Source organism: Triticum aestivum, chromosome 2A, assembly GCF_018294505.1.
Source record: "Triticum aestivum cultivar Chinese Spring chromosome 2A, IWGSC CS RefSeq v2.1, whole genome shotgun sequence".
Taxonomy (NCBI): Eukaryota; Viridiplantae; Streptophyta; class Magnoliopsida; order Poales; family Poaceae; genus Triticum; species Triticum aestivum.
Genome location: NC_057797.1, coordinates 98,897,073 through 98,969,161, shown reverse-complemented (window position 1 = coordinate 98,969,161; position 72,089 = coordinate 98,897,073). Strand labels below are relative to the sequence as shown.

At 48.6% G+C, this 72,089-nt stretch overlaps 3 protein-coding genes across 3 annotated transcripts; 2 read left to right on the top strand and 1 right to left on the bottom strand.

Annotated features, from left to right (window-relative positions):
- Positions 1-12,235: 12,235 nt before the first annotated feature.
- LOC123184903 (peroxidase 2) lies at positions 12,236-13,559 on the top strand. The gene is made up of 2 exons (XM_044596942.1): positions 12,236-12,525; positions 12,612-13,559. Exons 1-2 carry the CDS (start codon positions 12,307-12,309, stop codon positions 13,374-13,376), a joined length of 984 nt encoding a protein of 327 aa, XP_044452877.1. The 5' UTR covers positions 12,236-12,306; the 3' UTR covers positions 13,377-13,559.
- A 38,583-nt stretch (positions 13,560-52,142) lies between these two features.
- On the top strand, positions 52,143-54,862 carry LOC123184902 (peroxidase 2). Its single transcript, XM_044596941.1, has 2 exons — positions 52,143-52,598; positions 53,874-54,862. The coding sequence occupies exons 1-2, from the start codon at positions 52,173-52,175 to the stop codon at positions 54,636-54,638; spliced, it is 1,191 nt and encodes a 396-aa protein (XP_044452876.1). The 5' UTR covers positions 52,143-52,172; the 3' UTR covers positions 54,639-54,862.
- Positions 54,863-57,035: 2,173 nt separating this feature from the next.
- Positions 57,036-58,329, bottom strand: LOC123184901 (peroxidase 2-like). Its single transcript, XM_044596940.1, has one exon. It carries the CDS (start codon positions 58,276-58,278, stop codon positions 57,319-57,321), a length of 960 nt encoding a protein of 319 aa, XP_044452875.1. The 5' UTR covers positions 58,279-58,329; the 3' UTR covers positions 57,036-57,318.
- Between the last annotated feature and the right edge of the window lie 13,760 nt (positions 58,330-72,089).

The window sequence follows — 72,089 nt, the reverse complement described above, 5'->3', positions numbered from 1 at the left end:
TGAAGTTTTGACCCAGTCGAAGCAAAGATATCCTCATTATCAGATGCTTGTATATGGGATTTATATGACCACAAAGAAGGTTGCTCACTACTTCTCTGATCATTCCATTACAGTCGTCAGTGACGCTCCATTGTCAGAGATCCTGCACAACAGAGATGCAACTGGTCGAGTGGCAAAATGGGCAATTGAACTCCTTCCTCTAGATATCAAGTTTGAGTCAAAGAAAGCTATCAAGTCCTAGGCAATAGCAGATTTCGTCGCCGAGTGGATTGAACAGCAACTGTCGACTCAGGTTCACTCGGAGCATTGGACCATGTTCTTCGACGGTTCCAAAATGCTGAATGGTTCCGGTGCCGGGGTAGTATTGGTCTCCCCCCGAGGAGATAAGCTCAGATATGTTCTTCAAATCCACTAACGAGGCAGAATATGAAGCACTTTTATATGGGTTGTGCATGGCCATTTCACTCGGCGTCCGTCGCCTCATGGTCTATGGCGACTCAGATTTGGTGGTTAATCAGGTGATGAAGGAGTGGGACGTCAGAAGTCCAGCCATGACTGGTTATTTCAATGCAGTGAGAAAGCTGGAGAAGAAATTCGAGGGGCTAGAACTTCATCACATACCCCGACTGAAAAATCAAGCAGCTGATGATTTGGCGAAAATAGGTTCCAAAAGAGAAGCCATTCCCAGCAATGTGTTTTTGGAACACATCCACACACCATCGGTTCAGGAGGATCCCTTCACTGAAGAAGCCCCGCAGCCAAAAAGTGCCACGGATCCAACTGAAGTTGAAGTTCCAGCTGTGGTCGACCTCATCATGGAAGTTTTGGTCATCACTCCCGACTGGACAATACCATACATTGTGTACATCCTAAGGAAAGAACTCCCAGAGGACGAAGAAGAGGCTCGACAGATCGTCCGTCGATCCAAGGCCTTTACAGTCATAAAGGGACAGATGTATAGAGAAAGCGCAACTGGAGTTAGTCAGACGTGTATAACACCAGAAGAAGGTCAGATAATCCTTGATGATATCCACTCGGGGACCTGTGGTCATCATGCGTCCTCTCGGACCATTGTGGCTAAAGCATACCGACCGGGATTCTACTGGCCAAGAGCGAATGAAATGGCGAAAGAGATAGTCGACAAATGTGAAGGATGTCAGTTTTACTCCAATATGTCGCACAAGCCCGTGTCAGCCTTGAAAACCATTCCACTCGTATGGCCCTTCGCTGTTTGGGGACTGGACATGGTTGGACCATTGAGAACGGGCAGGAGCGGCTTCACTCATGTGCTAGTAGCAGTCAACAAGTTTACCAAATGGATTGAAGCTAAGCCTATCAAGAATCTTGATGCTTGCACTGCTATCAGTTTCATCAGAGAGTTGATATTCAGATATGGAGTTCCGCATAGCATCATCACTGACAACGGGTCAAACTTTGATTTCGACAAATTCAGAGCCTTTTGCGCCTCTTAGGGCACGCGAGTCGACTACGCTTCGGTCGCTCACCCCCAGTCTAATGGACAAGCAGAAAGAGAAAACGGCTTAATTCTCAAAGGACTGAAACCCCGACTGATGCGCGACATCAAGCACGCAGCAGGTGCATGGGTCGACGAGCTTCCATCAGTTCTTTGGGGATTGAGGACAACCCCAAACCGATCGACCGGAAGAACCCCATTCTTTCTGGTCTATGGAGCCGAAGAAATTTTGCCGAGTGACCTGCTTCACAACGCACCCGAGTCTAGCTCTACTCTGAAGATGAAGCAGAACAAGCCCGGCAGGACGCAGTCGACCTCCTGGAAGAAGAAAGAGAAATGGCCATGATCTGATCGACCATCTATTAGCAAGACTTGCGTCGATTCCATGCCAGAAATGTGAAGAGTCGAGCCTTCCAAGAAGGAGACTTGGTCCTCCGAGTGGATCAACAAAAACCACACAAACTCGCTCCTACTTGGGAAGGTCCCTTCATAGTCACCAGAGTCCTCCACAATGGAGCGTACCACCTTTATAATGTCGATCGCCAGATTGATGAGCCACGAGCCTGGAATGCGGAGCTACTCCGCCCCTTTTATACTTGAATTCTCACTCGGATGAGATGTAATAAGAAAAACTTCTGTAGTTTATTTATCAAAGACAAGAGCGTTATAATTTTCCCAGTGATTGTTATTGTTTTTGTTTGCGTGAGAAATCCCCCAGCGGGTGGCTTAGCTGCGAATCCGTTTCGCCTAAGTTTGTAAAAATAATTTCCTACCGAGTGTTGAGCCAGCCTCCCACTCGGGGGCTTAGCTGCGAACCCGGTTCGCCTAAGTGTTTGAAAATCCTACCGAGTGGTGAGCGACCCTCCCACTCGGGGGCTTAGCTGCAGTCCAGTACTCGCCTAAGTATTTGAAAATCCTACCGAGTGGTGAGCGACCCTCCCACTCGGGGGCTTAGCTGCAGTCCAGTACTCACCTAAGTATTTGAAAATCCTACCGAGTGGTGAGCCAGCCTCCCACTCGGGGGCTTAGCTGCAGTCCAGTACTCGCCTAAGTATTTGAAAATCCTACCGAGTGGTGAGCGACCCTCCCACTCGGGGGCTTAGCTGCAGTCCAGTACTCGCCTAAGTATTTGAAAATCCTACCGAGTGGTGAGTGACCATCCCATTCGGGGGCTTAGCTGCAGTCTAGTACTCGCCTAAGTATTTGAAAATCCTACTGAGTGGTGAGTGACCCTCCCACTCGAGGGCTTAGCTGCAGTCCAAGTACTCGCCTAAGTTTGAAAAATCCTACCGAGTGGAGAGCGACCCTCCCACTCGGGGGCTTAGCTGCGAACCCGTTTCGCCTAAGTGTTTGAAAATCCTACCGAGTGGTGAGCCAGCCTCCCACTCGGGGGCTTAGCTGCGAACCCGTTTCGCCTAAGTATTTGAAAATCCTACCGAGTGCTGAGCCAGCCTCCCACTCGGGGGCTTAGCTGTAGTCCAGTACTTGCCTAAGTATTTGAAAATCCTACCGAGTGGTGAACGACCCTCCCACTCGGGGGCTTAGCTGCAGTCCAGTACTCGCCTAAGTATTTGAAAATCCTACCGAGTGGTGAGCGACCCTCCCACTTGGGGGCTTAGCTGCAATCCAGTACTCGCCTAAGTATTTGAAAATCCTACCGAGTGGTGAGCCAGCCTCCCACTCGGGGGCTTAGCTGCAGTCCAGTACTCGCCTAAGTATTTGAAAATCCTACCGAGTGGTGAGCGACCCTCCCACTCGGGGGCTTAGCTGCAGTCCAGTACTCGCCTAAGTATTTGAAAATCCTACCGAGTGGTGAGCGACCCTCCCACTCGGGGGCTTAGCTGCAGTCTAGTACTCACCTAAGTATTTGAAAATCATACCGAGTGGTGAGCGACCCTCCCACTTCGGGGCTTAGCTGCAGTCCAAGTACTCTCCTAAGTTTGAAAAATCCTACCGAGTGGAGAGCGACCCTCCCACTCGGGGGCTTAGCTGCAGTCCAGTACTCGCCTAAGTATTTGAAAATCCTACCGAGTGGTGAGCGACCCTCCCACTCGGGGGCTTAGCTGCAGTCCAGTACTCGCTTAAGTTTGAAAAATCCTACCGAGTGGAGAGCGACCCTCCCACTCGGGGGCTTAGCTGCAGTCCAGTACTCTCCTAAGTATTTGAAAATCCTACCGAGTGGTGAGCCAGCCTCCCACTCGGGGGCTTAGCTGCGGTCCAGTACTCGCCTATGTTTAAAAAATCCTACCGAGTGGAGAGCGACCCTCCCACTCGGGGGCTTAGCTGCATTCCAATACTCGCCTAAGTATGAAACACATCCCAATCCGCAAGGACGATGAGGTGCAGGTCGACTGCCACCTTCTCCTTGGGAGCTTTGCCACAAATACAACATGCGCTCCATCTCAATCCGCAAAGACGACGAGGTGCAGGTCGACTACCACCTTCTCCTTGGGAGCTTCGCCACAAATACAATGTGCGCTCCATCTCAATCCGCAAGGACGACGAGGTGCAGGTCGACTTCCACCTTCTCCTTGGGAGCTTCGCCACAAATACAATGTGCGCTCCATCCCACTCCGCAAGGACGACGAGATGCAGGTCGACTGCCACCTTCTCCTTCGGAGCTCCGCCACAAACACAACATGCGCTCCATCACCAACCCGCAAGGATGACGAGGTGCATGTTGACTGCTACCTTCTCCTTTGGAGCTGCGCCACAAATACAAAAGTTGTCTCGAGTGAAGAACGAATTCCACTCGACGGAGGATTCATGAAGATATTCAACAATAAACCTAGTTCAGATAAATCCTAAAGGTTCCAGACCACAGATCGAAGTGCTCGGGCATTCAGCCCGAAAGAGTTTAACAGTTACAAAAACCACTCGGCATTCCGAGGCAAATTTAAGGTGGGGCATAAAAATTTGTTCACTCTGCAGGAGGAGGACTGGCAGGCTCGACGAACTCGTCCAGTTCGACGCCGTCGGCGATCCGAGTGGCTGCAGCAATAAAAGTCTCCATAAAATATCGGAAGTCATGCCTCTGGGTGTTGGCGACCTTGATTGCTGCCAGCTTATCTTGTCGCACCTCCTTGTAGTGGACACGAACCAAAGACAGAGCCACATCAGCACCACACTGGGCAGAAGATTTCTTCCACTCCTGGACTCGATCAGGGATCTCGTTAAGTCGAGTCATCAGGGACTCAAGATCATTCTGGAACATAGCCTCTGGCCAAAGTGCCATGTCGATCCGTGACGTGGCGAGCTTCAGTCGAGCCAAGTAGTCCACAACACCGTCGATGCGGGATTCCAGTCGGAGCAGATTCATGGCAGTTTCATCTTTTACGGGAGAATTGATTGGGTTCAAACCTGGCTCAATCCGCCCAGTCTCCTCCTCGAAGTTCTGGCAAAACTCTGCATTCACGATCCAAGGATAAGTCAATTTTTGTATGCTGAGTCGACAAAAAAACATCAGTCGGAACAAAATGTATACCTTCAAGCTTGATGAACAACTTCTTGGCAAGGCTCCTCAGATAGCTCTCCAGATCGTCCCTCGTGTGAGCGATGCCTTCCATCTTCTCGTACAGGTTGAGATTGTCCTTCTTCAAGCGCGTGCACTCCTTGTTGGCTTCGTTCAGGGAAGATTTCATCTTGGCGTTCTCTTCTTCCAATTGGCCGATTGAAGCCAGTTTCTGTTTAGCCAGAGCAGTTCTGTCGTCAGCTTTCTTTTGAGCAGCAGCTAAATCCCGATCCTTCTTCACCAGAGCTTCATTTAGTTTTACTGCAAGGAAATGGTGCTTGATTCAGAAAGAGCAGAAGAGTACTCAAGCTGAAGACAAACCAGTCGACAAGCTCGTCTTACCATTGGCGTCGTCCTTGGCCTTTTGCAGCTCTGTCTTGGCCAATTCCAAGTCAAGGTTTAGCTGGATCTGCTGTTTCTCCAAGTCATCAAAGCGAGCTCCAAGATCACAAGATTTCTGCAATCAGGGAGGAGAAGTTATTTTACAGTGAAAAACGACAAAGACAATAAATACTAAGACTACGGTCGACTGCCCGCAGTCCACCATAGTCTCGGGGACTACACCCACTGGGTGCACTTTGCGTTCCCCCACCGGTTCTAATCCCACTTGACCGGCCCGTCGGAGTCGAGTGCAGGGAGTAAAAAAAGAAGTGGACAACAAGATGTTCGGACCCTAGTCGACTGCCAGCAGTCGACCGCGGTCTCGGGGACTACACCCGGTGGGTGCACTTGGCGTGCCCCCACCAGTTTTGATCTCACTCGCCCAAACCGAGTGGAAGAGTGAAACTACCAAAAATGACAACAACATTACACTCGACACGGCCAGACCAGACCGAGCGAAAGAATCAAAATATAAAGACTACAGTCGACCGCCAGCATTCCATCATAGTCTCAGAGACTACACCAAGTGGGTGCACTCAGCGTGCCCCCACTAGTCCAAAAATTCAATCGACGCACCCAGTGGGTGTACAGATCCAAAGATTTTCGGAAAAAGAGTCTTCAGATAGCATATCCTAACAGAACAAGCGGTGACCAACTAACCTGAACATTGCTTTGGAGAGCCGAGCTGGCGTCATAGGCGGCCTGACTGGCGTCCTGCACCGCCTTCATCTTCTCCATCATAATGCCCGCCTGGCGTATGGCTTCCTTGGCAGCATTCACTTAGTCCTCTGGGACATGATGGATCGCAAAAACTTGGCTTCATCCAGAGGGAGATGTGTTCTAGGGTGCCAAAGTACTCTTCAGCTGAAGAACTCTCTTTGGGACAAGGGCATCATCAAAGCAAAGAAATCAGAAGAAGAAGGAGGGTCGGCAGGAGCTTGAGCAGTCGATGAAGAAGGCAGGGCACTCGACAATGGTACAGCGAAGGTAACAGAACCCCGATTGGCATCACCAGCATCCTGAACGACAGGTTCCGCCATCGGCGTCGACTGTGGCACCTTGCTTGCAGGAGCTTGCCTATTTTTCCTCGTCAAAGGCCTCTCGGGCTCTTCATCATCATCATCATCGGGGAGGTCAATAATGTTAGGAGCTGTTCAAAGATCAATCGCCAAAATCACATCACCCAATGGTACACATTGCAGTTGAGTCGACCAAATAAAGACAGAATGACAGAAATCATACCCAGATTGGAAGTGACTGCATCCTCCATTATCTCATCCTCGTCCCTGTAAGCTGAGGTCCCAAAAGTAGCAGCGCTGCCAGTTCCAAAGTTCGTCTGGTTAAATCAAGAAAAAATAAACAGCACGGAGCGTTGAGTGAGTACAAAGAGAGTCACTCACGCAGAAGCGATGGGGATGTCAATCTTAATCTTCGGCAACGCCTTCCGAGGCTTCTGCTCTGCAACTTTGAGATGCTTTGACACTTTTCCAGTCGGGGTTGGTGAAGATGTCCGAGGACGCTTTGAAGACTGACCAGTCTGAGCAATCGCCTTTTCATGGGCGCTCGGTCGTTCTTGGTCAAGCTTGGATCGCCTCTCCCTGCGAGGAGGCGACTCGACTTCCTCTTCGTCACTTGAGTCGTCGCTTTCTTCTTCTTCTTCTCCGTCAAAATGCCATTCGCCACTGTCGCCGCCGCTCGCCTCTCCCTCCAGATCTTGCTCTTGCTCTCCGTTGGGCACCGAGTACATTTCGATAAGGGCCTGAAAGAAAGCAGGAAGAATAAAGTCAGTCGACGCAGTATAGACAGCTGCGCGATGAATTCAGATTATAATCAAAAGCTCGGAATCAGACCTTTTCTGGTTCATGGGACTGGTCGAATGGAGGAACTCTCCTGGCTCCCTTGGGGTTGTCTTTGTTTCCGGTGATGCCCAACAGCCACCCCTCCAGTGTGTCGTCATCGACCTCCTCCGGGTGAATCCGAGTGGTGTCGTCAAGACCCGAATACATCCACATCGGATGGTCTCGAGCTTGAAGAGGCTGGATGCACCGCCGAAGGAAAACCTCCAAGAGATCCATACCAGTGACCCCGTCACGGATGAGCTGGACCAGTCGTTCGACCAGCACCCTAACTTGCGCATTCTCCTCCGGGAGCACCTTCAAAGAGGAGGGTTTCCTCACTCGGTCCATGGTAAAAGGAGGGATGCGAGTTGACTGCCCTGGCGTCAACTGGTCTTTGCAGTAAAACCAGGTCGACTGACATCCACGGACCGAGTCGGGAAGAATCATGGCCGAAAAGGAACTTTTCCCTCTCATCTGAACACCAAGACCCCCACACATCTGAATCACTTGTGTTCTCTCGTCACTCGGATTGGCCGTTTTCACCCGTCTGAGAACGACAGGTGAAAATGTGCTTGAAAAGACCCCAGTGAGGCCGACAACCCAAGAAATTCTTGCACAAAGACACGAAAGCAGCGAGATACACGATTGTGTTGGGAGTGAAGTGGTGGAGTTGTGCCCCAAAGAAATTCAGAAATCCCCGAAAGGAAGGGTGAGGAGGCAAGGAAAATCCACGGTCAACGTGGGTGGCAAGGAGAACACGCTCACCCTCCCGAGGTTGCGGCTCGGATTCCTTCCCCGGAAGCCGTGCCGATCCATGGGGGATCAGTCCTCCGTCGGCTAGGTCGTCGAGGTCTTCTTGGAGGATCGCCGAGCGGATCCAGTCGCCCTGGATCCAGCCCTTCGGCAGGCCGTCTCGTGAGGAAGATCCACCACGACTAGTCGCCTTCCCCTTCTCCTTTGTCGTCGCCTTCTTCGCCCGCTCCAGAGCCGCCGTCTTCTCCTTCCCCATCGTCGTCGGCGAGACGCGTACAGAGCGGCGGTGCTGGGGCGAGAGCGAGCGCGACGAAGAAGCCTGAAGAGGAGAAGAGGAAATGAGAACGCACTGTTCAATAAACCCCGGTCCGGCGCCTTATATGAGGCCGCTTCCGAGTGGCTGACTGGTAGGCCCGGACGATCCTGTCAAATCCCGTAACAATCGCGCGCACAATACGTGGCGAAAAAGGTGGCGCGGAGATCGAGGCGGCTCCGCCCTATCCCATCCGATTATGCGGCCTCCCCCGTCCCATGCGCTTCCCAAAATTCGAATCCCGCGAAATCTGCGGGCAGCAGAACAACTTGCCAGACGGAAGATCTCCTCCACACCGTCACTCGGAATGTTTCAAGCAAAGAGACTCACTCGACAAAAAACTAAGAATGGATCAAGGCGACTGAAAAGGAAGTTGCTGTTATCACTCAGGTTCATTGATCCGAAACAAGATATGCTCATGGCATGAAAAATGAGTCGGAGAAGTTCTCAACTCCATCCCCACTCAAACCTCGATCCATTCGGGGGCTAATGATGAAGCTATGTACCTAGGGTAGGATCATGGACCTGTCCTAATTGCCCTACCCAAGGACATCTCTAGAATAAAACACCTTCCAATCGACTTGGAGGTGTTCCACTCAGCAGACTCGAAGACACTCGACCAAGAAGCAATCACTCGACCAAGATCCAACCACTCGACGCCCAGGAGACCTAAAGTCACTCCGCACGCTAACGGTCGGTCATTAAGTAGCTTTTATGGTCATCATAGCACTTTATTAGGGCGTTACCAGTAACGCCCCACCTTAATGTATTTGAAACCCTGCATAACTGAGGGCCGGAGGGGTCTGGCGAACTCTATATAAGCCACCCCCCTCCTCAGTGTAAAGGGTTCGCACCCCTGTAATTCGTACACACATAATCCAGTCAACCGCCTCCGGGCTCCGAGACGTAGGGCTATCACTTCCTCCGAGAAGGGCCTGAACTCGTAAACCTCGTGTGCTTACAACTACTCCATAGCTAAGATCTTGCCTCTCCATACCTACCCCCCTACATTACTGTCAGACCTAGAACCACGACAGATGGCGCCATATTTATACAGAAACTTAAATTATCGAGAGCTGAACCAAACCCTGTGTCATTCACATGTATCACATCATTCTCTACTCTTTTATACTAACATGCACATATTTAACTAATTCATTGGGCATGGCACATCATACTCCTTCTTTCTGGGAACATGCTAAACCAGAAATTCTTATGTTCGTGATTCTTCATCCACCGATGCAGAAAATCTTCCAGGGCGCATTACACGGTTTTCCTGTAATAACCCTATTATCTGAGATAAACACCTAAGATCATACTATGTGCACTTGACATTACCTAAGATCTCCTAGAATTGCATTCTCTATGTCTACATATGCTACAAACATTGCCAAATTTGTACTGAAACATTTTTCTGTGTGTGAATGCTGAAACTTAAATTACTGAGAGCCGAACCCAGCCATGTGTCACACCACTATCTACTCTTTTCTACTAGCAAGTGTAGCATGCACAGATTAAACAAGCTCATCTCACGCCACAAAACAAATACCCATCTCAATGACAGAGCAGACTCACCATGAGCCATGGAGAACTTCAGAGCTTCAGGGATGCCCCTCACGGAGAAGGGGGCGGATCCCGTTGCGGCTGGGGAGGGTCCATGGAGCTGCAGGTGGGTGCGGGTGCGGATCCGGCGGCGTCGTCGCCCCAATCCCATCCCCATCCATGTGTGGGTGAGGGGCTAGTGTTTCGGGCGTGGTCGCCCCATCCATCCCATCCATGGGTGGGCGGGAGTTGTCGCCCCATCCATGGGTGGGTGGGTGGAGTTGTTGGCCCATCCATCCACGGAGGGAGAGGTGAGGTTGCCGGTGGGGGTCGACGATGGCGGGATTGTAGAGGAATCCGGGTGGTGGGGAGAGGACGGAGGAGCTCGAGTGGATCTGCGGCGAGGGACGGCAGAGAGAGAAGGGGCAAGGGGTGGCCGGCGGTGGAGGGGATGTCGATCTACATCGGGGGTGGGTGGTGTGGGAGTGGAGTGGGACGGTTGATGGTAGGGTGGTGGTGCGGGTGGAGTGACAAGCTTAGTACTACTAGCGTGGGGTGTTTCATCAGCGCTACAGCTATTCATTTAGTAGTAGCGTGTCTATGGAAAGGGCGCTACTACAATGCATAGTCTGGGGGCAACGCCCTGGCAATTGTAGTAGTAGCGCTCTTTTCTCCTAGCGCGCAACTGCTATTTGGGTATTAGCAGCGTGGTCTCTTGCAGCACGCTACTGCTAAGTAGCAGTAGCGATTGTTTTTAAACCGCGCTGCTGGTAATATTCTGTGTATAAGGTTTTCCCTAGTAGTGTCTATCCATAGATACAGCTCGAGGAGCACCTTTGTACTCACTTTGCCTTAGTGATCATGCGGAGACCCCGCAGAGCAGGACTAGGGGTGTTATCGAGCCCCGAACCTGGGTAAAGTACGCCGGCGTTCGTGTCTACGCCTCATTCCGTTTCCAGGCACCGGCGACGTTCTACTCGCCCCCACCATGATAAGTCATCATTGGCATATGTCGCACTTAACCCCCGACATGTTGCCATGAAAAATAATAAATTTCTATAAAAGACCACAAAAGTAATATTATAATAGCATGAAATAAACAAAAAATATAAATACGTTTGAGATGTATCAGCCACCTTGCTGCCCCAAATAAAACTCGAAGACTCCCTAAAAACCTTTAAAAAAACACCCATACCGACATGCATGGGTCGGATTTCAAGCTCACCGCGGTCCGGGACCACGCACTGACTGCCACTACTCGGGCGAACTAGCCAGGATGAGTGGCTGTTTAAGATCACCGCACTAGATTACCAACGCCAACGTCGAGCACCGCCTAACGAATACCGCTACTGGAGCACACATGTTCCTTCACCAAAACCTGCGGCAGCCCTCCAACTCCTCCAAAAGCAGCCCGCACCCTGATCAGGACATTTCGCCGGGGGCAGAGCCCTGGCGGCAGCTAGAGGGGGTGTAAGCATTGTGGCAGCTAGGGTTTCGGTCGACCGGCTGGTCCGCTATCGTATTTGCCAAAAAAATCACAGACTAAAATCCTTGTAAGTTTAAGTGTATAATTATTGGTAGCAAAACTCCATTTTAATCGCTAGCATCACGACCGAGACTGGTGAAGTAGGGATCGAACTACCGGTTGGTACGCGATGCAGCGAGATGTTGAACCCAGATCTAGCCCATCGACAATTTTAAGGCATTATCCATCAAACCGGTGCACGATCGATCCATGCATAGAGCACACTAGCTTTCTTCTTTCCTTTTCTTTTCCCATGAACAAATTTTGAGGCGTCGGTTTGCACGATTACAGGGCATGGAAGAAGAGCCGCGCGCTCCCCGACGACCTATCTATGTATGATCATCCTTCCGTGTGGACTTTTGAGCTCACTGGTTATATGCAGTACTTTTGTCATTGCGTACACCATCGTCCAGTGCCCAGCAAATTCGCCGTGACCGACAGGCCCTCTTGAAACGATCAAGATGTCGTTTACCATGTGCTTTATATGGAGTAAACAAACATGTCGCCAGCGAAGAATACACACTGGAGACATCAAATTCAGACGGAATCTGCTAATTTAACCTCAGCTGGGAGAGAAAAGCCTATCCGTCCACGCTGCCTTGCAAGCATTTGAGCTGCAAACCATTCACGATTCACGGATCTGCACATGCCTACATCAACATTCACGACTAGATTATTTATCAACCCGGCCCCGGTTTCCTTCAAGTCAGCGCTCTGTAGCTCGAGGGGATGTGTGCTGAGTTGTGCTCGCATGTTCCTGCGGCGTCTAGGGAGTAGGGAACATGCTCTGCCCGATTAAGAAACGCAGACAGGAGAGCAACCCCTGCCAATTCTCCTTCTGTCCCGCGCGTATAAATGGACGTGCGGAGGAGCAGCGATTCCACACCTCAACCACACGACTGCAGCTTCCACTTTCAGTCTCCGGCCACTCAACACAACTCGGCTCTAGTGGGTCGATAGAGCTCAAGGATGGGTAGGGTTGCGATCTGGATCGCGTGCGTGCTGCTCCTGGCGGCGACATGCCAGGGCAAGGGGGCTCCGGGGCATAGGGTGAGGGTCGGCTACTACAACCGGAAGTGCCGCGCGGCGGAGAGCATCGTCAGGGACGTCGTCGGCAAGGCCGTCTCCCGGAACCCCGGCCTCGGCGCCGGCATCATCCGCATGGCCTTCCACGACTGCTTCGTCCAGGTGCGTGCGCCGTACTGTCAACTGTTTTTTTATATGCATGTAAAGCGACGTACGAGCACGTGGTTAACAAGCAGCGGCTTGTGCAGGGCTGTGACGCGTCGGTGCTGCTGGACGCGACTCCGGCGAACCCGCGGCCGGAGAAGCTCGGCCCGCCCAACTTCCCCAGCCTGCGCGGCTTCGAGGTGATCGACGCCGCCAAGGCGGTCCTCGAGAGGGTCTGCCCTAGAGTCGTCTCCTGCGCCGACATCATCGCCTTCGCCGCACGCGACGCCGCCTTCTTCCTCAGCAGCAGCCTGATCGACTACAAGATGCCGGCGGGGCGGTTCGACGGGCGCGTGTCGCTTGAAACTGAGGCGCTGCAGTTCCTGCCCCCGCCCTTCTTCAACCTCACGCAGCTCGTCGACAGCTTCAAGGCCAAGAACATGGACGAGGACGACCTCGTGGTGCTCTCCGGCGCGCACACCATCGGCGTGTCGCACTGCTCCTCCTTCACCGACCGCCTGCCACCGAACCCCTCCGACATGAACCCGGGCCTCACCAGGCTGCTGCGGAGCAAGTGCCCCGTCAGCCCCAACTTCACCAACGACCCCACCGTGGTGCAGGACATCGTCACCCCCAACCGGATGGACAACATGTACTACACCAACCTGCTCAAGCGGAACGTGCTCTTCATCTCCGACGCGGCGTTGCTCACGTCGGGGAAGACGGCGACGAAGGTGATGGAGAACGCGTTCAACCCCGGGAGCTGGGAGAAGAAGTTCGCCAAGGCGATGGTCAAGATGGCTGCCATCGAGCTCAAGACCGCTGCCAACGGCGAGATCAGGAGGAACTGTAGGATCGTCAACAAATAGGGTTGCTGGCTATTTGTATTTAACACTCGAACGTGCATGCGTTCGGTTCTTTTGCTGCATTCATTGCATTTTGTTTCTTTCGTTTCCTTTGCTGCATTCAGCTGATCAGGTTGTAATTCGATTAACAGGGCTTTTTTCACGATAGGTGATAGATGCCTGAATAAAATTTTCATTTCCGACTTATTATCCAGTCATCTACTTTCTTTGCAAATGCATTAATTTATGGGGCGACCTGCACCGAAGGTTTAGGTGCGCTATTGCATTAGATCTCCGGTTCATATGGCCTCTTCCCCAAGAAAGATTAGGGTTGCTGTCGGTACGCCTCATCTATGGTGGCCTAGGACCATAGGAGTGCGGTGGATCCCGGCCCTTGCCGACGGAAAGGCTTCATTTTTAGATGGTTCTTTGAGTATTGTTAGGGTTTGTATCCTTTTCAAGAAGGCGAGACGGCGGCGGCTTCCTGAAGATGGAATAAGGTCCTCCCTGTCTAGCTCCCGTCCCGGTGGTGTGCATAGCATCGTCGGTAGGTGTGTGGAGGTGTGTCTCCGGCAGATCTATTTTGGTGGATCTGCTCGGATTTGGCTATCGTTCGTCTATGCTCGTGTGTTTTCAGGTTGTATTCTTTCGATCTACGCTACTCTTTATCAGTGGCGGTTGCTGTTCTGGTGCGCTTGTCTTATGGGGCCTTACCACGACGACTTCCCGACTGTCTATTACAACAAGTTTTGCCCGGCTCCGGTAAGGAAGAGGCGATGACCGCGGCGTGCCTTCGGCTCGCTTCAGTGCTTGTAGTCGTCGCTGGGTGGTCTATGAATATGAATGTAATTTTTGTTATTTTTTGTGTTCGTTGTACCGTCATGATTGAGGATGAATAGGTCAGAAGTTTCTCGCAAAAACAAGATCTCTAGTTCATCATTCAAAAGGTTTAGAAAGAGCCAATACAAATTTGATTTCGGCTTTCCAAAAAAATTGATTTCAGACATTTAGAGGACAAATTTATTGTTGTTAATAATATAAATTTAGTTGTGAAATACTCCCTCCGTACATTAATATAATACGTGTTTGCGGTTCCACGTTGCTTTTGCATTTTCTCATTTTTTATTTGAACTGCAAAAATGTGTCATATATAATTAGTGTACAGAGGTAGTAACAGATACGTAATGAGCAAGGCTTTCATAAGCTTTGAATCTTTTTTTCAAGTATTCTATTTATGGGCCCAAGTTTGACTAATCGAACTAGAAATTTTGTGCATGCCACATGCACATTGTGTGATGGTGTCAAATTGTTTAGAACCTGTTGATGGCTTCCTGATTGGTGCATCAGGACCTAGTGCACGACCATTGGTGCATACAAGTCATCTTCAACCCCCCCCCCCCCCCACCCCACCCCCCACCCCCAGCCGAGAGAGAGAAAGAAGACATAGAGCCCGGCTATATAAATATGGAAAAGTATAATTTTCGTCCCATAGAAATGATCCCTCAACTCCAAAATCAGCAAATCTAGGTCCCTCAACTTCTCAAACTATATAAGTTTAGTCCCTCATACCGCCTTTTGTGATTTTCATCCCGGCTGGACATGGTTTTCACTAAAACTTGATAAATCATTGGGGTTTGACTACCATGTCACGGAGCGGCGATGGCATAAGTACTCGGCTGTGGTGGCACTACACGCGGGACATGGTGGCCTGTCTCATGGGATACTGGACTTTCGCCATGCTCGCCGTTCAAGTCATGCGGCCGGAAGCGGCAGGGGTGCAGGCGCCGTGGCGGTTGTGGTTGACGTACGCAGCAAACTGGCTTTGGATGCTCACGTGAAAGACACACACGTACTTGACGTTGTTCCCTTCGATTTGTACTGGCTAGAACATGCACCCATCGTCTCTGCTCCTTCCGCGACGAGATCCACGTGTTGCGGATGTCTTTCAGGCCGCGAGGTGGTGGCCGTCGAGCTCGACGTTGCTGCCAGCCGGTTGGCCGTGCCGATGCCTTAATCAACGATGCATGTGGCTGCCGGCGGGCCGGCTGTGTTGTGTCAATGCTTTGATCCACAACGCATGACTCTGTAGTAGTACTGCCCATTTTTTCCATGCCCTTGTTCAATAGTCCTTTACAGTCTTGGTTTTCTTGAAGGCGACGTGCAGCACGTGCACGACGGGCTTGCGCGGTGCATGCAGGCGAGCATGAGTAGCTCCGACTTCAGATCATCGGCCACAAGGTGTTCCACCGTCCTGTGGCCGCTACATAGGTACACCTCCTCCGTGCGGTACACGACGGCGAGCATCACCCGACAGTGACGGTGCTGGTCATGCTCCCCACCGGACATGGCGGCATGGCGTTGAAGTGGCCAGTGATGTGGCAGTCAAACCCAAATGACATGTCAAATTTTTAGTCAAAACCATGTCCACGTGCGTAAATGTTTTACGGGACCATGGTTCAGCCGAACCTACGCTCGACACCATTGATTTCTATATACTATTTATAAGGATCCATGCATGGTTGATTAAAAAATGCAGTTCACATGTATGTCTATTCATGAGGATTCATGCATGATTAATTAAAAAATGCAGTTGGCATGCATGTCACAGATCCACATGTAGTAGGATGTTAAATCGTACGGCATAGACCATAAGTTCGGCTAAACCATGGTCCTGAATCACGTCTCTCGTTCACGTGAGAGGAAAACTACCGAAGGTGGTATAAGAGGCTAAACTTATCTAGTTTGAGAAGTTGAGGCACCAAAATTTACCAGTTTTGAAGTTTAGAGATCATTTATATACTTTGGCAAGAGCTGAAGGACAAAGAATATACTTATCCCTATAAATAAAGCCAAACTGGTGAGTCATCCAACAAATAACACAAAGTACTTCCTCTGTAAACAAATATAAAAACGTTTAGATCAATAAAGTAATGATTTAAACGCTCTTATATTTATTTACGTAGAGGAGTATCAGGCAAGTAACCGTCACACAAGCCCAATGCAAACCATGACGGTCGGGCAAATAGCCATGCACGCCACCCAAACGAACAACAAAATCATGATGAAAGCTACGTCCTTGGAGGAGCAGGCGCTAGACAAAGGTCAGCACTAGAGGCACGGATCTTGACGATGATCGTAGAGACGGTGTCAGTGCCCATGGCCTTAGCGAGAGGCTTCCATTATTTTAACAGGGCAACCATTTTAAAAAGACAGGCAGCCCAATGTTTAGGAAAAACATGTTCGGTAGTAAAATTGTTCTAAGTCATCCAGAAGGACCAAACGAATGCAGCGAAAGCAAGCCAAAACACACAACAAACTGGCCTGGAAAATTCAAGAGATAAGTAAAGAGATCATCGAAACATTTCGGATTCCAGTTAAGGTTCAACAATGATCAGACGCAGCTCCAGCACATGCGAGCAAGATCACAATTAAACACAATGTGTTCTGTGTTTTCGTTCTCTCGACAAAGAGAACGGCCAGCAGCTGCAGGTCCACTTCTTTTCATGATTTGATCAGCCAGCAAATGAAGTCTCACCGCCTGTCAAAGAAAGATTTTGATTTTAGAAGGAATATGTGCCCGCCATATCGCCTTGAAGCGATGGTCACGCCATCCTTGAACAAGTTCCATGTAGAGAGATTTAACCGAGAATCTGCCCGAGGACGAATGCAGCTAAACGAGCTGATGTGGAGTCTCCGAGAGCACTTGAAAAAGGGGAGCAAGCTCCTGCCAGTTCTCCATCTCTATAGGAACAAAGCTTGACACAGCCCTTGTTAGAGTTGTGTTGAATATAGTGTACAATGTAGGTTACAGTTGGACTTGTAGTTGTATTGTGTTTAGATAGGATATGGAGCCGTGTCCTAGTAGGACACTTGTATCCTAGGCCTCTCATATATAGCGGGGCTAGACACACGATATAACCTATGCCAACATAATAGCACAGACGCGCAAGGGGGAGCCGACGGCGTGTGCCGGCGCCCGGGTGGCCGGTGTGCGGTATTGTGACGGTGTCACGGGAAGGAGCGCCCGTAGTCATGCCCCGGGGATGTAGCCATATCAGTGAACCTCGTTAACAAATCTCGGTGTCGTGCTCGTGTGATTGCTTGGTCCTTGGATGATCTACGGTATGTTTCGGATTTATTCTAACAAGTGGTATTATAAGCTAGGTTGTGAGGTGACTGTCTGGTTGATCTAGATGAGGTGGAGATACCGCGGAAGGATCAAGCGTCGGCGATGCAATCGGAAAATACGCGCGGCGATGCAATTGCATGGAGCAGCGTCGAGTTGGATTCGGAGTCGGCGAGATTGAAAGATGACTTGTAGGCTGCAGCAGTAGCACGTGCAGCAACGCAGCAGTTTGGGCACGGTACGGTCCAGCACGGAGGCGAGCCAGCGGAGCCCAACACGGGCGCGCGTGCGTGTCTGGAGGCAGCGGCAGGTTTGGCGGTTCTCTAGGTGCAATCGGAAACAGCAAGTCACGGAATTTGTTATGAGAAAAAAAGAGGAGACCAAGTCTCCACGTATGACACGGAAGATAGGCATGCAAATCAACTGGAGAATTAGAAAAATCGCAAGAGATAATCCGTTGGAAAGCAGAAGGTCATGACAATGCAAAGCTGGCATTGGAAGTTTTTTTTTTAAGAAAAGGCCATAGCCCGACTTTATAGATAAAGCCACCAGGCAGAGTTAATAAGGACCCAGACAACCAGCACAGAAATACCAAAGTATCAAGCCAAAACACGAAGAGGAATGTCTAAGTACATGGCTCCCATGCCAGTACACGGCACGCAGGCCGGAAGAGGATAAGATAACGAGGCAACGCAGCGACGTCTACGGGTCCGCTTTGTTTGGAAGGATGGAGATAGCAGAATTTCGGATCTTGGCCAACATGGCGTCAAATGCATCCCTGTCCTCCTCCTTAGTCAATAATCTCCACTATTGCAGGAATATACAAGTCTTAAATAAGCAATCAGCAGGCTTAGCAGGAAAAACATGTTCGATAGTAAACTTATTCCTTGTCGTCCATAAGGACCAACACATGGCCGCAAAGCCGACCCAAAACAATCTCCTCTGGGCCCCAACCAAAGAATTAGCCAAGGCTCGTAAGTCCGCAAAGGAGGTCGGAGCCCAGGAGACATGCAACCATGATCTGATACAACACCAAAACAGCTTAGCCAGGACGCAGTTAAAAAAATATGAGGTGTATCTTCTCTCGTCCCACATAGAACACAACAGTCATTACCCGGACCATTACGCTTACGGATTTGGTCACCCGTAGGTAGACGCCCATGGAGGCTTGCCAGAGAAACACTCTAATCTTAGAGGGGATGCGAGCTTTCCAAATCCACTTAAATTTGGAGGTGATGGATCCCTCAATAAGTTTGCGATACAAGGATTTAACCGAGAAGCGGCCAGAAGCAGAATGGGGCCACACAACTGTGTCTTCCTCCTCCGAGAGCGAAGGGAAGAGGGCAGCAAGACGCTGCCAGTCTTCCAACTCTACAGGAGAAAGGGAGCGGCGCAGCTGAAGGTCCCAATTATTTGACGCAAGCTCGGAGATAGAGATCTGAGGGTTTGGGCAGTAGGAGAATAAAACAGGGAAAGTAGAGGCCAGCGGCGAGGCCCCACACCACCAATCGAGCCAGAACCTAGTAGATTTCCCATTTCCAACAACATATTTGACTAGGCCTTGAAATATAGGCTGAAGTTTAACAAGATCGCGCCAAAATTGAGATGCCCCAGACGCACGGGCAAACATAGGGCTACAAGAAGGGAAGTATTTCGCCTTTAAGATGGTGAACCACAGAGGCTTGTCCTGGGGGATGTTCATGATCTTTCACCACCATTTGATGATCAGACATTTGTTCATAACCAGAGTGTTAATGATGCCCAGCCCCTCAAGGCTTTTGGGCTTACATATGGTGTCCCATTTAACCAAGCGATACTTCCGCTTGTTATCGGCCGCATTCCAATAGAAGGCCCCTCTATGTTTGTCAAAGCCAGCATGAGTACCCATAGAAAGAAGATAGAACCCCATCAAGAACATAGGGAGGGAGGAGAGACAGGCGTTAATTAAGGCCACTTTGCTCGCCTGAGTATTATATCTGCCCCTCCAGGGCATCACACGATTACCGACCTTGGTCACCACAGGAGCAAAGTCCTTGGCATAGAGCTTGTCAGAAGTGATAGGCAAGCCCAAATACTTAATAGGGAAGGAGCCCAGAGAGCAATTTAATAGGCGTGCCACCCTTAGAGCCTCGACGTCAGAAACACCCGTGACAATAACTTCGCTTTTAGACAAATTAATCTTGAGCCCCGAAAGAGCTTCGAAACAGAGGAGGAGAAACTTGAGATTGCCCATGCAAAGATCATTAAGCTCCACCAAGATGATAGTATCGTCAGCATACTGAATATGCGTAATTCCTTCCGGAATGAGGTGGGAACTAACAAGGGAGATATGACCAGCCTCCGCAGCTCTAGAAAGAATGTTAGAAAGGGCGTCCGCAACGAAGTTAAAAAGAATGGGTGAGGCCGGGTCGCCTTGCCGCAGGCCCCTAGAGTTTTTAAAGAAGTTACTAATATGCCCATTAACATTAATAGCAGTGTGGCCCCCCATGACCAACTGCATGATACGGTGCACCACCCCACTGTCAAACCCTTTTGCAAGAAGGACTTGTCTCAGGAAACCCCAACTAACCGAATCGTAGGCCTTTTCAAAATCTAATTTGAGTATAACTGCCTTGTTCCCAGATTTGTGAATATCATGAACGATTTCGTGGAGACAGAGAACTCCGTCCAGGATGAAGTGCCCCTTGATAAAAGCCGACTGAGTATGAGATAGGGTGCGATGGGCTACAGGGGTGAGGCGAGTGGCCAAACACTTGGCAGGGAACTTGGCAAAGTTATTAATGAGTGCGATAGGTCTAAACTGGGAAATTAAGTCTGCACCCTTAATCTTGGGAATAAGAGAGATCACCGCATAATTCAGCCTGGAGATGTCAACTGTGCCCAGGCAGTACCCTTGAATCACTTGGCAAATAAGATTTTTAAGAATCGGCCAAAACTTTTTAAAGAAGGGGATAGAAAACCCATCCGGGCCAGAGGCAGAATTAGGGTTAGCCTTCGTGATAGCAGAAAAGATTTCCTCTTCAGAATAGGGGATCATCAAGTCTGAATTTTCCTCCTGAGAAACCAAAGATCCCTGGTACCAGAAGTTAGCAGCAAGCCTGAAACCCTGATCAGGCTTGGCGGAGAGAAGGGAAGAAAAGAAAGAGACCACGTGGTTAACGATGGTGCCCTGGTCGGAAGTACAAACCCCATCAATGACCAGGCTATCAATTAGACATCTGCGCCGTCTCCCATTCGCAATTGCAAAGAAATAAGCAGAGGGGGAATCCCCTTTAAGGAGCCAATTGGACGCGCCCCTCTGGCGCCAGTATATCTCGTTAAGCCGATGCAGGTGCATCAACGCACGCTCAAGGGAGAACCGGAGGGACCAGTCAGAATCAGATAGGCCAGAGGCGTCCGCCCGAGCATCAAGGGCCTCAATCTGGTCAAAAGAAGGGCCTTCTCCCTACGCTCCTGGGCCGAATAGTTCCGGGACCATCCCCGAAGGAATTTGCGAAGCAAGGCCGAACAATTATGCCAATCATCCATGGGTCCAAAGGAACGATGAGGAGCACAAAGTATCGCACTGATTTTAGAGCCCAGGAGGTCACAAAAACCCTCAATAAGGAGCCAAGAGGTGTCAAACTGAAATCTGGAAGGGGAAGAAGTAGAGTGGTTTCCAGCGTCAAGAATAAGAGGGGCATGATTCGAGCCCACAATGGGCTTAGATTTCAGCGTCGCAAGCGGGAAAAGAGAGTCCCAATTCGAGCAAACAAGAACGCGGTCTAGGACGGAGCGGATGGGAGAAGGTTGGTGGTTGGTCCAAGTGTACCTAGATCCCACCCTAGGGATCTCACGCAGAGCGCAAGAACTTATGAAGTCATTGAAGGCGTCAGCCAGAGCCCACGAGAAATTACTAGTATTCTTGTCCGCGGGGGAGCGAAGCAATTTAAAATCACCACCAATCACCAAGGGGAGCGAACAAGCTTCTACTTTATTGGATATTTCATCCAGGAAAATGGGAGAAAGGGAGTGGTCGGCCATGCCATATACAACCATAAATTCCCAGAGAGAATTAAGCTGTCGATGGAAAAGCACAGTGCTAGCCCAAAAGATACCATGATCAAAAGCAACAAAATCAAAAACATCCCGTTTCGAACCTAGTAGAATGCCACCAGAGTGGCCCGAGGAGGGGAGGAAGTTCCAATCAAACCGATCCGCCCCCGCGATAGAGGAAAGCTCATGAGGAGAGAAAGAGGATTTGAAGGTTTCAATCAAGCCTATCAGGTCAATATTGTCCCCCCTGACCAAATCCTTAATTTGGTCTCGGCGTCCCCGAGCGCCGAAACCTCTGATGTTCCAGAAGAGGGCTTTCATTTGTAAGAAAGATTTTTGATGCGTAAACTCGACCTGCAGGGAGCCAAGCAGGATTTAGCCCGTTTAGAAGCCCCTTTTTTCACTTGGGTCCCAGCCCCATCACCAGCGGCCACCGCCTCCGAACCCCCAACAGCCACAACTGGAGGGGCAGGAGGTGTTGCAGCAACTTCCTTAGCCTTAGCCAAAGCCGCCTGGGCCAGTTCATTAGACCTAATGAGAGCAATCAGAGAAGAGGGAGAGCCATGGTTGTGATCTAGAGAAATACCCGCGTCTGCGAGTACCTTAGTCAAGTGATCATCCAAGAGGGTAGGTAGAACAAGCCTAGTAGGTGAAGAAGAAACATGAACCAACTGTGCAGGGGAAGGAGGGATACCTGAGGCGGGAAGGTCCCGAGCCGCCGCGCGTCGAGCCGCCTTGTCGACCACCCTCAAACCACTGTCCTGGATCCGGCCACTCTTGCGAGCCGTAGAAGATGGGGACCGGATCGGGGAGGACCGCACCGCAGCCGGAGAGGACAAGCCCGCCACATCACCCAGATCGTCGTCAAGACGACAGCACAAACCCGCTGCAGAGAGCTTCGTACCCGAGGAGGCCCGACTTCGAGCAGAGAATTTGCGGACAGAGGATTTGCGCTTGGAGGAGGGGACCGACGCACACGACGCAGGGAAGCAGGGAGGTCTTCAATGCCCGAGAGCGACGGGGAGCCCGGCCGAACAGGGAGGTTGGAGCAGACTCCCGACATAGGGGTACCCGCAGGCGGAGCAACAGGGGCAGACTGAACAGGCACGAACTCCATCTGATCCTTCCCACCGCTCCCGTTCTTGGGGGCATTCTCCTTGAACAGCTCACGACTTTCTGAGCCCATGCCATCCCACTCAGACGTAGTAAAGTGAGGAAGCGAGCCCCCACTAAGATTGCCAACATTATCAACATCACCAGCATGACGATCAGCAGCGGGAGGGGGGCGGTGGTGGGGAACGAGAAGAAGCATCCCCCTCCACGCGCACCCAGAGCCTGAAGCCATCCGCAGCAGGGAACACGTCGACACTTCCATGAACACACAAGGGGTCAACCGCCCAGATCTTGAGATGCACTGGTCCAAGAACAGCCAAGGAGTCCTGACCCACCAAGATTGGTTTACCAATGAGAACACCAAATGCCATGACAAATTCGGTAGAGCGGAGAGAAGGAGGGATATCATCAACCAAAACCCAGATCTCAGAGAGGAGGGAGATAGGCTTCGCCCCGTTGGCAGCAGCTTTAACCGAAATGACCAGTTGATTCAGAGGGAGGGTGAAGCTCGTGCAAGAGGAGATCATCTTGAGGCTGCTTTTAGAAGGGAAGACCACTGCAAAATCGAAGTCAGAGAGCTGTCGGATCTACCAGTCCCACCCTCCTTCATCCCATAACTGCAATTCACCCTGGAGGGTTTGGGGAGAGATCTTGTGGTCTTTGACCGTGATGATGGCAGCATTAGAAAGAGCAGGGGCCACTCAGACTAGTGGGACCTCACAGTCCAGCGCGAAGAAAGAACATCCAGGAAGCCCTTGGCCATAGTGCACAAACGATGCAGGTTTACGGCGGTTGTTGCAGTTCACAGTGAGATGTCCGTCCTCACGGCAGATCAAGCAGAAGGGGGGATTGAAACAGTGCAACTGGAAATGCCCAGGTTGGTGGCAGGCGAAGCAGGTGAGGTTAGGGTTAGGTGGTTGGTTAGACGGAGGAGGAGGGCGAGACGGAAGGGGAGGAGGAGGAGGGGGAATGATACCATCGCCCAGAGCACCAGAGGACAAACCCAGGCCCGACGACGGGAACCGGCGACCAGGGCCGCCGGAGCCGCCGCCCCCACGGCCAAACGAGCGCCGGCCGAATCCAAAAGACGAAGACGGAGCACGGCCGCCGCCGCGAGCTATGGGCCCAGGGCCAGGCGGGGGAGGAGGGGGAGGACAGGCCGCGAGGCCAGAGCCACCGGCCGCCACCGCGGCCTCCCATGGATCGGTCCCAGATCCGCCCGATCCAGGGGCCTCAGATCCAGATCCAGCCGCAGCCGGCGTCGGAGCCCCAGCCCTCCCGTCTCCCAGGAGCCCCGCCGGCCCCGACACCCAAGCCTCGCGCTCGCGGGCCACTTGGTGACGAGCCGCCTGCTCGGCCTCAAGCTTGGAGCGAAGGGAAGCCTCGAGCTCCAGGTCGACGGCCCCATCGCCCGCGTCATCCCGCCGCCGCTTCTGGCCAGAGATCGCCTCGCTGGACGACCCACGCGAGCGATCCATGGCGACAAACGCCGCGAAGGGGAGGGAGGGAGGTGGAGGCGGAGGGGGTCTGCGAAAGGAGGGGATGCGGGAACGATAGCGGCGCAGGTCAAAAAGAGAGGCAGGAAACCCTAGAAATGGGGGGTGCGAGCCCTTGCGAGCCCATAAGTACCCCGAGGACGCCAGGCAGGCCGGGGAGGGAAGCGTGGGCCGGGCCATTCAAGATGGGCAGAGGGGCGCGGGCTGAGCCAGACCCAGGTCCTAAGACAGAAAGAGGGGGAAATCAGAAAAGGACGAAAACTTCGGAGGCCCAACAACCGCAACCGGCCCAGAACAGCCCAACTGAGGCGGAGCGGGGGGGCCACGAACCTCCTGCACCGGAGCCAGATCTAGGGTTAGGGGGGAAGCGTCAGGACCAAGCTCAACGCCGGCCCCGCCGCAGCCGTCGGCGACGAGGGCGACAGGGAGCGCGAAGAGCGAGCCGGACCAACCGAACGGGGGGCCGCACCCCCAGGGGCCACGCAGCCCGGCGAGGAGAGCGCCTCCGAGCGCTTCCCACGCCGTCCGCGCCGCACCTTGAACCAGCCCGAGCTCCCAGCCTCTGCATAGATCACCGGACGGCCCCGGCCGCCCGGTGCGAACTTTCGAACCCTGGCAGCCGGCGGCGCACTAACCAGAGGCGGGGCCGCCGGAAGAGAGACCAGGGGAGAGAGGAAGAGACATCCTCCACATCGAGATCCGAATCCGCCTCTTCCGATGACAGAACCCAGAACTTGCTCCGAGGCCCAGAGATAGGGCTGGATCGAGAGAGGGGCGCCGCACAGGGCGAGGAGGGAGGGGAGGCGGAGGAGAGGGCCGGCGACGAGAGGACAGGGGCGCAGGGAGCGACGAGCCATGGGAACGGAGGGCGAATGGGGAGGGGGAGACCGTGGGGGAGGGAGGGGAGGGAGAGAGGAGAGCCATCAATCTCGTATTCAAGTTTTGTGCAAAGGAGCCGATCCACCACGTGAAGGCCAAAGATTTTAATTCTCTTGGTTTTGCTATAGTAGCATGCCGAGGTTCGTCCGTGTGCTTGGGGCATTGCATGGAAAGCTCAGATAATTTTTCGCAGGGTCAGCCGTACAAAGAACCATGATGCCAATGGGTACCAGGTTTGAGGTGGAGAAGTTCACTGAACTGAAAACCTTGGGTTACGGCAGACAAGGGTGAAAGATTTGTTGGCACAATGAGGATGCTTGAAGGCGTTGCGGGAAGTCATCTCAACTAAGATGGAATTATCATGTGATGGATGGAAATTCATGGAAGACGATTTGGGAGCCTTGAGCGTGTCATTGCAGTCGGACAAGTTCGGCTGGGTTGGACTAGATGGTCTGACAGATCGACGCAAGTCGGTTGATACAGAAAACGATGGTGGGATCGGCGACGACGACATAGGAGCATGATGCTGATGGTGACCGACTTTTGGGGCGTGGAAACACGTGGCGCAGGCTCGAGTGCTTGTGTGGCTTCGACAAGGCTATGGCGCGGAGTTGATTCAAGACAGTGCACATGAGATGTTAGAGTCGACGGGGCGCGGGGTGGCACGTACAACCACCATGGAGTCTTGTTGAAGGTGGAGCTGGACTGAGAGGCTACGACGTAAGTGCACATGGAGTCGAAGCCTATTCAGCTGGAGAAAAGCGAGTGACATGTAATTCGGACTAGAGCCCAATGGTTTGATGGAAGCGTGAAACTCGTCATCGGTCGGTGATGACCGATGGTACTCTGCAGTGAGGGTTGAGTGGTGTGGGTTCGCGACCCTTGAGACTCGACCAGGACAGCGGAGGCTCGACGCGGTAAAAGCGGCGAGGCGTGCGGTATGCACGGGACATGGAGACGGGCCAGGGCTCTGGTGGTCATACATGTGGTGAGACAACTGTGAATTTGACTCGGGATGACTACAAGCAATGGTGAAATTCCTTCAAGTTTCAGATAGGCGGTCAAGAAAGGAGCGGTGATGTTGAGTTCAGGTAACTCTTATGTGTGATACCCAATATGTGAGTTGTTCACTTTCACGCAGGTCAGTGATCGTTGTGTGATGGCGTTGGACGGATACTCTGGAAGTTGGGAGCACAGACTAGAGTAAGAAGAACTTAATTTTCCTCGAGTGTTGACTATGATCAAAAAAAGAAGGGACTACAAGTTGCAGGTGGAGTCATATGGAGTCTTTGGAGTAACATCGGTACTCATGGGATAAGCTCATGTCCAATGTACATGGAAGTTTGATGCATGGACGAATTCAAGGTGGTGGAGAATATTCGCCAAGATGGAGTTTGTTAGAGTTGTGTCGAATATAGTGTACAATGTAGGTTACAGTTGGACTTGTAGTTGTATTGTGTTTAGATAGGATATGGAGTCGTGTCCTAGTAGGACACTTGTATCCTAGGCCTCTCATACATAGAGGGGCTAGACACACAATGTAACCTATGCCAACTTAATAGCACAGGCGCACAATGGGGAGTCGGCGGCGTGTGCCGGCGCCCGGGTGGCCGGTGTGCGGTATTGTGACGGTGTCACGGGAAGGAGCGCCCGTAGTCATGCCCCGGGGATGTAGCCATATCGGTGAACCTCGTTAACAAATCTCGGTGTTGTGCTCGTGTGATTGCTTGGTCCTTGGATGATCTACAGTATGCCTCGGATTTATTCTAACAGCCATGTGTCCCAGATATTGGCAGCAAGCCCCGAGGACTAGATGGAAATGCACGAAAACAAAATTAGATTTGTTTGGTTCTGAGGTTGATGTTGGTCAACCTATCTGATGAGGCCGGCTCATTTCGGTGGAAGCTTAAACATTCAAGTGGTTTTTATTTTAAATCCACGCAGCTGTTATTAACAATTATCAGCTCTTTCGAAACAAATACATGTGGAAATTAAAGGTTCCATTGAAAATAAAGAATTTTATGTGGTTTTTACACAAAGGTGTAATTCTAGACCAAAAATAACATGGTCAAGTGTCGTTGGAAGGAATGCAAAAGGTTGTGTGTGATCAGGAGGAAAACATTTATCATTTATTCATATCTTGCTTGTTTGTGACATTGTTCCGATGGATTGTGCATGTAAAGTTTAATCTACCACCCCCAGCTACCATGGTGAATATGTTTGATAATTGGTTGAGGGCAGTTTCCTCCTCTCTTAAGGCACAAATATGAGTCGGCATTTGTGCGTTAGTTTGAGCATTACGAAAATGCCATAATGGCCTCTTTTTATCAAATTTAAATTTCCTAACCTTCTGCAGGTTATCTACATAGCCCCTAGCTTAATCCGATTTGGTATACCCTACTTCATGTGGAGGACAAAGGATCCACAAACTTTGAGTGCAACTGACCCGAGATGGTCGCATGATGTTTCTTCAACTTGGCCGGATGATGGTCCAATAATAGAATATGTGAATGGATCATTATATGTTGTTGGGGCCTGGCTATTCACTAGTAGAAAAAGGGTCAAATGCGAGACACATTAGTCCCGATTTGCATTGAAGCCGGCACTAATCTGTCTATTAGTGCCGGTTCAAATGTCTAGGCGGGAGGAGATCTTTAGTATACCGGTTAAGGGTGAACCTTTGCTACCGGTTCATGCCACGAACCGGTACTAAAGAGGCTGTGGCTGGGCCAGCCCCTTTAGTACCGGTTTGTGGCATGAACCGGTAGTAAAGAGGTTGTGGCAGGATGTTTTTAGTCCCACCTCGCTCCCCTAGCAACATTTTCACCATCTTAAATATGTTACTTCTCAAACTATCACAAGAACTTGGTCTTCATTGAACTCTATGTGTAGAATTTGTGGTCGCAATATGAGTCTTCACCGGTTTCTAAACCGTTGAGGACTCATGTTGACAATTCATATTGTACACAAAAAGATCATTGATAATCAATATATTTTTATGTATATTTTTACATGCTTACGCCCTCACTCTCTCCACTCACTCGGTCTCCCCCTCAATCCCCCCGTGCCAGTCCTCCCCCGCCGGCCGCCCCTCACTCTCTGCTGACATCATTTGCTCTTTTTTAGTCATTTACCGATTTGTTTAGAGAGCTAAATGACCGTGAAATTGAAAATCACTACAAAATAAATTATGAAAATGTTGAAACTTGGCATGGTATCATCATTTCACCCACATAGCATGTGCAAAAGAGTAGAGAGGGTTACGACAAAAACTGGACGCACTTCGTGTACAAACTGGACAATCTCTTTCAGAGTATCAGGGTTTCGGACGAGACCTCGTCTGTTACACGGTTACTTCATTTTTTAAAACTTATTTGAACTCCAGACTTTTTTGCGTTCAGTATGCAGCATTCAAAGCAACGTCGTCAATTTTCAACCCTTTCTGACATCATTTGCTCTTTTTCAGTCATTTACCGATTTGTTTAAAGAGCTAAATGACCGTGAAATTGAAAATCACTATGAAATAAACCCTGAAAACGTTGAAAGTTGGCATGATATCATCATTTCACCCACATAGCATGTACAAAAGCGCAGAGAGGGTTACGGCAAAAACTGGACGCACTTCGTGTACAAACTGGACAATCTCTTTCGGAGTATCAGGATTTCGGATGGGAACTCGTCTGTTACACGGTTACTTCATTTTTTTAAATTTATTTGAACTCCGGGCTTTTTGCATTTAGTATGCAGCATTCAAAGCGATGTCGTCAGTTTTCAACCCTTTCTGACATCATTTGCTCTTTTTTAGTCATTACCGATTTGTTTAAATAGCTAAATGACCGTGAAATTGAAAATCACTACAAAATAAACTATGAAAATGTTAAAACTTGGCATGGTATCATCATTTCACCCACATAGCATGTGCAAAAGAGTAGAGAGGGTTACGACAAAAACTGGACGCACTTCGTGTACAAACTGGACAATCTCTTTCGGAGTATCAGGGTTTCGGACGAGAACTCGTCTGTTACAGGGTTACTTCATTTTTTAAAACTTATTTGAAATCCAGACTTTTTTCGTTCAGTATGCAACATTCAAAGCGACGTCGTCAATTTTCAACCCTTGCTGACACCATTTGCTCTTTTTCAGTCATTTACCGATGTGTTTAGAGAGCTAAATGACCATGAAATTGAAAATCACTACAAAATAAACTATGAAAATGTTCAAAGTTGGCATGGTATCATCATTTCACCCACATAGCATGTGCAAAAGAGTAGAGAGTGTTACGGCAAAAACTGGGCGCACTTCGTGTACAAACTGGACAATCTCTTTCGGAGTATCAGAGTTTCAGACGAGAACTCGTCTGTTACACGGTTACTTAATTTTTTAAACTTATTTGAACTCGAAACTTCTTTGGCATTCAGTATGCAACATTCAAAATGATGTCGTCAATTTTCAACCCTTTCTGACATCATTTGCTCTTTTTCAGTCATTTACTGATTTGTTTAGAGAGCTAAATGACCATGAAATTGAAAATCACTACAAAATTGGAAATCACTACAAAATGAGCTATATAGAAAAACTACTCAAAAATAAATAGAAGAAAATAAATAAAGCAAAAAAGAAAAAAACCATGTAAAAAAACTACTCAGAAACAAATAGAAGAAAAAAATAAAGCAGAAAAGAAAAAACTATATAAAAAAACTACTCAAAAATAAATAAAAGAAAATAAATAAATTATAAAAGAACTACTCAGAAATAAATAGAAAAAAATAAATAACACAGAAAAAAACTATATAAAAAATTGTTGGGGCGCTATCCAGTGGGCCTGCTAGGCCTTGGGCATGTAAATTCAGGCCCACAAGGCCCAGCAGGCTCACAGGATAGCGCGCCATAGTTAGGCCGAGAAACCTGGTTTACAGAGGAGTTCGATAGAGCAGCCGCGGCTGGGTTTATAAACTAGTGTGTCTGCCCTTCGCCCGGTGAGGTGAGACTAAACTTTACGCACCGCAGCGCACCCGTTCGTGGCTCCAACCGGTACTAAAGGCCACCTGTCGGTGTCAAAACCGGCGGATCTCGGGTAGGGGTTCCCGAACTGTGCGTCTAGGCCGGATGGTAACACGAGGCAAGGGACACGAAGTTTTACCCAGGTTCGGGCCCTCTCGATGGAGGTAAAACCCTACGTCCTGCTTGATTAATATTGATGATATGGGTAGTACAAGAGTAGATCTACCACGAGATCGAAGAGGCTAAACCCTAGAAGCTAGCCTATGGTATGATTGTTGTTGTGTATGTTGTCCTACGGACTAAAACCCTCCGGTTTATATAGACACCGGAGAGGGTTTGAGTTACACAAAGTCGGTTACAATGGTAGGAGATCTACATATCTGTATCGCCAAGCTTGCCTTCCACGCCAAGGAAAGTCCCTTCCGGACACGGGATGAAGTCTTCAATCTTGTATCTTCATAGTCCAGGAGTCCGGCCGAAGGTATAGTCCGGCTATCCGAACACCCCCTAATCCAGGACTCCCTCAGTAGCCCCTGAACCAGGCTTCAATGACGATGAGTCCGGCGCGCAGATTGTCTTCGGCATTGCAAGGCGGGTTCCTCCTCCAAGTACTTCATAGAAGATTTTGAACACAAAGATAGTGTCCGGCTCTGCAAAATAAGTTTCCACATATTGCCATAGAGAGAATAATATTTACACAAATCTAATCTGCTGACGTATTCCGTAGTGTGACACACCATGGTCAAGCCTTTATCTGAGTCGTTTCATTATCCCACCTCAGTGCATCATGCGAGGCGGTTTCCTTGGCACGTCTTGTTAAAGCAGAGATCGTGTCCCCTTATTCCGGGATTCTCATCAATACGGGTGTGGGTAACCCAACCACGCCATTGATTACGACGCTTGGAGATAAGCGAGTTTTACCAGGCTGGTGGGGACACGTAGTTGCGTCCACCCATATAAGGGGATAAGGATCCACCTTTTCACCTACGCCTTCTTCCTCCCTTGCTTATCCATTCTCGCGCACTCGAGCTCCAGTGCCGAAGTCCGCACTCCCCACCTCAACCTTCTCCAGCCATGTCTGGAGCGGGAGGCAAGTGGATGGTCTCCTCCGTCACGGAGGGACACATCAAAAAACTGAGGAAGGCCGGATACTTGTCTAACGACATTGCGTACCGGCTTCCCGAAAAGGGGCAGCTCATCCCCACCCCTAGGCCCCATGAGAGGGTGGTGTTCCTCCCCCATTTCCTCCATGGACTGGGCTTCCCTCTTCACCCATTTGTCCGGGGGCTCATGTTCTACTATGGCCTGGATTTCCACGATCTGGCCCCGAACTTTGTCCTCAACATCTCTGCGTTTATCGTCGTGTGCGAGGCTTTCCTCCGCATGCGCCCCCATTTCGGCCTATGGCTCAAGACTTTCAATGTCAAGCCGAAGGTGTTGCGCGGCAACCAGGCGGAGTGCAGAGGCGCCATGGTGGGCAAGATGGCCAACGTCTTATGGCTCGAGGGCTCCTTTGTGGAGACCCTGAAGGGGTGGCAATCGGGGTGGTTTTACATCACCGAGCCACGCGACCCCGAATGGGTCGCACCCCTCGAGTTTCGATCCGGACCCCCTATGCGGCTCACCTCCTGGAAGGAGACGGGCCTGTCATGGGGTAAAAAAGGAGAGCTGACCGGACTCCAAACATGCGTCCAAACCCTGGTGGACAAGAAGCTCAAACTTGTCAACGTAGTCCAGGTTATGCTCATCCGCCTGATCCTCTCGTGTCAACAACGGGCTTTCAACCTGTGGGAGTTCGACCTGGCGCGGCACCAAACTCTGAGCAGGCTCTTCGACACGACGTACGAATATGCCTGGAAGGTGCTTTTCAAGGGCGCCGAGGCCCCCGCATCCGCTACCGAGGATCGCGGATTCAGTACGCAGCGTCACGCTCATGCGGTAAGCTGTTTTTTCCTTTTACAGGGTATCAGTTTTTCATAGTTTGACTCCATGCGGGATCTAAGCTCCCTTACCTTTGATAGGATTGGCAGGTGACGTCTGGACAGATCAACTGTCCGGATCCTTTGCCTGAAGGCCCAGTGGATGCTCGCTTGGCGAAGCTGCTGGTTCCGGCACCCTATGTGGTGCCGGAGAAGAAGGCCGCGAAAAAGGCCACAGGGACTCGAAAGGGTGCCCGGCGCCAGGAGGTGTCAGATCCATCATCCGACGGTTCCGAGGCGCATTCCTCCCGTGAAGACGAGGAGGAAGAAGAAGAGACCTCTCCCCCTCCAGCGGGTGGAGAGAAGAAAAGGAAGGCCGCCCTCTTTGGGGAGGCCGGAGGGTCCAAGAAGGGGAAAACCCTTCCTCCGGACTACTCCACCGACGCCGACGACGGCGGAGAGGAGTGGCCGCCCAGGGCCAAGCCCCTGGCAAAATCGTAAGTATCCGGATACTAGAGTAATTCATAGTATTCGTTTATTGCACAGCTTTCCCTTATGTCAAATATGTTTATGCAACCCACCCAAAGACCAGCTCGACGCATCGTCGAGCGGCTCACTGGACTCGTCGGATGTGAACTCGCTTCCGATGGCTTCCTCCCCCCGCCCTATGGACGAAACCAAAGTGTTGTCCCAACATTTTCCAAGCCGGGAGGAGGTGGTCCTGGAGGCGCCGCAAGGCGACCTCCCGGACTCCAGGAGTAAAGGGGATGAAACCCCCCGGGGCTCCAAGTCCGGCTCTAGGCCGGACACTGCTCCGGAACCTTCAAAGGTTCCAGAGTCCAGCGGGGAACCTCCTTCCAAGAGGAGCAAGCCCACCGTGCCGGTGACCGCCGACCAACCGGAGGCGCCGGACAATCTGTTGGAGGCGCTCCAAGGCGCCTCCATCGACGAGGAGCACCGCACCATTATGAGTGCGGTGGTCCAGAAGGTTCAGTCTGCCAAGAGCGGACTGACTGAAGCTTGTACTAGCCTTTTAACAGGCTTTGAGGTAAGTAAAGAATGTGTAAATAATATTACCGCATAGACAGTAGCCCTTGATGCTCTGTTTGGCGTTCGGGAAGAAAAGCCGAATAGAGGATCAAATAAAATCCGCAGGAGTCTAACAAAAAGGAGTCAATATGCGTATGCAGGCTTCTCTACTTGTGTCCGCCGCACTGACTGCGGAAGTGGACTCGCTAAAGCAGAACCTCGAGCGGTCCGAGCAAGAGCTCGGGCATGCCAAGAAGCAGCTCAACGACAATGAAGGTAAGAAATACCTTGTTTAAATATATATATATATATATAAAGATGCAATTGCAAATAATGACAGGATTATCATGGCTATTGTAGGGGCCACGTCTGAGGTGGCGACCCTAAAGCAAGCACTGGTCGAGGCCGAGAAGAGGGCGGCCACGGAGCGCACCGAGCGGGAGAAGTATGAGGCCGAGGTTGGCAAGGTACGGCAAGAGCTCGAGGCTCTCATGGAAAAACATGAGAGTTTGGAGCTTGACTCAAAGACGCGAGCGTCTGAGCTCGCGGTGGCTATTGAAAATGCCAAGTCTGCCAAGGCCGAATCCCAGAAGACCCTCCAGGAGTTGGATGAGGTGAAGAAGATAGCGGCGGGTAAGGCATTCTTCATGTAAAGCAAACACATAAACATGAGTTACTTGTTACTTACCCGAATTCGGAGCTCTCCAGGAGCGTTCGCAGATCTTCCCCGGAGTGTGTCCGATGCCGCCGCATTCTATCGAGCCGAGGAGGGCAGCTCGACAGAGAAGGTGTTCTGGTCTCAGTATGCTGAGGCCGGACACCCCATGCCCCTGAGCGACCAGCTGAAGCAACTGGTCGAGCTCCACAAGGCGGCCGAACAGGCCATGAAGGGCCTCATAGTTCGGCTGTGGCCTAGAGGGGCTCTCCCTGGGAGCTATTTCGGGCTGGTGCGGCGGCTGGTGGAGGCCTGTCCAAGGCTCGAAGTCATCAAGCGCTCTGTCTGCATTGAAGGTGCCCTTAGGGCCCTTGCCCGTGCTAAGGTGCACTGGGGCAAGCTGGATGCTGAGAAGCTTGTGAAGGACGGGCCACCGCCAGGGAAAGAGCATCGCAAGCCCGAGAATTATTATAAGGATGTTCTGAAGGGTGCCTGCCTTGTGGCGGATGAATGCTCTAGGGATGTAATTTTTGAGTGAAACTTGCTCGTTTTGTCCTGTGCGCTAAAAACTTGTTCATATGCGCTAAGCAATGCTGTTAGAATTTAAAATATTACCTTCTGTGCGGCTGTTTATCAATTCTGAGAGATGGCAAGTCGTCGGCTTCTGCCCCCGTGCCGCTAGTGCTGGGTTGTTCGGGGATAAACCTGAGCGCTCTTTTTCCCATGTTTGGGTCCTTCGAGGGAGGCGCTTGGTGGGGAACGTAGTAATTTCAAAAAAAATCCTATGCACACGCAAGATCATGGTGATGCATAGCAACGAGAGGGGAGAGTGTGATCTACGTACCCTTGTAGATCGACAACGGAAGCGTTAGGTTGATGTAGTCGTACGTCTCCACGGCCCGACCGATCAAGCACCGAAACTACGGCACCTCCGAGTTCTAGCACACGTTCAGCTCGATGACAATCCCCGGACTCCGATCCAGCAAAGTGTCGGGGAAGAGTTCCGTCAGCACGACGGCGTGGTGACAATCATGATGTACTACCGTCGCAGGGCTTCGCCTAAGCACCGCTACAATACTATCGAGGATTATGGTGGAAGGGGGCACCGCACACGGTTAAGAATATGATCACGTGGATCAACTTGTGTCTCTAGGGGTGCCCCTGCCTCCGTACATAAAGGTTCAAGAGGGGGAGGCCGGCCGGCCATCATCGGGCGCGCCAGGAGGAGTCCTACTCCCTCCAGGAGTAGGACTTCCCCCCAATCCTAGTTGGAATAGGATTCGCGAGGTGGGAACAGAGAGAGAGAGAGAAGGAGGGGGGCGCCGGCCCCATCTCTCCTTTTCCTATTCGGACTAGGGGGAGGGGCGCGCGGCCCAGCCCTGGCCGCATCTCCTCTTCTTCCACTAAGGCCCATTAAGGCCCATGTACCTCCCGGGGGTTCCCGTAACCTCCCGGTTTTCCGGTAAAATCCCAATTTCACCCGGAACACTTTCGATATCCAAATATAGGCTTCCAATATATCAATCTTTATGTCTCGACCATTTCGAGACTCCTCGTCATGTCCGTGATCACATCCGGGACTCCAAACAAACTTCGGTACATCAAAATGCATAAACTCATAATATAACTGTCATCGTAACCTTAAGCGTGCGGACCCTACGGGTTCGAGAACAATGTAGACATGACCGAGACACGTCTCCGGTCAATAACCAATAGCGGAACCTGGATGCTCATATTGGTTCCTACATATTCTACGAAGATCTTTTATCGGTCAGACCGCATAACAACATACGTTGTTCCCTTTGTCATCGGTATGTTACTTGCCCGAGATTCGATCGTCGGTATCCAATACCTAGTTCAATCTCATTACCAGCAAGTCTCTTTACTCGTTCCGTAATACATCATCCCGCAACTAACTCATTAGTTGCAATGCTTGCAAGGCTTAAGTGATGTGCATTATCGAGAGGGCCCAGAGATACCTCTCCGACGATCGGAGTGACAAATCCTAATCTCGAAATACGTCAACCCAACATATACCTTTGGAAACACCTGTAGAGCACCTTTATAATCACCCAGTTACGTTGTGACGTTTGGTAGCACACAAAGTGTTCCTCTGGCACACGGGAGTTACATAATCTCATAGTCATAGGAACATGTATAAGTCATGAAGAAAGCAATAGCAACATACTAAACGATCGGACACTAAGCTAATGGAATGAGTCATGTCAATCAGATCATTCAACTAATGATGTGATCCCGTTAATCAAATGACAACTCTTTGTCCATGGTTAGGAAACATAACCATCTTTGATTAATGAGCTAGTCAAGTAGAGGCATACTAGTGACACTCTGTTTGTCTATGTATTCACACATGTATTATGTTTCTGGTTAATACAATTCTAGCATGAATAATAAACTTTTATCATGATATAAGGAAATAAATAATAACTTTATTATTGCCTCTAGGGAATATTTCCTTCAGTCTCCCACTTGCACTAGAGTCAATAATCTAGATTATACAGTAATGATTGTAACACCCATGGAGCCTTGGTGCTGATCATGTTTTGCTCGTGGAAGAGGCTTAGTCAATGGGTCTGCTACATTCAGATCCGTATGTATCTTGCAAATCTCTATGTCTCCCACCTGGACTAAATCCCGGATGGAATTGAAGCGTCTCTTGATGTGTTTTGTTCTCTTGTGAAATCTGGATTACTTCGCCAAGGCAATTGCACCAGTATTGTCACAAAAGATTTTCATTGGACCCGATGCACTAGGTATGACACCTAGATCGGATATGAACTCCTTCATCCATACTCCTTCGTTTGCTGCTTCCGAAGCAGCTATGTACTCCGCTTCACATGTAGATCCCGCCACGACGCTTTGTTTAGAACTGCACCAACTGTCAGCTCCACCGTTTAATGTAAACACGTATCCGGTCTGCGATTTAGAATCGTCCGGATCAATGTCAAAGCTTGCATCAACATAACCGTTTACGATGAGCTCTTTGTCACCTCCATATACGAGAAACATATCCTTAGTCCTTTTCAGGTACTTCAGGATGTTCTTGACCGCTGTCCAGTGATCCACTCCTGGATTACTTTGGTACCTCCCTGCTAGACTTATAGCAAGGCACACATCAGGTCTGGTACACAGCATTGCATACATGATAGAGCCTATGGCTGAAGCATAGGGAACATCTTTCATTTTCTCTCTATCTTCTGCAGTGGTCGGGCATTGAGTCTGACTCAACTTCACACCTTGTAACACAGGCAAGAACCCTTTCTTTGCTTGATCCATTTTGAACTTCTTCAAAATCTTGTCAAGGTATGTGCTTTGTGAAAGTCTAATTAAGCGTCTTGATCTATCTCTATAGATCTTTATGCCTAATATGTAAGCAGCTTCACCGAGGTCTTTCATTGAAAAACTCTTATTCAAGTATCCCTTTATGCTATCCAGAAATTCTATATCATTTCCAATCAGTAATATGTCATCCACATATAATATCAGAAATGCTACAGAGCTCCCACTCACTTTCTTGTAAATACAGGCTTCTCCGAAAGTCTGTATAAAACCAAATGCTTTGATCACACTATCAAAGCATTTATTCCAACTCCGAGAGGCTTGCACCAGTCCATAAATGGATCGCTGGAGCTTGCACACTTTGTTAGCTCCCTTTGGATCGACAAAACCTTCCGGTTGCATCATATACAACTCTTCTTCCAGAAATCCATTCAGGAATGCAGTTTTGACATCCATCTGCCAAATTTCATAATCATAAAATGCGGCAATTGCTAACATGATTCGAACAGACTTAAGCATCGCTACGGGTGAGAAGGTCTCATCGTAGTCAACCCCTTGAACTTGTCGAAAACCTTTTGTGACAAGTCGAGCTTTGTAGATAGTAATATTACCGTCAGCGTCAGTCTTCTTCTTGAAGATCCATTTATTCTCAATTGCTTGCCGATCAACGGGCAAGTCAACCAAAGTACATACTTTGTTCTCATACATGGATCCCATCTCAGATTTCATGGCTTCAAGCCATTTTACGGAATCTGGGCTCACCATCGCTTCTTCATAGTTCGTAGGTTCATCATGATCTAGTAGCATGATTTCCAGAACAGGATTACCATACCACTCTGGCGCAGATCTTACTCTGGTTGATCTACGAGGTTCAGCAGTATCTTGTTCTGAAGTTTCAGGATCATTATCATTTGCTTCCTCACTAATTGGTGTAGGTGTCGCAGAAACAGGTTTCTGTGATGTACTACTTTCCAATAAGGGAGCAGGTACAGTTACCTCGTCAAGTTCTACTTTCCTCCCACTCACTTCTTTCGAGAGAAACTCCTTCTCTAGAAAGGATCCATTCTTAGCAACGAATGTCTTGCCTTCGGATCTGTGATAGAAGGTGTACCCAACAGTCTCCTTTGGGTATCCTATGAAGACACATTTCTCCGATTTGGGTTCGAGCTTATCAGGTTGAAGCTTTTTCACATAAGCATCGCAGCCCCAAACTTTAAGAAACGACAACTTTGGTTTCTTGCCAAACCATAGTTCATAAGGCGTCGTCTCAACGGATTTTGATGGTGCCCTATTTAACGTGAATGCGGCCGTCTCTAAAGCATAACCCCAAAACGATAGCGGTAAATCAGTAAGAGACATCATAGATCGCACCATATCTAGTAAAGTACGATTACGACGTTCGGACACACCATTACGCTGTGGTGTTCCGGGTGGCGTGAGTTGCGAAACTATTCCGCATTGTTTCAAATGTACACCAAACTCGTAACTCAAATATTCTCCTCCACGATCAGATCGTAGAAACTTTATTTTCTTGTTACGATGATTTTCAACTTCACTCTGAAATTCTTTGAACTTTTCAAATGTTTCAGACTTATGTTTCATTAAGTAGATATACCCATATCTGCTTAAGTCATCTGTGAAGGTGAGAAAATAACGATATCCGCCACGAGCCTCAATATTCATCGGACCACATACATCTGTATGTATGATTTCCAACAAATCTGTTGCTCTCTCCATAGTACCGGAGAACGGTGTTTTAGTCATCTTGCCCATGAGGCACGGTTCGCAAGTACCAAGTGATTCATAATCAAGTGGTTCCAAAAGTCCATCAGTATGGAGTTTCTTCATGCGCTTTATACCGATATGACCTAAACGGCAGTGCCACAAATAAGTTGCACTATCATTATCAACTCTGCATCTTTTGGCTTCAACATTATGAATATGTGTGTTACTACTATCGAGATTCATCAAAAATAGACCACTCTTCAAAGGTGCATGACCATAAAAGATATTACTCATATAAATAGAACAACCATTATTCTCTGATTTAAATGAATAACCGTCTCGCATTAAACAAGATCCAGATATAATGTTCATGCTCAACGCTGGCACCAAATAACAATTATTTAGGTCTAATACTAATCCCGAAGGTAGATGTAGAGGTAGCGTGCCGACCGCGATCACATCGACTTTGGAACCATTTCCTACGTGCATCGTCACCTCGTCCTTTGCCAGTGTTCGCTTAATCCGTAGTCCCTGTTTCGAGTTGCAAATATTAGCAACAGAACCAGTATCAAATACCCAGGTGCTACTGCGAGCTCTAGTAAGGTACACATCAATAACATGTATATCACATATACCTTTGTTCACCTTGCCATCCTTCTTATCCGCCAAATACTTGGGGCAGTTCCGCTTCCAGTGACCAGTCTGCTTGCAGTAGAAGCACTCAGTTTCAGGCTTAGGTCCAGACTTGGGTTTCTTCTCTTGAGCAGCAACTTGCTTGCTGTTCTTCTTGAAGTTCCCCTTCTTCTTCCCTTTGCCCTTTTTCTTGAAACTAGTGGTCTTGTTGACCATCAACACTTGATGCTCCTTTTTGATTTCTACCTCCGCAGCTTTCAGCATTGCGAAGAGCTCGGGAATAGTCTTATTCATCCCTTGCATATTATAGTTCATCACGAAGCTCTTGTAGCTTGGTGGCAGTGATTGGAGAATTCTGTCAATGACGCAATCATCTGGAAGATTAACTCCCATCTGAATCAAGTGATTATTATACCCAGACATTTTGAGTATATGCTCACTGACAGAACTGTTCTCCTCCATCTTGCAGCTATAGAACTTATTGGAGACTTCATATCTCTCAATCCGGGCATTTGCTTGAAATATTAACTTCAACTCCTGGAACATCTCATATGCTCCATGACGTTCAAAACGTCGTTGAAGTCCCGATTCTAAGCCGTAAAGCATGGCACACTGAACTATCGAGTAGTCATCAGCTTTGCTCTGCCAGACGTTCATAACATCTGGTGTTGCTCCAGCAGCAGGCCTGGCACCCAGCGGTGCTTCCAGGACGTAATTCTTCTGTGCAGCAATGAGGATAATCCTCAAGTTACGGACCCAGTCCGTGTAATTGCTACCATCATCTTTCAACTTTGCTTTCTCAAGGAACGCATTAAAATTCAACGGAACAATAGCACGGGCCATCTATCTACAATCAAACATACATAAGCAAGATACTATCAGGTAATAAGTTCATGATAAATTTAAGTTCAATTAATCAAATTACTTAAAGAACTCCCACTTAGATAGACATCCCTCTAATCCTCTAAGTGATCACGTGATCCAAATCAACTAAACCATAACCGATCATCATGTGAAATGGAGTAGTTTTCAATGGTGAACATCGCTATGTTGATCATATCTACTATATGATTCACGCTTGATCTTTCGATCTCAGTGTTCCGAGGCCATATCTGCATATGCTAGGCTCGTCAAGTTTGACCTGAGTATTCTGCGTGTGCAAAACTGGCTTGCACCCGTTGTAGATGGACGTAGAGCTTATCACACCCGATCATCACATGGTGTCTGGGCACGACGAACTTTGGCAACGGTGCATACTCAAGGAGAACACTTTTATCTTGATAATTTAGTGAGAGATCATCTTATAATGCTACCGTCAATCAAAGCAAGATAAGATGCATAAAAGATAAACATCACATGCAATCAATATAAGTGATATGATATGACCATCATCATCTTGTGCCTGTGATCTCCATCTCCGAGGCACCGTCATGATCACCATCGTCACCGGCATGACACCTTGATCTCCATTGTAGCATCGTTGTTGTCTCACTAATCTTATGCTTCCACGACTATCGCTACCGCTTAGTGATAAAGTAAAGCATTACAGCGCGATTGCATTGCATACAATAAAGCGACAACCATATGGCTCCTGCCAGTTGCCGATAACTCGGTTACAACACATGATCATCTCATACAATAAAATTTAGCATCATGTCTTGACCATATCACATCACAACATGCCCTGCAAAAACAAGTTAGACGTCCTCTACTTTGTTGTTGCAAGTTTTACGTGGCTGCTACGGGCTTAAGCAAGAACCAGTCTTACCTACGCATCAAAACCACAACGATAGTTTGTCAAGTTGGTGTTGTTTTAACCTTCGCAAGGACCAGGCATAGCCACACAGGTTCGACTAAAGTTGGAGAAACTGTCACCCGCAAGCCACCTATGTGCAAAGCACGTCGGGAGAACCGGTCTCGCGTAAGCGTACGCGTAATGTCGGTTTGGGCCGCTTCGTCCAACAATACCGCCGAACCAAAGTATGACATGCTGGTAAGCAGTATGACTTATATCACCCACAACACACTTGTGTTCTACTCGTGCATATAACATCGACATATAAAACCTAGGCTCTGATACCACTGTTGGGGAACGTAGTAATTTCAAAAAATTTCCTACGCACACGCAAGATCATGGTGATGCATAGCAACGAGAGGGGAGAGTGTGATCTTCGTACCCTTGTAGATCGACACGGAAGTGTTAGGTTGATGTAGTCATACGTCTCCACGGCCCGACCGATCAAGCACCGAAACTACGGCACCTCCGAGTTCTAGCACACATTCAGCTCAATGACAATCCCCGGACTCCGATCCAGAAAAGTGTCGGGGAAGAGTTCCGTCAGCACGACGGAGTGGTGACGATCATGATGTACTACCGTCGCAGGGCTTCGCCTAAGCACCGCTACAATATTATCAAGGATTATGGTGGAAGGGGGCACCGCACACGGTTAAGAATATGATCACGTGGATCAACTTGTGTCTCTAGGGGTGCCCCTGCCTCCGTATATAAAGGTTCAAGAGGGGGAGGCCGGCCGGCCATCATAGGGCGCGCCAGGAGGAGTCCTACTCCCTCCGGGAGTAGGACTTCCCCCCAATCCTAGTTGGAATAGGATTCGCGAGGTGGGAACAGAGAGAGAGAAGGAGGGGGGCGCCGGCCCCCTCTCTCGTTGTCCTATTCGGACTAGGGGGGAGGGGGGCGCGGCCCAGCCCTGGCTGCCTCTCCTCTTCTTCCACTAAGGCCCATTAAGGCCCATGTACCTCCCGGGGGGTTCCGATAACCTCCCGGTTTTCCGGTAAAATCCCCATTTCACCCGGAACACTTCCGATATCCAAATATAGGCTTCCAATATATCAATCTTTATGTCTCGACCATTTCGAGACTCCTCGTCATGTCCGTGATCACATCCGGGACTCCGAACAAACTTCGGTACATTAAAATGCATAAACTCATAATATAACCGTCATCGTAACCTTAAGCGTGCGGACCCTACGGGTTCGAGAACAATGTAGACATGACCGAGACACGTCTCCGGTCAGTAACCAATAGCGGAACCTGGATGCTCATATTGGTTCCTACATATTCTATGAAGATCTTTTATCGGTCAGAACGCATAACAACATACGTTGTTCCCTTTGTCATCGGTATGTTACTTGCCTGAGATTCGATCGTCGGTATCCAATACCTAGTTCAATCTTGCTACCGGCAAGTCTCTTTACTCGTTCCGTAATACATCATCCCGTAACTAACTCATTAGTTGCAATGCTTGCAAGGCTTAAGTGATGTGCATTACCGAGAGGGCCCAGAGATACCTCTCCGACGATCGGAGTGACAAATCCTAATCTCGAAATACGTCAACCCAACATGTACCTTTGGAGACACCTGTAGAGCACCTTTATAATCACCCAGTTACGTTGTGACGTTTGGTAGCACACAAAGTGTTCCTCCGGCACACGGGAGTTACATAATGTCATAGTCATAGGAACATGTATAAGTCATGAAGAAAGCAATAGCAACATACTAAACGATCGGGTGCTAAGCTAATGGAATGGGTCATGTCAATCAGATCATTCAACTAATGATGTGATCCTGTTAATCAAATGACAACTCTTTGTCCATGGTTAGGAAACATAACCATCTTTGATTAACGAGCTAGTCAAGTATAGGCATACTAGTGACACTCTGTTTGTCTATGTATTCACACATGTATTATGTTTCAGGTTAATACAATTCTAGCATGAATAATAAACTTTTATCATGATATAAGGAAATAAATAATAACTTTATTATTGCCTCTAGGGCATATTTCCTTCAGCGCTCAGTCCGACGAACAAGGCAATCGGACTATAATGCGTGAACACTCTCACTTAGCCATAGAATTCTATAATTTTAAATTTCGGCGAAGCCCCTGGTATTCGGAAGACCGAGTTCGGGGCGCTATCCACGCCTTGGCCAGACAGAGCTGGCTTCTCGCTCTAAGCGGCATAAGTCGTTAGGGACTCGGAAAACCTCTCGAACAGCGACCAGCTCTCGCTTCATCATGACAGTCAGTTTTAGCTTTCTCCACTGAGGTGCTCGACCCAGCTCAACTGAGGCACAATCACAGTGGTTCTCCTAGTGCTACCTTAGCCGATATAGCGGAACGTAAGGCACCAAAACATAGGAGCCGGGCAAACCCAACTATTGACCCAAGACATGATTCGGAGCCGATGCATATAATGCTATAAGTTCGGGGTGCCGCACTTGTTAAAGTGTTCGGACTTCTCACACCATATTGAGGGGTACTAAAGCCCCTGGCGTATTTTGGCCGTACCAAAGTGTACGGGTGCAATATGTCGTTAAGGAACATATATTAAAAAAAGAGTAATGCAAAAATAGACAAAAGCTATCCACTGTTTATTAAAGAGGGCTGCGATCAAAGCAGAACGATACAAATAATACGATAAGCAAAAGGTTGGACTATTTAACGTGTCCGTTCCAGGGGCAAGCTGCAGAATAGTATGCGAAACAGGTATACTGCTCGTGATAGAGACCACCTGGGAGTTCTGTAATGCGGCTTGTCTTGTCTGCTTCCCTGTTTCTTGCATCGTTTGTTCCGCAATTGAACTGCCAAACGGGCCTTCCGAAGAGTGGAGTCCTGAAAGTAAGAGAAAATTAAAAAATCGGCAGCCCCTGGTGCGGTTTAAGCCGTGTTTCGGGCGTGCCGTGATGGTGCCCATCCCCCTGTACCCATGGTATTTCTAGAGCGTAGTTATGTACACGAAGTACTGGTATCGCATTTTTGCGAGGGCTGGGGTTGGGGCCGCATTGCTACGCCTGTTCGGATCGTGCCAGGCGGTCTTGTTGTAGGTTACTCCGGGCGCGCTTGACGGTGTCCGGTTGTTTAATGGCCGGACTGGAGAACTGCCTGGAGTGGCTGCTTTGTACTTCTGCTACAAGGGCCGCCGTGTGCTAGCTCCTCCGTTCGGAGGGAGCGTTCGGTGTTTCCATTGACCGTAATTACTCCTCGAGGACCTGGCATTTTGAGCTTAAGGTATGCGTAGTGCAGTACCGCATGGAACTTGGCGAATGCGGTTCGCCCGAGCAGTGCGTGATAGCCACTGCGGAATGGGACTATGTCAAAGATTAACTCCTCGCTTCGGAAATTATCCGGAGATCCGAAGACCACTTCAAGTGTGACTGAGCCTGTACAGTTGGCCTCTACACCTGGTATTACGCCTTTAAAGGTCGTTTTGGTGGGCCTAATCCTCGAGGGATCTATGCCTGTTTTCCGCACTGTATCCTGGTAAAGCAGGTTCAGGCTGCTGCCGCCGTCCATAAGGACTCTAGTGAGATGAAATCCGTCAATAATTGGGTCTAGAACCAATGCGGCGAATCCTCCATGACAGATGCTAGTGGGATGGTCCCTTCGATCAAAGGTAATCGGGCAGGAGGACCATGGGTTGAACTTTGGGGCGACTAGCTCTACCGTGTATACATCCCTTAACGCGCGCTTCCGCTCCCTTTTGGGGACGTGGGTTGCGTATATCATGTTCACCGTCCGCACTTGTGGGGGAAAACCCTTCTGTCCACTGTTGTTCGGCGGCTAGGGCTCCTCGTCGTCATCGCTATGCAGCCCCTTGTCTTCATTTTCAGCGTTTAACTTGCCTGCCTGCTTGAACACCCAACAATCCCTGTTGGTGTGATTGGCCGGCTTTTCGGGGGTGCCATGTATCTGGCACAAGCGGTCGAGTATTCGGTCCAAACTGGACGGGCCCCTAGGATTCCTTTTGAATGGCTTTTTCTGCTGACCGGATTTAGAGCCTCTAAATCCGGCATTAACTGCCGTATCCTCGGCATTGTCGCTGTTAATGCGGCGCTTCTGCTTGTTGCAACGCGACCTGCCACTACTGTCCCTGGTATCCGAATTACCAGGGTTCTTGGTCATATTGTTGCTACGAGCAAGCCAGCTGTCTTCTCCCGCGCAAAAGCGGGTCATGAGTGTCGTGAGTGCTGCCATAGACTTCGGCTTTTCCTGTCCAAGGTGCCGGGTAAGCCACTCGTCACGGATATTGTGCTTGAAGGCTGCTAGGGCCTCAGCGTCCGGACAGTCGACTATTTGATTTTTCTTTGTTAGGAACCGTGTCCAGAATTGCCTGGCCGATTCCTCTGACTGTTGAATTACGTGACTTAGGTCATCGGCGTCTGGGGGTCGCACATAAGTGCCCTAGAAATTGTCAAGGAATGCGGCTTCCAGGTCCTCCCAACAACTGATTGATCCTATTGGCAAGTTGTTAAGCCAATGTCGAGCTGGTCCTTTAAGCTTGAGTGGGAGGTATTTGATGGCGTGGAAATCATCGCCGCGGGCCATGTGGATATGAAGGAGATAATCCTCGATCCATTCCGCAAGATCTGTTGTGCCATCATATGATTCGATATTTACGGGTCTGAAACCCTCGGGGATTTGATGATCCATTATTTCGTCTGTGAAGCATCATGGGTGTCCGGCGCCTCTGTACTGGGCTATATCACGACGTAGCTCCAATGAGCTTTGTCTACTTCTCGAGCCGTGGGGCGCCCACGCGATCCGTAGATCGATCTTGTTTGCCTTGCCTTGTCCTCCAACATATCTCGTAAGTCCGGCGCATATTCCCGTGCCTTGGTACGGGGTGCGGCTTGAGTGGAGGGCCGAGAGGCCTCTCTGTCGCGGCCATGAGGTGGTCGGTCGGCCGCATTAAGTGCTTCCTCCTCTAATCGGGGTAGCATCCTGCGCTTTGGGTAGCTCTTGAAGGGGCGTTCGAGTTTATGCTCTTCGGCCGCAAGGACTTCAGTCCATCTGTCGACTAGCAAATCTTGATCAGCTCTAAGCTGTTGCTGTTTTTTCTTGAGGCTTCTTGCCGTGGCCATAAGCCTACGTTGAAAACGCTCTTGCTCAACGGGATCCTCTGGCACGACGAATTCGTCGTCGTCGAGGCTTGCCTCGTCTTCGGAGGGAGGCATATAATTATCGTTCTCGACCTCTCTGTCTGCCGCTCTCTCATGAGGGCTGGTTTCTCCATCCTCCTGTGCTAAATCTTGCTGGAGGGGGTTTTCTTCAACACTTTTCGGAGTATTACTATCTCCCGTGCTGGAATCACCGTATTTGTTTTGGCGGGATTTTGAGCGGCGCCGCTGACGTCGGCGCTTAGGATGTTTCTTGGAGGGGTCATCCTCCGCTGTTCCATCGCCATCTCCTTCTTTTGGGGTGTCCACCATGTATATGTCATATGACGAGGTGGCTTTCCAGGGCCTGATAGGCGCTGGTTCTTCATCGTCTCCTTCATCAGCGTCCATACCGTCGATGTCTTCGGAGTCGAAGTCGAGCATGTCAGTTAAGTCATCGACAGTGGCTACAAAGTGGGTGGTGGGTGGGCTTGGAATTTCTTCATCGTCCGAATCCCAACCTTGCTGACCGTAGTCCGGCCAGGGCTCTCCTGATAAAGAGAGAGACTTCAGTGTCTTCAGAATATCGCCGAAAGGCGAGTGCTGAAAGATGTCCGCGGCAGTAAACTCCATAATCGGCGTTCAATCGGCAGGGGCGCGGAGGGTTCGCAGTCTGGAGAGGAGTCCAGCTCCTTGGAGTCACGAGTCTCGCAGAGTGCGGGGCTGGTGTTCGGCGGCAGAGCTAGATCATGCTCGTCGTGATAGTGCGGCGCGCTCAGCAGTGGCTCGAATCCGTCGAAGATCAAGTCCCGGCGGATGTCAGCCGTGTAGTTTAAACTTCCAAATTTGACCTGATGGCCAGGGGCAGAGCTTTTGATCTGCTCCAGATGGCCAAGTGAATTGGCCCATAGTGCGAAGCCGCTGAAGACGAAGATCTGTCCGGGGAGGAAGGTCTCACCCTGGACTGCATCGCCATTGATGATCGTAGGAGCCATCAAGCCTGACGGTGACGACACAGAGGAACTCTCAATGAAAGCACCAATGTCGGTGTCAAAACCGGCGGATCTCGGGTAGGGGGTCCCGAACTATGCGTCTAGGACGGATGGTAACAGGAGGCAAGGGACACGAAGTTTTACCCAGGTTCGGGCCCTCTCGATGGAGGTAAAACCCTATGTCCTGCTTGATTAATATTGATGATATGGGTAGTACAAGAGTAGATCTACCACGAGATCGAAGAGGCTAAACCCTAGAAGCTAGCCTATGGTATGATTGTTGTTGTGTATGTTGTCCTACGGACTAAAACCCTCCGGTTTATATAGACACCGGAGAGGGTTAGGGTTACACAAAGTCGGTTACAAGGTAGGAGATCTACATATCCATATCGCCAAGCTTGCCTTCCACGCCAAGGAAAGTCCCTTCCGGACACGGGACGAAGTCTTCAATCTTGTATCTTCATAGTCTAGGAGTCGGCCGAAGGTATAGTCCGGCTATCCGAACACCCCCTAATCCAGGACTCCCTCACCACCCTTTAGTACCGGTTGGAGCCACGAACCGGTACTAAAGGGGGCCGCTTTCCGCCGCTTGGCCTGGCCAAAATTGGCCTTTAGTACCGATTGGTGGCTCCAACCAGTACTAAAGGCCCCTGCTATATATAGCACTTGCGAAAATTTCAGTTTCATCTCCCATCTCCAACCTCTCTCCCGTCCCGTGCGCGCCCTCGCCCTCGCCGCCCTGCCGCTCGCCGTCGCCCCCGCCGCCCGCCGTCGCCGTCTCCCCCCCGCCGCCAGTACGCCGCTGCCCTCACACACACACACACACGCGCGCGCACACACACACACATTTTTTAACTTATTTTCTATTTTATGTTTTTTAGATTAATGCATGTCAAATTGTTAATTAGATGATCGAATTAGATGAATTACCTAGATAAGAATGTTAGAATGTTAATGTTAGATGAATTAGATAGAAAAGATAAAAATTAATGTCAATTGTTAGATGAATTAGCTAGATATTAATTAGGTATATGAGATTATTTGAACTAGTTGAATTAATATAACTAGTTTATTTTTAGTTAATGCTTAGTTGAACTAGCTAGTTGAATTAGAACTAGTTTATTTTTAGTAAGAAAAATTTAGGTATGTGAGATTTGATGATCTAATTAAAATATTACTATATATAACTGCTTTATATATTTTAATAAGAAAATTAATAGAACTAGATTATTTTTAATAAACTGTTAGTTGAATTAGTTGAATTAATAAAATTAGTTTATTTTTAATAAGAAAATTTAGGTATCTGAGATTTGATGATCTAATTAAAATATTACTAGTAAGTGTTTAATGTTTATATGCTTAGTTGACTTAGTTCAATGAATATAACTAGTTTATTTAGTTGAATTAATAGAACTAGTAAGTGTTTAATGTTTCACATATATATAAACATATGTTAGATGTTAATGTAAAATGTTAGATGAATTAGATAGAAATTATATGTTAGATATATATTTAATTTAGTTATATGAGATTTGATCATCTAATTAAAATTTTACGATATAGAACTGGCTACTTTATTTTTAGTAAGAAAATTAATATAACTAGTTTAGTTGTATTAGTTGAATTAATTAGTTGTACTAGTTAGTTGAATTAGTTGATGTACTTTATTTAGGTATATTTTTAGTAAGTGCTTAGTTGAATTAGTTTAATTAATTAGTTGATCTAGTTGAATTAATAGAACTAGTTGAATTAGTTGAATTAACAGAATTAATAAGTGTTTAATATTTCACCTATGAACATAGGAATGTCGTCTGACGATGAACACGGTTTCATTATGTGTGAATACTGCGAAGACCAGCGCGGCCTGTGCGACAGAAATTTTCTGGTTGATGATAGGCACTTCAGCATCAAGCTGGATGAGAACTTCGAAGTGGATACAGTCAGTCACAACGACAATTCTTTTTTCTAATTAAGCATGACTTATGCTTCATTTGCTTCAACTTATAATTTTAATTTTTCACTATTCTATTAGCGTATCCCCTGTCATGCCAGAATTTTTGTCTTGGATAAGATATGTTTCAGTCCTAACAAAACTATGGAGGTAAAAAAAGTTTACTTGAAGACCGAGCATGGTTATACCTTCAACGTCAAATTATACAATGCAGACACATACACCTATTTTGAATGCAAAACTTGGCAAGCACTATGCATGGCTTATGCATTTGAGCCTGATATGGTTATCACCTTTGATATTCGTCCGGGAGATGATATTGAAGGTAATAGAGATATCTGGGTGAATGTGCAGACGCCTCCAATTCTAACATTATGTGAGTTTCTCAACCATATTTATGCCTTACATATTGTTTATTCAAAAATAGTTGACAAGTAATTTTTATTGACAACTTATTTCCATTCAAGCAAACATGTCTGGCGCTTGGTAAACAGGACCGTCCACTGTCCCGGGGCTGAACTAAACTGCGAGTAGACAAGTCATTATGTTTCATGGCTTGAGAATCTTGATGTTGTCAAGATAAATTATTTTCCTGAATTTGAAAATCTTAGTACTCAAAACGTGCGATCAATAGTGATCGTATTGAACTACGGTCACATCTATTTAGGAAAGATGGTATGATTTTTACCATTTATCCTGAGTGCATCATTTGCATATATACATTATTTTTCAAGCTAAACTTTCATTGCTAAGTATATAACTATACGATGTTCTTGAACAGGGACTCCCGATGACAGTTGTGCCTTAGTGGATCGAGACTAAAGATCGCATGCCAGTGGTTAGCTTGCGGCCAAGACATCCTACATAGCACATGAGTGCATTTAGGATTTCTAAAAGCGAGGAATGCTTAATAGTGAAAGATTGGAGCAAAATTGTTAATGATCGCAGAGAAGTACTAGGGGGCAGCAACCAGAAGCGCAACCCACGATTAGGAGACAGGTTCATCTGCATGCTCCAATATGATGAATCAGGAGAGCTATATATGTTCTATGCTATTTTACCTGAGAGAGAGCAGCATGAGTGATTAACTAGTTCATGCTCTTAGTACTTGTCCTCTCATGTTCGTGTTCTTCATCCTGAACTTAATATCAAAGAGTGATTTGCTTTTTTGATGTTATGAACGCTTATAATATCATGACCATGTTGAACTCGATGATATCGTTGCTTCTGGTATAAGTGAATGTTTCTTCTTTAAGTTAGTGTTGGTGGTGATTAGATAGTGGTAATGACTATGATGATTAAATAGTGGTAATGACGACTATGATGATTTTTAGCTAGCTAGTATATAATGTTGTTGGTGATGATATGATGCAATAGTTTTTATATTAATATGATGATGATGATATTGATGAATTATTATATCATTTATGAAAGAAACCGCAGATTAGTTTCAACTAGATGGATCCTAGCTAAGTGATAGTGATCAAGGTAATATGAATATGGCATATACTTGATCACGTGATCAAGTAATATGGATATGGCATATACTTGATCACTTAGCTGCCAGGATCCACATGCATCCAGTTGAAACTAATTTGAGGTACTTTCACTTAATGATTTAATAACTCATTATAATGTAAAACAATCATTAAATTGAATTGAAAACACAAAATTAAAAGAAACATAAAAAAACACCCTAAACATTCAGTACCGGTTGGTGTTACCAACCGGTACTAATGATCTACCCGCACCCGGGGCCAGGCTCGTGCCACGTGGTGGCACTTTAGCGCTGGTTAGTGCCGAACGGGGGGGGGGGGGGCCTTAGTCCCCACTCTTTAATGCCGGTTGTAGAACCGACGCTAAAGGGCCTTACGAACTGGCGCTAAAGCCCGGTTCTGCACTAGTGATTTCGAGATTTGAGCTTTTTTCATTTTAATTTTTGTACAACACTCTGGATGCTCGGTACTTAGTACTTAATGGTATATGGTTGTGTGCACCGTCTGATGCTGAGGTTCGGTAGACCCTCTTTTTAAAAGAAAATTAGTCAACATACAAGGCATTCTTACCGTAATACAAACTATATATCAAAATGTAAGCCATTTTTTGATTTTGTATAGGGCATAAAAAACGTCTTACATTTTGTTTAAAGGGAGTATGTGTTAGTTTATGCCCACAGGAGGTCGTTCTCCTATTCTAATGTGTCCTATATGCCTATTAATCACTTGGAGTTTAAAGCTTAATACATGCCAAGGAAAAAAGAATTAGAACACAGGAAACATGCAGACGCTCATACATACGCACATACACTGACTCATAGTCATATGAACACATGCACGCACACTCTATCCCTACAAACACCTCCGAGAAACTAAGTCAACACATCATCTTGAGATTGACTAAGCCGGCACTCACACCTTTGTAGTCGACGAAGACGTTTTCTCTCGTTGAACGCATATTACTGAAAGCGCTGAAATAAATTCAAAAAAATACGAGCACCATTGTCAAATCTAGGACTACATGTCAAACTATTAACGGACTTGTTTGCATAACGGATACTAACCAACAACCGGTTGTTGCCCATTCGCCCGCTCAAAACAAAAAAAAAATCTCCCAGTGGGCATCGTAACATGTTAAGAACTTGTTCATCGTACATCACGCCGCAGCATTGTTGTACAGCACAGTTGGAATCCTGGTTGAACACATGCATGGAATTATTGTTCCAAAAAAGTCTTCGCCTCCTTCCACTGGCATTACAGTGTGTTGATATAAACTTGTCTTACTACGCTACCTACCTTCCCATGAATCACTCCCGAGCAACTCAGAAGCTCCGTCGGCGCAGCCCGGATCGATGAGTTGTTCATGTTCATCCATGTGCCCAGTTGACATTGAACTACAACGATATACTAATTAAAGAAGCTGTACACATGTATAGCGGCCGAAGCAACAATTCGTGCCTGGTACATTCCTCGAACTACCTCACAGAGCCCATCTATAAGTAGACGGCCGCAACAGCGTCAGGAGGCACAGAGGCCGAAGCGCAGGCAGTTTCAAGCACCGAACCTGCAGACATGGCAAACCTCGCCGTTGCCATCTTGCTTGCATCGCTCGGAGCCGTGGCTACTGCTCAAAAAACCTCCGCGCCGGCGGCAATGCCAGCCTACCAAGGCTCCTACCCAAGCTACGCTAGTCCGCCCGTAGCCGAAATGCCAGCCTATCAAGGTTCCTATCCAAGCCACATTAGCTCCCCAGCTGCTAGCCCGAGCTACACCTTCCCGGCACCAAGCCCGCCAAGCATGGCCGCACCTACTGCTAGTCCACCGAGCCCGACCCCTTCTCCGTCTGCGGGACGACGGAGGCTGCGTGTCGGCTTCTACAGGCGCTCGTGCCCACGGGCGGAGAACATCGTCAGGGAGGCCGTGAGGAACGCCACGTCCAAGAACCCTGGCCTGGGCGCTGGGATAATTCGGATGCACTTCCACGACTGCTTCGTCCAGGTACAGTTAAAATTTTGAAAATCCATCTATGCATGTGGTAATACTGCAGAATATTTTTTTTTAGAGAAAAGGCCAAGGCCCGACTTTATAGATAAAGCCACCAGGCGGCGTCACGGATACCACGGGTTCACAGAAAAACATAACCACACAGAGGAGTTTAAGAGAAACCTAAGCAAGCATGATACAGGCAACTGCCATACACAGCGCGCAGGCCGGGGATGAGAAAGACCAAATGTCCGCAAACGACAGCACCAAATTATACGGCAGGGTTCGTCCTGGATATCTGAGAAGTTGAAGCCCGAATTTTGTTGATGAGCAGGTCCAGGGCGTCCCGATCAGGCTCCTTAGTCAATGATCTCCACTGCTGCAAGAATATACATGATTTGAATAGAACATCAGCAGGTTTAGATGGGAAGGTGAGCTCAATAGTAAATTTGTTTCTAATATTCCATAAGGCCCAGCATAAGGCTCCCAAGCCAACCCAAAATACCCTCTTGGTGACCCCGACCAAAGTTTTAGCTAGAGTTCTAATATCAGAAAAAGAGTAGGGATTTCAAGAAACCCGAAGCCAAGATCTGACGCAAGACCAAACTAATTTGGCAAGTACACAGTTGAAAAAGATGTGGTCGGAATTTTCCAAAGCCCCACACAGGTTACAGAATTCAGAGCCCGGCCCATTGCGTTTTCTGATCTGATCAGCAGTAGGGAGGCGACCACGAAAGGCCTGCCAGAGGAAAATCTTAATTTTCGGAGGAACCCTTGATTTCCAGACACAAGAGAATCTAGCCGAGGGGGTACCACCAATGAGACTAGAATACAACGACTTAACAGAAAATTTACCAGAGGCCGAAAGTGGCCAAACCACCGAGTCAGCCGACTCCGAGAGCACGGGGAAGAGGGCAGAGAGGCTTTGCCAATCTTCCAACTCTTCAGGAGACAGAGCCCGACGGAAAGCCAAATCATCCCAATTATTAGCAGACAGCTCCGCGATGGAGATCTGCGGATTGGGACAATAAGAAAACAAAACCTCGTGAATGTGATTAGTACGCAAGGCATAAAACCTCGTGAATGTTTTCTTAAAGAAATGTTAATGGTGATTGCTAAAATCGTATTGCTGGATAGAATACTGCTAGTGGTAAGCATGCTCCGATTAATTCAGATGTCAGATAAATATTTTATTTCTTCTTGGTATGTACAGACATGTTTCTAGCATTTTGTCGGTGTGATGCCAGGTGTTGATTAACATGTGTGTGCGCGCCCGACGTTTTCTTACAGGGTTGCGACGCTTCCGTCCTGCTCGACCCGACAGCGGCCAACCCGCAGCCGGAGAAGCTCAGCCCACCCAACTTCCCAAGCCTGCGTGGCTTCGAAGTGATCGACGCTGCCAAAGAGGCGCTCGAGAAGGTTTGCCCCGGGAGGGTCTCCTGCGCCGACATTATCGCCTTTGCCGCCCGAGACGCTTCCTTCTTCCTCAGCCGTGCAAGGATCAACTTTAGGATGCCGGCAGGGCGCCTGGACGGGCGCGTGTCCCTCTCCAGTGAGGCGCTCGATTTCCTTCCGCCACCGTTCTTCAACCTCTCGCAGCTCGTCGACAATTTCAGGGCCAAGAACCTCGACGAGGATGACCTCGTGGTGCTCTCCGGCGCGCACACCATCGGCGTGTCCCACTGCTCGTCCTTCACCGACCGCCTCCCGCCGAACCCCTCGGACATGAACCCGGCATTCGCCACCCTGCTGCAGAGCAAGTGTCCGGTGAGTCCCAACTTCACGAACGACCCAACAGTGGTGCAGGACATTGTGACGCCTAACCGGTTGGACACCCGGTACTACACCAATGTGCTCAAGCGCAACGTGCTCTTCACCTCCGACGCGGCACTCTTGTCGTCCCGGCGGACAGCCAGGAAGGTGGCGGAGAACGCACTTATCCCAAGGAGGTGGGAGAGCAAGTTCGCCAGGGCGATGGTGAAGATGGCGGCCATCGAGCTCAAGACCGCTGCAAATGGGGAGATCAGGAAGATGTGCAGGGTCGTCAACAACTAGGATTGCCAGCCACTTGTAGTTAAAACCAAGCGTGCACACTGTTTAGGTTTTCCCACCAGTTTATTTTGGAGCATCCGTCCTTGTTGATTCCCTGCATTTTGGTTCCTTGGTTAAGTTATAAGTAGAAGCATGTTATTGTTCCATTCTTTGGTCAAATTAAATAGCTGGCTCAATTATACTTGATCATATTACTTCTCAAATGAAGTTTGTTTTTTAGCTCATCATGTTACCGATTTTGCTCTGTGTTTTAATTTCATGGTCACTCATGAATCTTGACCATGCGCATCACACTCCACGCCGAGACCTGTACTACTTTCCACACAATCTCTCTTGTTTCTCACACAAAACCCAATACGCTCTGTACACTCAATGCATAATCCGGCTGTAAACTATTCGCAGATGTATCACCTTGATACAACGTATTGAAACTGAAAAAAGTACCAACTCACCTTGATGCCAGGTCTTGAAAGTTGTCATAAAAAACGTTATATTTGCTATGAGCAAACTTCGAATGTTTGGGATTTATCGGGGTCTTTTCTTTATTACTTTTGCATTTTTTAAATTTCTTTATAGTTTTGCAATACACGGTGATCTTTTTTTTAATATAGAGTGAACATTTTTTAAATACCCACTGAACTTTTTTAGTATACGGTGAACATTTTCTGAATACATACTGAACATTTTATTAATATACGATGAACATCTTTGATAAATTGAAAAATTATTCATATAGGATGAACTTTTTTAATAATATGATGAACATTTTTTAGTTTTTCAGTACACATTGATTTTTTTTAATATACACTGAACTTTTTGTAATATACTAAACTTTTTCATAAAACACATAGTAAACAATTTTCTAATAGTTTTAATAGGGTTATAAAATATCTATCTCCTAAAAGTCAACGTCCATTTTTGGTGAAAACCTAAATAAAAAACCAAAGAGAAAAAATATATATAACTGCTCATAGGGCAAAGTGGGCTTCAGAGGCCACCCCTCCATAAAAAACCAGATACCAAAGCACGGCTCGACAAAAACAGAAAGTGCCATGGTAGTTGATGCACGGAGGCGAGAGCTCCTATTTGCCGCCCTTGGTCGGCAAATTGTTGAGCCTTTGCCGAAGGCATATATGTGAGTGGGCCCGCCCATTTGGACCCAATAGTGGTGCAGGACATTGTGACGCCCAACCGGTTGGACACTCGGTACTACACCAATGTGCTCAAATGCAACGTGCTCTTCACCTCCAATGCGGCACCCTTGTTGTCCAGGAGGACAGCCAGGAAGGTGGTGAAGAACACACTTATCCCAAGGAGGTGGGAGAGCAAGTTCGCCAGGCCCATGATAAAGATGGCGGCCATCGAGCTCAAGACCAACGCCAATGCGGAGATCAGGAAGATTTGCAGGGTCGTCAACAACTAGGATTACCAGCCTTGTACTCCCTTTGTTTCTTTTTTACTCCGCATAAAAGATTTGTCTGAAGTCAAAAAAATTAAGTTTGACCAGATTTATATAGTTTTGCAACATACGGTGAACATTTTTACCACTATATGATGAACATTTATAAAAATAGACAATGAACATTTTTAGTATATGGTAAACATTTTTCAAATACATATCAAACTTTTTTTGTTAATATATGATGAAATTTTTGTTATTAAATTGAAAAGTAATAATATAGGATGAACTTCTTAATTATATGAAGAATTTTTTAAAATACACGATTAAGATTTTTTAAATATATGTGAACTTTTTAATATACACTATTTTTTAATAAAACACATACTAAACGATTTTATAAGATATGTTTTATTATTTTTAATAGCTTTTCAAAATGAATAACTCCTGAAAAACATCTTCCTTTTTTGTGAAAAGTCGACTAAAATCCCGAAGAGAACAAAATAAAAAATCGCTCACGGGACAAAGTGGACCGGGCCATTTAGGTTGGCTTCGGTATTGGGAATACGCTCGGATCTTCTCCACTCACGGGACAAAGTCGACTCATGCCTCTTGATAGATTCAGAGTTGAAAAGGTGCTTCAAGATCAAGTCTGAATACGCTCGGATCTTCTCCACTGTAGTGCGAATCGGTGGTGCTCTTTTGGCATTTAGGGTATCGATGCCTGGATGTTGTTCGGCGGCCACGCCCCCATACAATCCACCCTGCGCGCAAAAAGGTCCAACAAAGTAATGCATCCGACCAAAAAGGCCGAACCTGATGTCCATGTGTATACTGTGGCCGAAGACCCTTGGCGGCCAAAATTGGTTTTTTGTTGGCTTTTCTCTTAAGAAGGAACGGAAGTTTCAAGCAAAATGTTTCATTCGGATTTGAACAATGCCACGCCCAATTGGATATGTAAAACATCTAGCACTACAATGCTATGGCAAATCTCACCTAAGTACAAATCAAACAACAAAGATGTATTGATACATCTTTTTGAGAAAGGCAGTGCAGGCCAGACAAACAGATATACAGCAGGCAGGAGAAAAATAATCAACAAATAAAACAGGATCTTCCCTTCAAAAAAGCAACCCGAGCAAAGAAGAACCCACGGATGGGAAACAATTCTTTACATCCAATCGAAAATGGGACAAAATGAGATCAAAATGTAGCTTTACAACCAATCGAAAATGGATAAAATGGGATCAAGTAGTAGTAGCTTTTGCGTATGTGCATTGCCAGCTAGTTGACGAGGCGGCAGTTCTTCCTGATCTCGCCGACGCCGCTGCCCTTGATTTCGATGTTGGCCATCTTCACCATCGCTTTGGCGAACTTCTTCTCCCACGACGCCGGGAACCTGGCGTTGGCGCGCACCATCCTCCCCGTGTCCTGCGAGGACAGCAGCGCGGCGTCGGACGTGAAGAGCACCCTGCGCGCGAGCACGTTCTTGTAGAACTGGTTGTCGAGCTTCCTGGGCGTCACGAAGTCCTGCACCACCGTGGGGTCGTTGGCGGCGGTGGGGCTGGCTGGGCACCGGCGGCGCAGGAGGCTGGCGAGCGGCGCGCCGATGTCGGACTGTGTGGCGAGGCGGTCGGGGACGAAGGAGGAGCAGTGGGAGCGGCCGATGGAGTGCGCCCCGGAGAGCACGACCATGTCCTCGGCGGAGAGGCCCTTGGCGGCGAAGCCGGAGACGAGGGTGCTGAGGTTGGAGGTCGGGCCGGGCAGGAAGAGGAGCGTGTCGTTGGCGATGGACCTGCGGCCGTCGAGGCGGCCGGCGGGGACGTGGAAGCTGACCCTGGCGTGGCTGAGGAGGTAGGACGCGTCGCGGGCCGCGAAGGCGACGACGTCGGCGCAGGAGACGACGCCGGGGCAGGCGCGCTCGAGGGCGGCCTTGGCGGCGTCGATGACCTCGAAGCCCCGGAGGCTGGGGTTGTTGGGCGCGCCCAGCTTCTCCGGCTGCGGGTTGGCCGGCGTCGGGTCCAGCAGCACGGAGGCGTCGCAGCCCTCGACGAAGCAGTCGTGGAAGAGCATGCGGATGATGCCGGCGCCGGAGCCGGCGTCGGCGCGCACGGCCTTCTTCACCTCGGCGCGCACGAGCGCCTCGGCCTTCGGGCACGTGCTTCGGTAGTAGCCCACCTCCAGGCCATGGCACGCCGCGGCTAGGAGCATGGCGCATGAGATCAGAATGGCAAGCTTAGCCATGGCTCCTAGCTAGTTTAGCTGATGGACCTGTGAGTGTAGGTGGAGATGGACCTCGAGAAGTGGCTGTGTGGACTGCTCATATGTGCAGATCCTATTTATAGATGGGAGGAAGTGAGCGATAAAGAGATATTCCATACGTAGAACATGGTTCCATGCCACCTCATAGATAAACCACTTGAGAGGGATCAAATGATTTTGTTAGTTGAGGGATTAAGTTGTTTGGTTTTAGGTCATTTTGCTTGTTTAATTTTCTTTCATGCATTGCCTTGGGAAAGCCAATAGGGCTGCTCATGAACTTGCTAAAAGAAGGCTGCGGGGAACCACCGAACCATGATGTTATCTGCCAGCATGATCCCCCAACCTTATTAATTGCTACGAAAATCCTACATCTACGAAGAGCTACGCGCCATTTACTTGAACTACCTAACAACTACCCCCCCCCCCCTCAATTTTCAAGGGGTGGGCCCGTCCTCCCCTTATCTCCAATCGTATTCATTCACCTGGTTCGTTACGTTAATTACGTAGAACTTTTTACGTAGCTCTAGCATTGCTCTAATTGCTACCCTTGTGGATAACTATTTTTACCGAATAATACACACCGACATTATGGCTTTCCCAAGAAAAAGGTTGTTCGGTTTTAGAACTGAGTGACCAAAAATTATCAGCGGTTAAATTAAGGGAGAGAAATGTTTAATTTCGCTTAAATTAAAGGCCAAAAATACTACCAACTAACTCATGTGATAAGGGAACCACGTCCCAGGCTCTGAGCCCCCCCCCCCCCCCCCCCCCCGCGCCGCTGGCCGCTCCGGCCGCGGCGGCCACCCAAAATCCGAGGCGCCTTTACTGCGCTCGCCGCCCATCCGGGTCTCCGCGGAGGCCATGCCGCGCTGCTCCACCCCGGTGCGGGATCTAGCTTCGCCTACAGGAAGCCTTGAAGGGAGCTCTCCAGAAAAGGGGGAGATCCATTCCCCGACCAGTGGTCCGTCCCAGGTGCCGGCGACCCCGTCCCCCCCTTCGCCGCGCGGTCTGAGGAGCCCTCCCCGCTCCCCTCGCAGATCTGGCGCCTGCGACCCCGAGGCTGGCTTCGGACCGGAGGACGGGGACGCGCCACCCCCGCCCGAGCGCCCCCGTCTCAAGTCCATTGTGGCACGTGATTCCTCCTTGCCATTTCCGGCCAGCGACGATATTGAAGAGGGCTGGATGCTCCATCAATCCCGCAAAAACAGGAGGGCCAGTAGAGATCCGATGGGCTCCAGCCAGCTCCAGAGCCACCGACGCCGACGCTCCATCCCCGACCGGCTCTCCTCTAAGGGCAGGGAGGCCTTTTTAAGTAGATTCAAAGGCCTCTGCTTCCGCTGTCTTAGTTCTGGACATCGTAGAATCGACTGCCACGACCCACTGCGCTGCATTATCTGCAAACTCCAAGGCCACTACGGCCGTGACTGCCCTGCAAATCCCCGCAACAAGGCTGCGCGCAAGCAGGGCGTGCGTCCGTGCACCCAGCACCGGCCGGTCCGCGAGCGCCTGATCTTCCCGCCGTCCCCGACCCTGCGGCCGGCCTGTCCGGTCGACGAGCGCCTCGCTATGGAGCCTGCACCCCTCATCGACCACAATCACCGCCCCCGCAACAGCCACAAGGTCATCGCGTCCTCGCCAGCCATCGAGCACCAGACGTTCCTGCTCCTCCAGCATGCCGTGGTCGTCACGGCGGTGGGCAGCACGGCGCATGCCGCCAGTCCGCTGTCCATCGGCCGCGCGCTCGAGAAGGAGTTCAAGATCCCACCACACCTTCTGTGCGTCACCAACCACGACCCCAAGGACTTCTTCATCTTCTTCACCATGCCGGCGCACAAGGATCTCGCTGTGCGGCAGGGCTCGCTGTCGGTGGATGGCGTGCCCTTCCTGCTGGAGCCCTGGCGTGAGGACGCGCATGCTGTCTGCCTCAAGTGGATGATGCATGTGCGTGTGGTCATCGGGAAGCTCCCCATGAACCTCTAGACGCTCGAGGGGGCGGGGAAGCCATTGGTGACAAGGTGATCATCGACCGCTTGGACAGCCGGACGCACGAGCGTGTCGACACCAAGCTCTTCGCATGTTGGGTCTGGTGCTGGGACACTGCCCATATCCCCACCAGACGCACCATTTGGAAGCACGCCAGGGGGCACGGCCGCATCGACGAGATGCTGGGCCACTCCCCTCCGAGTCGCGCGGTGGCTCCTCCACCTGAGCTACTGCAGTTTGACTTGCTCCTTCATCTGGACCATATCGAGGACTGGACGCCGCTCTCGCTGCGATCCTCGCACTCCCCGCAGAGTGGCATCCCCTCGGAAGACGACGAGCCCGACGAGCGCCCATACCCCCGCACCGAGCCGGGCGTGTGGACTGTGCGGGTGGAGGACGGCAGGCCGGCGATTGCGCCTGCGCCTACCATGCGCCCGCAGCCCCACGTGGCCTCCACGGGCTGCCGGGGCATGCCCTCTAGCGGTGGGGGCGCGACCGCGACCGCGACGACCAAAGATACCAGCAACGCACCTGGAAGGACACCCTCCTCGGCCTGGGACGGGCAAATGCTCCCCCCACCCCCCACCCCCGACCAAGGAACGGCAGCGCAGCCGGACCCCGATCTCCCGCCATTGGCAAGGTGCGCCACGCGGAAGACACATGTGCAATGACAAAACTCTGCCCCACGCCCCTGGCAAGAGCAAGGAACCGGCAACGCGCGTGGCTTCGACGCGCCCATCAAAGCCAAAGGAAAAGGAGACCGCGCCGAGCAGGCGACTCCACGACGGTGAAGCTGTTGGGGAACGTAGTAATTTCAAAAAATTTCCTACGCACACGCAAGATCATGGTGATGCATAGCAACGAGGGGAGAGCGTGATCTACGTACCCTTGTAGACCAACAGCGGAAGCGTTAGCACAACGTGGTTGATGTAGTCGTACGTCTTCACGGCCCGACCGATCAAGCACCGAAACTATGGCACCTCCGAGTTCTAGCACACGTTTAGCTCGATGACGATCCCCGGACTCCGATCCAGCAAAGTGTCGGGGAAGAGTTCCGTCAGCACGATGGCATGGTGACGATCGTGATGTACTACCGTCGCAGGGCTTCGCCTAAGCACCGCTACAATATTATCGAGGATTATGGTGGAAGGGGGCACCGCACACGGCTAAGAATATGATCACGTGGATCAACTTGTGTGTGTAGGGGTGCCCCCTGCCCCCGTATATAAAGGAGCAAGGGGAGGTGCGGCCGGCCAGGAGGAGGGCACGCCAGGAGGAGTCCTACTCCCACCGGGAGTAGGATTCCCCTCCTTTCCTAGTTGGAATAGGATTCGGGAGGGGGGAAAGAGGAGAGAGAGAAGAAAGGGGGGGCGCCGCCCCCCTCTCCTTGTCCTATTCGGACTAGGGGGGAGGGATGCGTGGCCCAGCCCTGGCCACCTCTCCTCTCTTCCACTAAAGCCCACTAAGGCCCATATACCTCCCGGGGGGTTCCGGTAACCTCCCGGTAATCCGGTAAAATCCCGATTTCACCCGGAACACTTCTGATATCCAAATATAGGCTTCCAATATATCAATCTTTATGTCTCGACCATTTCGAGACTCCTCGTCATGTCCGTGATTACATCCGGGACTCCGAACTAACTTCGGTACATCAAAACTCATAAACTCATAATATAACTGTCATCGAAACCTTAAGCGTGCGGACCCTACGGGTTCGAGAACAATGTAGACATGACCGAGACACTTCTCTGGTCAATAACCAATAGCGGAACCTGGATGCTCATATTGGCTCCTACATATTCTACAAAGATCTTTATTGGTCAGACCGCATAACAACATACGTTGTTCCCTTTGTCATCGGTATGTTACTTGCCTGAGATTCGATCATCGGTATCTCAATACCTAGTTCAATCTCGTTACCGGCAAGTCTCTTTACTCGTTTCGTAATACATCATCTAGCAACTAACTCATTAGTTGTAATGCTTGCAAGGCTTATCTGATGTGCATTACCGAGAGGGCCCAGAGATACCTCTCCGACAATCGGAGTGACAAATCCTAATCTCAAAATACGCCAACCCAACATTTACCTTTGGAGACCCCTGTAGAGCTCCTTTATAATCACCCAGTTACATTGTGACGTTTGGTAGCACACAAAGTGTTCCTCCGGTAAACGGGAGTTGCATAATCTCATAGTCATAGGAACATGTATAAGTCATGAAGAAAGCAATAGCAACATACTAAACGATCGGGTGCTAAGCTAATGGAATGGGTCATGTCAATCACATCATTCTCCTAATGATGTGATCCCATTAATCAAATGACAACACATGTCTATGGTTAGGAAACATAACCATCTTCGATCAACGAGCTAGTCAAGTAGAGGCATACTAGTGACGTTTGGTTTGTCTATGTATTCACACAAGTATTATGTTTCCGGATAATACAATTCTAGCATGAATAATAAACATTTATCATGATATAAGGAAATAAAATAATAACATTATTATTGCCTCTAGGGCATATTTCCTTCAGTCTCCCACTTGCACTAGAGTCAATAATCTAGATTACAGAGTAATGATTCTAATACCCATGGAGCTTTGGTGCTGATCATGTTTTGCTCGTGGAAGAGGCTTAGTCAATGGGTCTGCTATATTCAGATCCGTATGTATCTTGCAAATCTCTATGTCTCCCACCTGGACTAGATCCCGGATGGAATTGAAGCATCTCTTGATGTGCTTGGTTCTCTTGTGAAATCTGGATTCCTTTGCCAAGGCAATTGCACCAGTATTGTCACAAAAGATTTTCATTGGACCCGATGCACTAGGTATGACACCTAGATCGGATATGAACTCCTTCATCCAGACTCCTTCGTTTGCTGCTTCTGAAGCAGCTATGTACTCTGCTTCACATGTAGATCCTGCCACAACGCTTTATTTAGAACTGCACCAACTGACAGCTCCACCGTTTAATGTAAACACGTATCCGGTTTGCGATTTAGAATCGTCCAGATCAGTGTCAAAGCTTGCATCAACATAACCATTTACGACGAGCTCTTTGTCACCTCCATATATGAGAAACATATCCTTAGTCCTTTTCAGGTATTTCAGGATGTTCTTGACTGTTGTCCAGTGATCCACTCCTGGATTACTTTGGTACCTCCCTGCTACACTTATAGCAAGACACACATCAGGTCTGGTACACAGCATTGCATACATGATAGAGCCTATGGCTGAAGCATAGGGAACATCTTTCATTTTCTCTCTATCTTCTACATTGGTCGGGGATTGAGTCTTACTCAATTTCACACCTTGTAACACAGGCAAGAATCCTTTCTTTGCCTGATCCATTTTGAACTTCTTCAAAATTTTGTCAAGGTATGTGTTGGGGAACGTAGCAGAAATTCAAAAATTTTCCTACGTAACACCAAGATCTATCTATGGAGAGACCAGCAACGAGTAGAAGGAGAGTGCATCTACATACCCTTGTAGATCGCTAAGCGGAAGCGTTCAAGTGAACGGGGTTGATGGAGTCGTACTCGTCGTGATTCAAATCACCGATGATCAAGTGCCGAACGGACGGCACCTCCGCGTTCAACACACGTACAGCCCGGTGACATCTCCCACGCCTTGATCCAGCAAGGAGAGAGGGAGAGGTTGAGGAAGACTCCATCCAACAGCAGCACAACGGCGTGGTGGTAGTGGAGGAGCATGGCAATCCCGCAGGGCTTCGCCAAGCACCATGGGAGAAGAGGAGAAGAACTTGGGAGAGAGGGAGGGGCTGCACCAAAGGCATAAGGTATGTTTGGGAGGCCCTCCTACCCCACTATATATAAGGATCCCAAGGGGGGGTGCGCCAGCCCCTAGGAGATCCAATCTCCAAGGGGGCGGCGGCCAGGGGAGGAGTCCTCCCCCCCCCCCCCCAAGGCACCTAGGAGGTGCCTTCCCCTGCTGGGACTCTTCCTTTAGGGTTTCCCCAGGCGCATGGGCCTCTTGGGGCTGGTGCCCTTGGCCCATGTAGGCCAAGGCGCACCCCCTACAGCCCATGTGGCCCCCCGGGGCAGGTGGCCCCACCCGGTGGGCCCCCGGGACCCTTCCGGTGGTCCCGGTACAATACCGATGACCCCGAAACTTGTCCCGATGGCCGAAACAGGACTTCCTATATATAAATCTTTACCTCCGGACCATTCCGGAACTCCTCGTGACGTCCGGGATCTCATCCGGGACTCCGAACAACATTCGGTAACCACATACAAGCTTCCTTTATAACCCTAGCGTCATCGAACCTTAAGTGTGTAGACCCTACGGGTTCGGGAGACATGCAGACATGACCGAGACGTTCTCCAGTCAATAACCAACAGCGGGATCTGGATACCCATGTTGGCTCCCACATGTTCCACGATGATCTCATCGGATGAACCACGATGTCAAGGACTTAATCAATCCCGTATTCAATTCCCTTTGTCTATCGGTATGTTACTTGCCCGAGATTCGATCGTCGGTATCCAATACCTTGTTCAATCTCGTTACCGGCAAGTCACTTTACTCGTTCCGTAACACATCATCCCGTGATCAACTCCTTGGTCACATTGCGCATATGATGATGTCCTACCGAGTGGGCCCAGAGATACCTCTCCGTTTACACGGAGTGACAAATCCCAGTCTCGATCCGCATAAAACAATAGATACTTTCGGAGATACCTGTAGTGCACCTTTATAGTCACCCAGTTACGTTGTGACGTTTGATACACCCAAAGCACTCCTACGGTATCCAGGAGTTACACGATCTCATGGTCAAAGGAAGAGATACTTGACATTGGCAAAGCTCTAGCAAATGAACTACACGATCTTTTGTGCTAGTCTTAGGATTGGGTCTTGTCCATCACATCATTCTCCTAATGATGTGATCCCGTTATCAACGACATCCAATGTCCATAGCCAGGAAACCATGACTATCTGTTGATCACAACGAGCTAGTCAACTAGAGGCTCACTAGGGACATATTGTGGTCTATGTATTCACACGTGTATTACGATTTCCGGATAATACAGTTATAGCATGAATAAAAGACAATTATCATGAACAAGGAAATATAATAATAATACTTTTATTATTGCCTCTAGGGCATATTTCCAACAGTCTCCCACTTGCACTAGAGTCAATAATCTAGTTCACATCGCCATGTGATTAACACTCACAGGTCACATCGCCATGTGACTAATACCCAAGAGTTTACTAGAGTCAGTAGTCTAGTTCACATCACTATGTGATTAACACTCAATGAGTTTTATGTTTGATCATGTTGCTTGTGAGAGAGGTTTTAGTCAACGGGTCTGAACCTTTCAGATCCGTGTGTGCTTTACAAATCTCTATGTCATCTCCTAGATGCAGCTACCACGCTCTATTTGGAGCTATTCCAAACAACTGTTCTACTTGGAGCTATTCTAAATTGTTGCCCCATAATACGTATCCGGTATCTCTACTTAGAGCTATCCGGATAGGTGTTAAGCTTGCATCGACGTAACCTTTACGACGAACTCTTTTACCACCTCCATAATCGAGAAAATTCCTTAGTCCACTAGTTACTAAGGATAACTTTGACCGCTGTCCTGTGATCCATTCATGGATCACTCTTGTACCCCTTGACTGACTCATGGCAAGGCACACTTCAGGTGCGGTACTCAGCATAGCATACTGTAGAGCCTATGTCTTAAGCATAGGGGACGACCTTCGTCCTTTCTCTCTATTCTGCCGAGGTCGAGCTTTAAGTCTTAACTTCGTACCTTACAACTCAGGCAAGAACTCCTTCTTTGACTGGTCCATCTTGAACACCTTCAAGATCATGTCAAGGTATGTGCTCATTTGAAAGTATTATTAAGCATTTTGATCTATCCTTATAGATCTCGATGCTCAATGTTCAAGTAGCTTAATCCAGGTTTTCTATTGAAAAACACCTTTCAAATAACCCTATATGCTTTCCAGAAATTCTACGTCATTTCTGATCAACAATATGTCAACAACATATACTCATCAGAAATTCTATAGTGCTCCCACTCACTTCTTTGGAAATACAAGTTTCTCATAAACTTTGTACAAACCCAAAATCTTTGATCATCATCAAAGCATACATTCCAACTCCGAGATGCTCACTCCAGTCCTTAGAAGGATTACTGGAGCTAGCATACCTTTTAGCATCCTTAGGATCGACAAAACTTTTCTGATTGTATTGCATACAACCTTTCCTTACGAAAACTAGTAAGGAAACTTGTCTTGACATCCATCTGCCAGATTTCATAAATGCAGCTAATGCTAACATGATTCCGACGGACTTTAAGCATCGCTACGAGTGAGAAAATCTCATCGTAGTCAACTCCTTGAACTTGTCGGAAAACACTTCGCCACAAGTCGAGCTTCATAGATGGTGACATTACCATCCACGTCCGTCTTCTTCTTAAAGATCCATTTATCTTAATGGCTTGCCGATCATCGGGCAAGTCCATCAAAATCCATGGATCCGTTCTCGGATTTTATGGCCTCGAGCCATTTATCGGAATCCGGGCCCACCATCGCTTCTCCATAGCTCGTAGGTTCATTGTTGTCCAGCAACATGACTTCCAAGACAGGATTACGTACCACTCTGAAGTAGTACGCATCCTTGTCATCCCACGAGGTTTGGTAGTGACTTGATCCGAAGTTTCATGATCAATATCATAAGATTCCACTTCAATTGGTGTAGGTGCCACAGGAACAACTTCCTGTGCCCTGTCACACACTAGTTGAAGAGACGGTTCAATAACCTCATCAAGTCTCCACCATCCTCCCACTCAACTCTTTCGAGAGAAACCTTTCCTCGAGAAAGGACCCGATTCAAGAAACAATCCATATTGCTTTCGGATCTGAATTAGGAGGTATACCCAACTGTTTTGGGTTTCCTATGAAGATGCATTTTATCCGCTTTGGGTTCGAGCTTATCAACCTGAAACTTTTTCATATAAGCGTCGCAGCCCCAAACTTTTAAGAAACGACAACTTAGGTTTCTCTAAACCATAATTCATACGGTGTCATCTCATCGGAATTACGTGGTGCCCTATTTAAAGTGAATGTGGTTGTCTCTAATGCCTAACCCATGAACGATAGTGGTAATTCGATAAGAGACATCATGGTACGCACCATATCCAATAGGGTGCAACTATGATGTTCGGACACACCATCACACTATGGTGTTCCAGGCGGTATTAATTGTGAAACAATTTCCACAATGTCTTAATTGTGTGCCAAAACTCGTAACTCAGATATTCATCTCTATGATCATATCATAGACATTTTATCCTCTTGTCACAATGATCTTCTACTTCACTCTGAAATTACTTGAACCATTCAATAATTCAGACTTGTGTTTCATCAAGTAAATATTCTCAACATCTACTCGAATCATCTGTGAAGTAAGAACATAACGATATTCACTGCATGCCTCAGCACTCATTGGATTGGACACATCAAAATGTGTTACTTCCAACAAGTTGCTATCTTGTTCCATCTTACTGAAAAACGAGGCTTTTCAGTCATCTTGCCCATGTGGTATGATTTGCATATCTCAAGTGATTCAAAATCAAGTGAGTCCGAACGGTCCATTTGCATGGAGTTTCTTCATGCATATACACCAATAGACATGGTTCGCATGCCTCAAACTTTTCAAAAACGAGTGAGTCCAAAGATCCATCAACATGGAGCTTCTTCATGCGTTTTATACCATTATGACTTACATGGCAGTGCCACAAGTAAGTGGTACTATCATTACTATATTATATCTTTTGGCATGAAAATGTGTATCACTACGACCGAGATTCAATAAACCATTCCTTTAGGTGCAAGACCATTGAAGGTATTATTCAAAAATTAGAGTAACCATTATTCTCCTTAAATGAATAACCGTATTGCGATAGACATAATCCAATCATGTCTATGCTCAACGCAAACACCAATCTCGGTGGTAGAGGGAGCGTGCGATGCTTGATCACATCAACCTTGGAAACACTTCCAACACATATCGTCAGCTCACCTTTAGCTAGTCTCCTTTTATTTTGTAGCTTTTTATTTCGAGTTACTAACACTTAGCAACTGAACCGGTATCTTAATACCCTGGTGCTACTAGGAGTACTAGTAAAGTACACATTAACATAATGTATATCCAATATACTTCTATCGACCTTGCCAGCCTTCTCATCTACCAAGTATCTAGGGTAATGCTGCTCCAGTGGTTGTTCCCCTTATTACAGAAGCACTTAGTCTCGGGTTTGGGTTCAACCTTGGGTTTCTTCACTAGTGCAGCAGCCGATTTGCCGTTTCATGAAGTATCCCTTCTTGCCCTTGCCCTTCTTGAAACTAGTGGTTTCATCAACCATCAACAATTGATGCTCCTTCTTGATTTCTACTTTCGTGGTGTCAAACATCGTGAATACCTCAAGGATCATCTTATTTATCCCTGATATGTTATAGTTCATCACGAAGCTCTAGCAGCTCGGTGGCAATGACTTTGGGGAAACATCACTATCTCATCTGGAAGATCAACTCCCACTCGATTCAAGTGATTGTTGCACTCAGACAATCTGAGCACAAGCTCAACGATTGAGCTTTTCTCCCTTAGTTTGCAGGCTAAGAAAATCGTCGGAGGTCTCATACCTCTTGACGTGGGCACGAGCCTGAAATCCCAATTTCAGCCCTCGAAACATCTCATATGTTCCGTGACGTTTCGAAAACGTCTTTAGTGCCTCAACTCTAAACCGTTTAACTGAACTATCACGTAGTTATCAAAACGTGTATGTCCGATGTTCGCAACATCCACAAACGACGTTTTGGGGTTCAGCACACTGAGCGGTGCATTAAGGACATAAGCTTTCTACTGATCGCATAATCGCTACTATCAACTTTCAACTATAATTTTCTCTAGGAACATATCTAAACAGTAGAACTATAGCGCGAGCTACGACATAATTTGCAAAAGGTCTTTTGACTATGTTCAAGATAATTAAGTTCATCTTATGAACTCCCACTCAGATAGACATCCCTCTAGTCATCTAAGTGATTACATGATCCGAGTCAACTAGGCCGTGTCCGATCATCACGTGAGACGGACTAGTTAACGTCGGTGAACATCTTCATGTTGATCGTATCTATTATACGACTCATGCTCGACCTTTCGGTCTCCGTGTTCCGAGGCCATGTCTGCACATGCTAGGCTCGTCAAGTTAACCCTAAGTGTTTTCGCTGTGTAAAACTGTCTTACACCCGTTGTATGTGAACGTAAGAATCCATCACACCCGATCATCACGTGGTGCTTAGAAGCGACGAACTGTAGCAACGGTGCACAGTTAGGGGAGAACACTTCTTGAAATTTTGTAAGGGATCATCTTATTTACTACCGTCGTCCTAAGTAAACAAGATGCATAAACATGATAAACATCACATGCAATCAAATAGTGACATGATATGGCCAATATCATTTTGCTCCTTTTGATCTTCATCTTCGGGGCTCCATGATCATCATCGTCACCGGCATGACACCATGATCTCCATCATCATGATCTCCATCATCGTGTCTTCATGAAGTTGTCACGCCAACGACTACTTCTACTTCTATGGCTAACGCGTTTAGCAATAAAGTAAAGTAAGTTACATGGCGTTCTTCAATGACACGCAGGTCATACAAAAAATAAAGACAACTCCTATGGCTCCTGCCGGTTGTCATACTCATCGACATGCAAGTCGTGAATCCTATTACAAGAACATGATCAATCTCATACATCACATATCATTCATCACATTCTTCTTGGCCATATCACATCACATAGCATACCCTGCAAAAACAAGTTAGACGTCCTCTAATTGTTGTTTGCATGTTTTACGTGGCTGCTATGGGTTTCTAGCAAGAACGTTTCTTACCTACGCAAAACCACAACGTGATATGCCAATTGCTATTTACCCTTCATAAGGACCCTTTTCATCGAATCCGTTCCGACTAAAGTGGGAGAGACTGGCACCCGCTAGCCACCTTATGCACCATGTGCATGTCAATCGGTGGAACCTGTCTCACGTAAGAGTACGTGTAAGGTCGGTCCGGGCCGCTTCATCCCACAATACCGTCGAAACAAGATTGGACTAGTAACGGTAAGCATATTGAACAACATCAACGCCCACAACTACTTTGTGTTCTACTCGTGCAAAGAATCTACGCAATAGACCTAGCTCATGATGCCACTGTTGGGGAACGTAGCAGAAATTCAAAAAATTTCCTACGTAACACCAAGATCTATCTATGGAGAGACCAGCAACGAGTAGAAGGAGAGTGCATCTACATACCCTTGTAGATCGCTAAGCGGAAGCGTTCAAGTGAACGGGGTTGATGGAGTCGTACTCGTCGTGATTCAAATCACCGATGATCAAGTGCCGAACGGACGGCACCTCCGCGTTCAACACACGTACAGCCCGGTGACGTCTCCCACGCCTTGATCCAGCAAGGAGAGAGGGAGAGGTTGAGGAAGACTCCATCCAACAGCAGCACAACGGCGTGGTGGTGGTGGAGGAGCGTGGCAATCCCGCAGGGCTTCGCCAAGCACCATGGGAGAGAGGAGAAGAACTTGGGAGAGAGGGAGGGGCTGCACCAAAGGCATAAGGTATGTTTGGGAGGCCCTCCTACCCCACTATATATAGGGATCCCAAGGGGGGGGGTGCGCCAGCCCCTAGGAGATCCAATCTCCAAGGGGGCGGCGGCCAGGGGAGGAGTCCTCCCCCCCCAAGGCACCTAGGAGGTGCCTTCCCCTGCTGGGACTCTTCCTTTAGGGTTTCCCCAGGCGCATGGGCCTCTTGGGGCTGGTGCCCTTGGCCCATGTAGGCCAAGGTGCACCCCCTACAGCCCATGTGGCCCCCCGGGGCAGGTGGCCCCACCCGGTGGGCCCCCGGGACCCTTCCGGTGGTCCCGGTACAATACCGATGACCCCGAAACTTGTCCCGATGGCCGAAACAGGACTTCCTATATATAAATCTTTACCTCCGGACCATTCCGGAGCTCCTCGTGACGTCCGGGATCTCATCCGGGACTCCGAACAACATTCGGTAACCACAGACAAGCTTCCTTTATAACCCTAGCGTCATCGAACCTTAAGTGTGTAGACCCTACGGGTTCGGGAGACATGCAGACATGACCGAGACGTTCTCCAGTCAATAACCAACAGCGGGATCTGGATACCCATGTTGGCTCCCACATGTTCCACGATGATCTCATCGGATGAACCACGATGTCAAGGACTTAATCAATCCCGTATTCAATTCCCTTTGTCTATCGGTATGTTACTTGCCCGAGATTCGATCGTCGGTATCCAATACCTTGTTCAATCTCGTTACCGGCAAGTCACTTTACTCGTTCCGTAACACATCATCCCGTGATCAACTCCTTGGTCACATTGCGCATATGATGATGTCCTACCGAGTGGGCCCAGGGATACCTCTCCGTTTACACGGAGTGACAAATCCCAGTCTCGATCCGCATAAAACAATAGATACTTTCGGAGATACCTGTAGTGCACCTTTATAGTCACCCAGTTACGTTGTGACGTTTGACACACCCAAAGCACTCCTACGGTATCCAGGAGTTACACGATCTCATGGTCAAAGGAAGAGATACTTGACATTGGCAAAGCTCTAGCAAATGAACTACACGATCTTTTGTGCTAGTCTTAGGATTGGGTCTTGTCCATCACATCATTCTCCTAATGATGTGATCCCGTTATCAACGACATCCAATGTCCATAGCCAGGAAAC

Excerpts from the sequence above, each read along its gene's own strand:
- LOC123184903 (XM_044596942.1), top strand. The coding sequence starts at position 12,307 with ATGGGTAGGGTTGCGATCTGGATCGCGTGCGTGCTGCTCCTGGCGGCG. Across the intron at positions 12,526-12,611 it reads TCCACGACTGCTTCGTCCAG|GGCTGTGACGCGTCGGTGCT; the intron begins GTGCGTGCGCCG and ends CGGCTTGTGCAG.
- LOC123184902 (XM_044596941.1), top strand. The coding sequence starts at position 52,173 with ATGGCAAACCTCGCCGTTGCCATCTTGCTTGCATCGCTCGGAGCCGTG. Across the intron at positions 52,599-53,873 it reads TCCACGACTGCTTCGTCCAG|GGTTGCGACGCTTCCGTCCT; the intron begins GTACAGTTAAAA and ends GTTTTCTTACAG.
- LOC123184901 (XM_044596940.1), bottom strand. The coding sequence starts at position 58,278 with ATGGCTAAGCTTGCCATTCTGATCTCATGCGCCATGCTCCTAGCCGCG.